Source organism: Anabrus simplex, chromosome 2 (genome assembly GCF_040414725.1).
Source record: "Anabrus simplex isolate iqAnaSimp1 chromosome 2, ASM4041472v1, whole genome shotgun sequence".
Lineage (NCBI taxonomy): Eukaryota > Metazoa > Arthropoda > Insecta > Orthoptera > Tettigoniidae > Anabrus > Anabrus simplex.
In genome coordinates, this window is record NC_090266.1 from 162,136,594 (window position 1) to 162,208,682 (window position 72,089).

The window sequence follows — 72,089 nt, forward strand, 5'->3', positions numbered from 1 at the left end:
GCCATCGCCCAGGTGGCAGATTCCCTATCAGTTGTATACCTAGCTTTTTCTTAAACATTTTCAAAGAACTTGGAAATGTATCCCTTGATAATTTCTTACAATCCAGAATATTTGCCCCAATTTGTCTTCTTGAAATCCAACTTTATATTATGATCATTCCACGCCTTCTCTCCACTGACAGCTCGAAACATACCACAAATTCGAGCATCTCGTCTCCTTACTCCCAAGTCTTCCCAGCCCAAAATTTTGAACATTTTTCGTAACACTCCACATTTGTTTGAAATCATCCATAACAACAGTAATGTTATTGGCTTTACGTCCCACTAACTACTTTTACGGCTTTCATACAGTTTTCACAAACAACAATTCGTGCTGCTTTCCTTTGGATCTTTTCCATTTCTCGTATCAAGCAGTCGTGGTGTGGGTGACATATACTGGAACCGTAGTCTAGTTGGGGTCATACCAGTGACCAGGTGGCCCTCTTTTTATATACTTACTACAACCCCTAAATACCCTCATAACTATGCGGAGAAATCTGCAACCTTTCTTAACAAACTCGTTCTTCCACCTTACAGTCAACGTACAGGAGGCTTCAGCTCTACCACTACTTCTTATCTCCTTTGCGATGGACCATGCTAGGACATATCTACATCAGCTGATACCCTTGCACCTTCTTTGTTGTTGGTGATGATGATTGATGTTTAAAGGGGCCTAACAGCTAGATCATCGGCCCCTGCACGTTCTTTATGCCGTAAACATTATGCCAACCGACAAAACAAGCTTGATCTCCAACACCAAAGCCGAGAAACTTCTTCTTGCTAGTGGATTTACGTAGCACCGACACAGATAGGTCTTATGGCGACGATGGGATAGGCCTAGGAGTTGGAAGGAAGCGGCCATGGCCTTAATTAAGGTACAGCCCCAGCATTTGCCTGGTGTGAAAATGGAAAACCACGGAAAACCATCTTCAGGGCTGCCGACAGTGTGATTCGAACCCACTATCTCCCGGATGCAAAACGCCAAGAAAGGAAGGAAGGATCTACGCATGATGACGGCAACCATCCTACCGAAGAAATCAACGCAAGGATTAACGCAGTCTGAATGGAGTGGTAAATGACGACAGGCTTCAACTGTGATCACCGTATGAAGAACCAAACCAAACTGAAGACGTATTGCATAATTGTCCATTCTGTTGCACTTTACAACGCGGAAGACTGGTCGACTACGAAAGGTTAGATGGTCAACTAAACATCATGTAGACGAAGATACCCACTAGTGTAGATTGTGTTTGGATCACAGTCATAAGAAAAATATTTAGTGTTGCGATGATTAAGGGGAAATGCGCGAAAGTAAACTGCGACTACGAGTAGAAGCCGGCTGTAGGAATTAACTATAGTCTGTAAGTTATAGAAAAGAGATCTAAGGGATGATTTAAGTAACGATAAGCTGATATGCCACATACAGGCATGAAGAAAGTCCATCTACAACCGGACATGGCCCACAGCCGAATGAAGTTGAAATAGTGGATCTCCTTCGCATAATCTGCCACTAGACGAAAAAACAAAACAAAGAACAAAAAAACGCTAATAAACCAGAAGGTAGTTAGATAACTCAATTGATAGGGACAACAAGAAATGTGTTTCACTCAGAGGGTTCCCTTAACTACTTGAACTAAACACATAGACTCCTCCCTTGATGTAGTCACACTTACCGTCAAGGAGCTATAAATTCTACGTGGTCTTCCTTCCTATGCCATGCTCACCTCTGCAGAAGTTTTCAAGAGAGACGTACACTACCCTGAGTATCAAATGAAAATCTATGCAAAGAGTATTCTCCCGGTGTAATATACATAATCGTTTCTAGTACTTTAATTCCATGTCACTGGGCGAGTTGGCCGTGCGGTTAAGAGCGCGCAGCTGTGAGCTTGCATCCGGGAGATAGTGGGATTGAACCCCATTGTCGGCAGCCCTGAAAATGGTTTTCCGTGGTTTCTCCCATTTTCACACCAGGAAAATGTTGGGGCTGTACCTTAATTAAGGACACGGCCGCTTCCTTCTCAGCTCTAGCCTTTTCCTATCCCATCGTCGCCATAAGACTTATCTGTGTCGGTGCGACGTAAAGCAAATAGAAAAAAAAATCCATGTCACCATTAATTCTGAGAAGTTTTGAACGTACCTTATTCAGTACTTATAAATAATCATGTGTGACTTCTGTTGGCTGGAGATGCTGAAGGAATCGCATGGTACTAGGATTGGTGATGTACGTTGAATGTACGATGACTTCTGCACTTTGTTCCAATAGAGAGACGTACAGAACAGTCGGAAACAATGTGGACCGCGTTAGATGGTTGGTCATACTGATACATAATTTGAGAAAGTAGCACCGTTATCATTTTACGAACTGCTGAAATTTTTGCTTTTGCTAGTAGCTTTACGTCGCGCCGACACAGATAGGTCTTATGGCGACGATGGGACAGGAAAGGCCGGGGAATGGGAAGGAAATGGCCGTGGCCTTAATTAAGGTACAGCCCCAGCATTTGCCTGGTAGGAAAATGGGAAACCACTGAAAACCATCTTCAGGGCTGCCGTCAGTGGGGTTCGAACCTACTATCTCCCGAATACTGGATACTGGCCGCACTTAAGCGACTGCAGCTATCGGAACTGCTGAAATTAGCCACCGACAGGAGAGCACCAGTCGAGGAATGAAGAGAGGGTAGAGAGGTTTGAATACAGACCTACGAACTGGCAGGATCGCGCCATCACAAGTACACTTCGGTGACACTGGTTGAAACCCACGCTGTGTTTGTGTTTGATGCTGATTTCTCGGTATGAATCTCAAGCCGTTTTTAAGTCACGTGCAGATTAAACAACACCGCCAGCGCAAAGCCCATTTGAATTCGCCCGAGAAGCAATCTGACGGATTAAATTCAGCAGCTGATAAAATTACTACGGTGGGAGTTATCAAATCATTCCTTTCAAATGCTTTTTAAGTATTACCAAAACTCAAACGCTCATACACGCGGTTTACGTAGTTTCCGACCACACTGTATATACAGTACTGATGCAAGTGTAATGGAAACAATACTCTAACCCATGGGTAAATAATGGAAATATCTATCTCGATTAGTAGGTGTTTATTATTATTATTAGTATTATTATTATTATTATTATTATTATTATTATTATTATTATTATTATTATTATTAATCTGTTTACACTCCAGGGTCGGTTGTTCCCTCGGACACAGCGAGGGATCCCACCTCTACCGCCTCAAGGGCAGTGTCCTGGAGCTTCAGACTCTGGGTCGGGGATACAACTGGGGAGGATGACCTGTACCTCGCCCATGCGGCCTCACATGCTATGCCGAACAGCGGCCTTGCGGGGTATGGGAGAATTGGAAGGGATAGACTAAGAAGAGGGAAGGAAGCGGCGGTGGCCTTAAGTTAGGTACCATCCCGGCATTTGACTGGAGGAGAAGTGGGAAACCACGGAAAACCACTTCCAGGATGGCTGAGGTGGGAATCAAACCCACCTCTACGCAGTTGACCTCCCGAGGCTGAGTGGACTCCGTTGCAGCCCTCGTACCAATTTTCAAACTTCGTGGGAGAGCCGGGAATCGAACCCGGGCCTTCGGGGGGGGGTCAGCTAATCACACTAACCACTACACCACAGATGCGGACACGTACTTGCATACGGACTTTATTTGGTATAAATCGTGGTCGTAACAAAACATGTGAGGTTACATCACGACACGTCTGCTGTGTGTATATTAATATGAGTTTATTTAATGTAAGTACACGAAATTAGTAGTATATACACTGACTGACAGTGACAATGCAACACCAAGGAGGAGTGGTTCGAAAGGGATGAAAGTTGGGGAAAAAACAGAGACGGCACGGATGAATAATTGATGTTTATTTCAAACCGATATGCAGGTTACACAATGCGCACGGCATCGACTCAGTAGGATGTAGGACCACCGCGAGCGGCGATGCACGCAGAAACACGTCGAGGTACAGAGTCAATAAGAGTGCGGATGGTGTCCTGAGGGATGGTTCTCCATTCTCTGTCAACCATTTGCCACAGTTGGTCGTCCGTACGAGGCTGGGGCAGAGTTTGCAAACGGCGTCCAATGAGATCCCACACGTGTTCGATTGGTGAGAGATCCGGAGAGTACGCTGGCCACTGAAGCATCTGTACACCTCGTAGAGCCTGTTGGGAGATGCGAGCAGTGTGTGGGCGGGCATTATCCCGCTGAAACAGAGCATTGGGCAGCCCCTGAAGGTACGGGGTGCCACCGGCCGCAGCACATGCTGCACGTAGCGGTGGGCATTTAACGTGCCTTGAATACGCACTAGAGGTGACGTGGAATCATACGCAATAGAGCCCCAAACCATGATGCCGCGTTGTCTAGCGGTAGGGCGCTCCACAGTTACTGCCGGATTTGACCTTTCTCCACGCCGACGCCACACTCGTCTGCGGTGACTATCACTGACAGAACAGAAGCGTGACTCATCGGAGAACACGACGTTCCGCCATTCCCTCATCCAAGTCGCTCTAGCCCGGCACCATGCCAGGCGTGCACGTCTATGCTGTGGAGTCAATGGTAGTCTTCTGAGCGGACGCCGGGAGTGCAGGCCTCCTTCAACCAATCGACGGGAAATTGTTCTGGTCGATATTGGAACAGCCAGGGTGTCTTGCACATGCTGAAGAATGGCGGTTGACGTGGCGTGCGGGGCTGCCACCGCTTGGCGGCAGATGCGCCGATCCTCGAGTGCTGACGTCACTCGGGCTGCGCCTGGACCCCTCGCACGTGCCACATGTCCCTGCGCCAACCATCTTCGCCACAGGCGCTGCACCGTGGACACATCCCTATGGGTATCGGCTGCGATTTGACGAAGCGACCAACCTGCCCTTCTCAGCCCGATCACCGTACCCCTCGTAAAGTCGTCTGTCTGCTGGAAATGCCTCCGTTCACGGCGGCCTGGCATTCTTAGCTATACACGTGTCCTGTGGCACACGACAACACGTTCTACAATGACTGTCGGCTGAGAAATCACGGTACGAAGTGGGCCATTCGCCAACGCCGTGTCCCATTTATCGTTCGCTACGTGCGCAGCACAGCGGCGCATTTCACATCATGAGCATACCTCAGTGACGTCAGTCTACCCTGCAATTGGCATAAAGTTCTGACCACTCCTTCTTGGTGTTGCATTTGCTCTGTCAGTCAGTGTATATCTTAATTAAGGCTACGGTCGCTTATTTCCTATTACCAGCAGTTTCCTATCCCGTCGTCGCCAGAAAGGCCTGTCTTAATTTGGAGCGACGTTAAACCACTAGCTATGACGATAATGATTATTGTTTTTGTTGTTGTTTTTCGTTCCACTAACTACTTTTACGGTTTTCGGATACGCCGAGGTGCCGAAATTTTGTCCCGCAGGTGTACTAGTACATTTGCTGACCCGAGGCTGGCGTATTTGAGTATCATCAATAAGGCGTCCGACTCGTTGGCTGAACGGTCAGCGTACTGGCCTTCGGTTCAGAGGGTCCCGGGTTCGATTCTTGGCCGGGTCGGGGATTTTAACCTTAATTGGTTAATTCCAATGGCACGGGGCTGGTTGTATGTGTTGTCTTCATCATCATTTCACCCTCATCATGACGCGGAGGTCGCCTACGGGCGTCAAATAGAAACCTTCAACTGGCGAGCCGAACCCGTCCTGGGATATCCCGGCACTAAAAGCCATACGACATTTCATTTCATCAATAAGGCGCGGACGTTTATGCAGTAAGAGGTTAGAATGCAAACTTACCGAAGGGAGTAATAAGTAGAGTCTACCCACACGACGGTAATGCTATGAGGTTTGCATAAACATTAGGTGTTTGGCCCATTAGAACCCCTAGAATTTATGTTACTCCCACTACATTACGTTAGGGCGTGCTAGTCAACGCTCAAATTTATAGAACATGCAGGGCTTGGCTGGAAATGAAAGTACCCAAAGTGGGAACTCCAGATGGCTAAGCGTATGGAAAACAATAATAAAAATAATAATGTTGACGCTGCTCTCGCACGGTATAAGCCACTTACGTTACTGCGCACGCTGAGCAGCAGTTGGCGTAGCGGTAAGAGCTCGGACTAGTAATTCGATGATCGTGGGTCCGACTCCCCGTGTGGAGAATATTTTTTTCAATTTTTATATTATTATTATTATTATTATTATTATTATTATTATTATTATTCATTTATTTTCATTTATTTTATTTATTTGTATGCAAAGGGTCCGCCTCTGTGGTGTAGTGGTTAGCGTGATTAGCTGCCACCCCCGGAGGCCCGGGTTCGATTCCCGGCTCTGCCACGAAATTTGAAAAGTGGTATGAGGGCTGGAACGGGGTCCACTCAGCCTCGGGAGGTCAACTGAGTAGAGGTGGGTTCGATTCCCAACTCAGCCATCCTGGAAGTGGTTTTCCGTGGTTTCCCACTTCTCCTCCAGTCAAATGCCGGAATGGTACCTAACTTAAGGCCACGGCCGCTTCCTTCCCTCTTCCATGCCTATCCCTTCCAATCTTCCCATCCCTCCACAACGCCGCTGTTCAGCATAGCAGGTGAGGCCGCCTGGGCTAGGTACTGGTCATACTCCCCAGTTGTATCCCCCGACCAAGAGTCTGAAGCTCCAGGACACTGCCCTTGAGGCGGTAGAGGTGGGATCCCTCGCTAAGTCTGAGGGAAAAACCGAACCTGGAGGGTAAACAGATGATGATGATGATGATGATGTATGCAAAAGGCATATAGGATGTCATTTTTTTAATGAGCGCACAATTGTAGAAAATTTGGAGTTGCGAACTTTCCCGACGTGTTCAAACAGAAATTTTTCCTTTTTCTCCTTTACTGGTTATCTCTTCTCCTTGGGGAATGTGTCATAAACGCGAATAGTCGTTTCGCTGTAAGATTAGTTTTCACCTGACAAGTGAAGGTTGCTCCTGGTGGCTGTACACAAACAATAGATTCTTGGTGCAGGTAAAAAAATGTCTGACAATTATATCACAATTTTTTTACCTTTTCTATGCCTTTTGCGTATAAATAAATTAAATAAAATGAATTATTCACCTCTTTGTTTAATTGAAAAATGAATAATATACAAAGATGACAGAAAAAACAGTCTACACACGGGAAGTCGAACCCACGAGAATCGAATTACCAGTCCGAGCTCTTACCGCTACTCCAACAACCGCTCAGCGTGTGTACTAACGTAAGTGGCTTATACGGTGCGAGAGCCGCGTCAGAATTTTTATTTTTATTTTTATTCTCTATACGCTTGCCCTTCTGGAGTTCCCACTTTGGGTACTTTCATTTTTGGCCAAGCCCTGCATGTTCTATAAATTTGAGCGAAATCGGTGGTGATGAGTAGGGAAAGCCCCCTTGTAAGTAATTTTGTTACTAAATAATTTTGTTAGTAGGAAATGTCGACTAGCCCGCTCTAACATAGTATAGTGTGAGTAACATAAATTCTAGGGGTTCTAATGGGCCGAAGCCCTAATGTTTATGCAAACCTCATAGCATTACCGTCTTGCGGGTAGACTCTACTTAATACTCGCTTCAGTAAGTTTGTATTATAATCTATTACTGCATAAACATTCGGGCCCTGATCATCAATAACCACTGGATATAGGCAGACTTGAACTCCCTAACTTGAGCTCAGAATGCCAGAGCCTAACGTCCGATCTGGCTGCTAACGGTACTACCAGACACCAGGGTGTCACTAATTTCTCTTGCAGAAGAATGTGCCAAAAATGAATGACACGGAGTAATCACATTTGAACAGTTACAAATGCCACCGCCGTCAGCTCGAATTGAACCTGTTTACCCGCGTACAGCACTGAGCAACAATTTAGCTATTGCGATACTACGAAGTTATGATGCTTCCGTTCAACTCGTTTGTATTTTTCAAGAAAAACGCGTTGTGTTTTTACCGTGATTACAGTCTGCTCGTAGATTTCACGTTCGTATCCTGATAGGCTACATCCCTGTCATTTTTGGGTAATATCAGAAATTTTCACTTTCATCTTAACCCCTTAAGTATGTTACAATATTATAACTGACCTTTTAAAATTGTAGTTTCCCTCCTTCTTCCTATCCTTCTTCATCTTCTTTGTAGTTTCCCTCCTTCTTCCTATCCTTCTTCATCTTCTTCTTCTTTCTTTCTTTTCCTACCGCTTTTCCCACATCTGTGGGGTCGCGGGTGCGTACATGTGCATTTGACCATGTTTTATGGTCGGATGCCCTTCCTGACGCCAACCCGATATGGAGGGGTTTAATCACTATTCCGTGTTTGTGTGGTGGTTGGTAGTGTGGCATGTTGTCTGAATATGAAGAGGAGAGTGTTGGGGCGGACACAAACTCCCAGTACCCGATTCTGAAGAATTAATCAGAAGAGATTAAAATGCCCGATCCGGACGGGAATCGAACCCTTGACCCTCTGAACCGGTGGGCAGTATGCTGACCGTTCAGCCAACGGTTCGTACTAACAATTGTACTTCTTTCCCTTACCGGAAATAATCTATATTCCAATACCGTGTGAGTTGGCCGTGCGGTTACGGCCGCGCATCTGCGAACTTGCATCCGGGAGATAGGGGTTCGAACCCCACTGTCGGCAGCCCTGAAGTTGAAGATCTGTGGTTTCCCATTTTCACACCAGGCAAATGCTGGGGCTGTAACTTAATTAAGGCCACAGCTGCTTCCTTCCCCTTTCCTATCCCAGCGTCGCCATAAGATCTATCTGTGTCGGTGCGAAGTAAAGCAAATAAAAAGACTACTTTCCAATAATGGAACCGTGGGAATTAATGGGTGGGTTTCTTTTACAGAACCATTTTTAATTTGTTACCTAGAACTGAAGTGTAATAATAATAATAATAATAATAATAATATGTTGTTAGATACACCTACAAGCACCAGAACTCGTCACAATCAGTGCTAGCAAGTGGAACATGCCTATAACGTTGTACCTTTTGATGATTCGTAATAAATGTTACTTATATTCTCCACAACAAATCGCTTTTTTTTCAGTACTCAAGAACTAATTCCTTCTGGCTTGGATATTGCATTAGGTTCAGATAACTGTCACTGTCGTGTGATCGGTATATCCAAGGATGTAATCTCATTTCATCTTCTGCTTGCGGTAATTCCTTCATTTTAGTTGTCAAGAATCTTGCACAGATTGAACGTACTGCATATGCTGAATAATAATGAAGAATGCATCATCACCCGTCACCAGCTGATGTATTCAATTTGTCTCCCGTCAACTCTTACTGTGACGGATTCTTGGTCTGTAGTTGACGTATTAATTGACAGTATAATGGTGAGAAGTAATTCTTACTCATCAAAAGCTTTAAATACACGCGTACTGGTATATTAAATTTACAGTACTAACGTCATTCATAGAAAGTAATAAAATCTTACCGATATTGGCTCACAAATACGTTTTGTGCAGATGACCTTTTCATCGTCGTTATTAATTATAAAAGGCATATCCCATTTAACTCTATGGTAAATGGATCCAATCTTACTGCAACAACATTCTTTCGAGTGAAAATTCGCCACCCGAATCCAGCAAGCTTTGAACTTCCCTCATTTGGGAGGAAATCCAGCTGCTAATACGCTGCGTTAACCATGAATTCCCCCCTCCCCCCGCCGGATCGTCAAAATATAATAATAATAATAATAATAATAATAATAATAATAATAATAATAATAATAATAATAATAATATGGACAATTAAGATTCCAGAAATTCAACATTCTGATCCCGAATAGCAATCAAAAGGCAGCAGATGAATAAAGGACAAGGAAAATTGTGTTGGCATTCAGACTATCACAAAAGACAAACAAATTGAAATCCCCCTCTTATCACGTCACATTCCGAATCGATTTGTAGTTCATATTTTAATCCATTATTTGAAAATATTTAGCCCGTATGTATACACATATTTAGTCATGTTTATTACGTACAAAGCTTAGGCCGATTCACGATTTTCATATTATATACATGCATATATCCTTGTGTATAAGCCTATAGTTCTATAGGCATAATATTTGAGTGAGTGTATAGGACAGGATTAAGTGTAGGATACATAAATTATAGGAATATAACGTGGCAATTTGCTTTACATTGCGCCGACACAGATACTGTACGTCTTATGGCGACGATGGGAGAGGAAATGGCTAACATCGGGCAGAAAGTGACTGTGGCTTTAATTAAAATACAGTCCTAGCATTTGCGTTGTGTGAAGCTGGGGAACTATTGAAAACCATATTCAGGACTCCCGACAGTGGGGTTCGAACCCACTATCTTCCGAATGCAAGCTGACAACTACTCGACCAATCCACACAGCCACTCGCTCGGTGAGACAACAATATATGGTGTTCATAGTACACTATAACATTTGATATGGAGTAGTAAACAATTTTATTACTTTCACTGACCACCGAGCTCGATAGGTGCAGTCGCTTAAGTGCGACCAGTATCCAGTATTCGGGAGATAGTAGGTTCGAACCCCACTGTCGGCAGCCCTGAAAATGGTTTTCCGTGGTTTCCCATTTTCACACCAGGCAAATGCTGGGGCTGTACCTTAATTAAGGCCACGGCCGATTCCTTCTCTCATCGGGCGAGTTGGCCGTGCGCGTAGAGGCGCGCGGCTGTGCGCTTGCATCCGGGAGATAGTAGGTTCGAATCCCACTATCGGCAGCCCTGAAAATGGTTTTCCGTGGTTTCCCATTTTCACACCAGGCAAATGCTGGGGCTGTACCTTAATTAAGGCCACGGCCGCTTCCTTCCAACTTCTAGGCCTTTCCTATCCCATCGTCGCCATAAGACCTATCTGTGTCGGTGCGATGTAAAGCAACTAGCAAGAAGAAACTTTCACTGACCTGTCTTCCACAACAGTGACATTATCAATATAAAGCTGCAGCAGAATAAGAGATTTAAGTGAAACAATTCCTTCTTCATCCAGTCCCTAAAGTGAAATGTGTGACGATGTTGCTTGCAGAGACGATTGATGTGAGCATTTTAGTAGACTTCGTAGACTGATATGAGGTAGCACCTTCTGACGCAGTAAGGAAGGCAACGGTAAACTACCTCACTCTTCTTTATTTTCTATATAACTCATCTAGAGTAGCTCGCGAGCATTCTATGGGAGCTGACTGTGGAACGTTTGGGAATTCAACTAACCTCTCGGCTGGGAATACATCATACATTCATTTTACTGTAACGACTGCTCTTCTAACCCCGTATAATGAATATCACTACTCAGTATTTAGAAGTAAAATGCGCTAGGTATTTTGGAATACAGGCGCTTCATAGAGCATACCTTAACTCGTTATTCGATGGAGCAAATGCCGCGTGCTCTCTCCTCTGATGCCAAAGCGAAAGCAGGATAGGAGACTTCAAAGACATTCCGTTAATTAACAAAGGAATTCCCAAAACGGATACTTACTATTACTACTAATAATAATTATTATTATATCTTACATCTTAAAGACACAAATACAGATTCAAGAAAACGATTAACCAGGTTATTTCATATTATTCTGGCCAGGGTACATTTAACATTCCTAAATGCAATATTTGTGAAGGATTGGCCTGTAAGCTCAATACTCATATTTAAAAAAAGTGTAAATCGTATTTAAACGAAATAGCTAATAAACCAATCTAACGTGAGATATATTGCATTACAAAAGAGAAATCATAGATCTAGGCCCTAAAGCTTTTACATCCTTATTTCTTATACAATCTGCTTTACGTCGCACCGACACACATAGGTCTTATGGCGACTATGGGATAGGAAAGGGCTAAGAGTTGAGATGAAGCGATCGTGGTCTTAATTAAGGTACACCCCGAGCATTTGCATGGTGTGAAAATGGGAAACAACGCAAAACCATCCTCTAGGGCTGCCAATAGTTAGGTTCGAACCCAGTACCTCCCTAATGCAAGCTGACAGCTATGTGACCGATTTTTCCTTGGTTTGCCAGTTCCACACCAGGCAAATGCTCGGGCTGTACCTTAATTAAGGCCATTCTCGCTTCCTTCCCACTCCTAGCCCTTTCCTTTCCGATCGTCGTCATAAGACGTATCTGTGTTGGTGCGACGTAAAACAGAACTACAATGAAGTGAGTTTTTCTTTACATAAAAGGAATTCCAAATGTTCTCTATGCGGTCGTATACTCAATGGCTCCAGGCGTGTACAGTATGGGATATTTTCTTCTCAGTTATGAAAAATAATAAATCGAGTTGCAAGTAAGGGTTTCATACGACGATCTCCGAAGATGCTTGAATTGGTGTTGTGGAGAAACCTTGCCCCAGACATTAAAGTAATATTTACTTAGATTAATGAATGCTAAATAAAATAACTCTTGAGTAAAGTTATAATGCACAATAGCAATTCTTTCCATTGTTCCTACTCAGCATTCTTTTTGCCCTTTATAACGTAAACCTGGTGGGTAAAAATGTAAAAGCGATAGAGAAGGAAAAGGGTCTGCCTGGCCGGGAAGGTGCATGGTTCACCCGAAACGACGTGGGTTCGATTCCCTCTCAGGAAGTCGAGAGATTTCCACTTTCGGAGTTACACATGGCCCTGAGGTTCATTCAGCCTACACCTAAAATGAGTACCAGGTTAGTTTCTGGGGCAAATGCGGCCGGACATAGAGAGAGAGAAAGAGTTGTAATGTAGACACACATTGGTAAAGCGCGGCAGCTACTTGCACAAACATGGAAGGAGAACGCTTCAGCACGGCGACATAGCAGGGTATGTCAAGGCAGCAGGTGTGAGATTCATGCCCGCCCATGGACTAGGTAATCAGTTTCCCCTCCGCTGCTGTGTGACTTCCTTCTTACGGCTGTTGCTCCCAAGCCGGTACACGGAGAGTTAACGACGTTAACGACTTAATGCAGCGGCGTACACGCATTGCGCTCGCTGAGCTGTCCAGGCTGTTCAGCGGGAAGAGGAGTGTCAGTCACGGAGAACACCTGCTTTCCCATGAACTATTCATTCAAGCATCATAGTTGCACTGGAAATATGACATCTAATAGGGTACCGTAGGCGAATGGTAATACTCTCTCCGGCACATCCATGCGGTATGGTAACCTTCCGGCATACAAACCCACGAGTCCGCCATTAGCACTTCTAGAGGAAGAAAGTAGGCAGCGAAGCCTGTTATTTGTATTTCAAGGGAAATAGCTAAAATAACGCATAATAACGAAACAAAGTTACGAACCTACTTTCTATTAGAACTCCATTTTCTTTCGTACCATATTGATGATATATTTATAAAATAACTTGGCCTGACTGACTGACTGACTGACTGACTGACTGACTGACTGACTCATCATCGCCGAGCCAAAACTACTGGACATAAAGAAATGAAATTTTGGGGATACATTTATATTATGGTGTACGTACTCACTGAGGGGGATTTTTGGATATTCTGTAACTAAGGGGGTGAAAAGAGGGGTGAATTTTAAAAATGAGGATATCCATATCTCAAAAACTTAAAACTTTGCACTCGTAAAAATTGGCATTTGAAATCTCCTGTAGAAATAAAGAAACATGTGTTTTTTTAGTTTTCGGAAAATCCCATTAAGGGGAGTGGAAAAAGGGGGAATAGCGGCTGAACACCTTTTATGAGGATACTTATATCTCAAAAACTGAAGATGTTAACGACATGAAAATTGAAATTTGGAATCTCCTATGAAAATAAGGCAACAAGTATTTTTTTTTTTTGGATAATCCTATGAATAGAGGGTGATCAGGAGTGACAAACGGGGTGAATTTTTAAAAAACTATCTGAAAATTCTCTCAGACACGTAACATTTTGCCTATTTGAAAACTGGTATTTGGAATTTCCTTCAAAAGTAAAGAAACAAAAATTTTTCGGAAAATCCACTTAAGGGAAACTGAAAAACGGGGTGAATTTTTAAAATTAGCATATCTACAGTACATCTCAAAAATTAAACATGTTGCAGACGTGAAAACTGGTATTTGGAATCTCTATTAAAAATAAGGAAACACGATGCTTTGGTTTTCGGAAATAACCCATACCGGGTGTAGGTGTAGGAGTGAAAGAATTGAAAAATTAGTTGAATTATTTGAATGATAATGCATGTAGGCTGTATACACCAAAAAATCTAAAGATGTTACAAACGTGAAAACTGGTATTTGGAATCTCCTTTAAAAATAAAGAAACACGCATTTTCGGGGGTAAGTTAACCTTGGGGCAGGGATGGTGAAAAAGGTGTTTAATTCCTTTTTATGAGGATACATGTACCGGCATCTCAAAACTGAAGATGATACAGTCGTGATGATTGTCATTTTGAAGCTCCTTTATAAATAAAGAAACAAGGTTTTTGATTTTCGGAAAATTCACTTAAGGGGGAGGATGAAAGGAAGTGAAAAAATTTAATTATTTTTATGGGGAAACTTAGATGTCAAAAACTTAAGGTTACACACGTGAAAAATTGTATTTGGAATATCCTTTAAAAATAAAGAAACACGCATTTTTGAGGGGGGTATCAACCTAATGGGCTGGGGTGAAATAAGAGTTGAATTTTTTTATGAGGATACTTATATCCCAAAAACTGGAGCTGTTAGAGGAATGAACATTTGTATTTGGAATCTTCTTTCAAGGTAAAGAAACATGTGTTCTTTTGTCTTCGGAAAATCTACTTAAGGGGACTGAATAAATTGAACTATTAGTTGAAAACTTTATATGAGAATACTTATATCTTAAAAGCAGGAGATGTAACAGACGTGAAAATTGGTATTTGGAATCTCCTTTAAAAATAAAGAAACAAGTAATTTTGTTTTCAAAAAATACACTTAGATTGGGGTGGTGGTGGGGGAAGGACTTATCAAAGGGTTGAATATTTTTTGTGGGGATACTTATGTATATCTCAAAAACTGAAGATGTTACAGATGTGGAAATAGGTATTTGGAATCTCCTTTAAAAATAAAAAAAGCGTATTTATTTTTTCGTCTTGAGATAAGAATGTTCCTCACATGTACAGTTCTATGTCGCATGGTCGTCTTAGCCCCAAAAGGTAATACCACAAACATGGTTTACAAAGGATTTCTGGGGAAAATGAAACTCAGTTTTTGGGTGAGATGTTTTTTTTGCCTTTTGCTTTACGTCGCACCGACACAGACAGGTCTTGCGGCGACGGTAGGATAGGAAATGCCTAGGAATTCGAAGGAATCGGCCGTGGCCTTAATTAAGGTACAGGCCCAGCATTTGCCTGGTGTGAAAATGGGAAACCACGGAAAACAATCTTCAAGGCTGCCCACAGTGGGGATTCGAACCCATTATCTTCCGATTACTGGATACTGGCCGCATTTAAACGACTACAGCTATCGAGCTCGGTGGGTGAGATTTTATACTTTGGAATTTTAATATAATCTCTTAGTATAATGCCGAGGAACGACTACTTTGATCAAATTACAAAATCTACGCGAGCGAAGCCGTGGGTAATTGCTAGTACATACACTGACTGACAGAGCAAATGCAACACCAAGAAGGAGTGGTCAGAACTTTATGCCAATTGCAGGGTAGACTGACGTCACTGAGGTATGCTCATGATGTGAAATGCGCCGCTGTGCTGCGCACGTAGCGAACGATAAATGGGACACGGCGTTGGCGAATGGCCCACTTCGTACCGTGATTTCTCAGCCGACAGTCATTGTAGAACGTGTTGTCGTGTGCCACAGGACACGTGTATAGCTAAGAATGCCAGGCCGCCGTCAACGGAGGCATTTCCAGCAGACAGACGACTTTACGAGGGGTATGGTGATCGGGCTGAGAAGGGCAGGTTGGTCGCTTCGTCAAATCGCAGCCGATACCCATAGGGATGTGTCCACGGTGCAGCGTCTGTGGCGAAGATGGTTGGCGCAGGGACATGTGGCACGTGCGAGGGGTCCAGGCGCAGCCCGAGTGACGTCAGCACGCGAGGATCGGCGCATCCGCCGCCAAGCGGTGGCAGCCCCGCACGCCACGTCAACCGCCATTCTTCAGCATGTGCAAGACACCCTGGCTGTTCCAATATCGACCAGAACAATTTCCCGTCGATTGGTTGAAGGAGGCCTGCACTCCCGGCGTCCGCTCAGAAGACTACCATTGACTCCACAGCATAGACGTGCACGCCTGGCATGGTGCCGGGCTAGAGCGACTTGGATGAGGGAATGGCGGAACGTCGTGTTCTCCGATGAGTCACGCTTCTGTTCTGTCAGTGATAGTCACCGCAGACGAGTGTGGCGTCGGCGTGGAGAAAGGTCAAATCCGGCAGTAACTGTGGAGCGCCCTACCGCTAGACAACGCGGCATCATGGTTTGGGGCGCTATTGCGTATGATTCCACGTCACCTCTAGTGCGTATTCAAGGCACGTTAAATGCCCACCGCTACGTGCAGCATGTGCTGCGGCCGGTGGCACCCCGTACCTTCAGGGGCTGCCCAATGCTCTGTTTCAGCAGGATAATGCCCGCCCACACACTGCTCGCATCTCCCAACAGGCTCTACGAGGTGTACAGATGCTTCCGTGGCCAGCGTACTCTCCGGATCTCTCACCAATCGAACACGTGTGGGATCTCATTGGACGCCGTTTGCAAACTCTGCCCCAGCCTCGTACGGACGACCAACTGTGGCAAATGGTTGACAGAGAATGGAGAACCATCCCTCAGGACAGCATCCGCACTCTTATTGACTCTGTACCTCGACGTGTTTCTGCGTGCATCGCCGCTCGCGGTGGTCCTACATCCTACTGAAACGATGCCGTGCACATTGTGTAACCTGCATATCGGTTTGAAATAAACATCAATTATTCGTCCGTGCCGTCTCTGTTTTTTCCCCAACTTTCATCCCTTTCGAACCACTCCTTCTTGGTGTTGAATTTGCTCTGTCAGTCAGTGTACATAAAATAACATGTCCTGACTGACTGACTGACTGACTGACTGACTGACTGACTGACTGACTGACTGACTGACTGACTGACTGACTGACTGACTGACGGATTCATCATCGCCGAGCCAAAACTACTGGACATAAAGAAATGAAATTTTGGGGATGCATTTATGTTAGAGTGCAGGTGCTCACAAACGGAGGATGTTTGGATATTCCAACGCTAAGGGGGTGAAAAGGGGGTGAATACTTTAAAAGAGTATGTCCATAATTCCAAAACTGGAACGTTTACAGACGTAAAAACTGGTATTTGGCATCTCCATTAAAAACAACGAAACACGTATTTTTTGTTTTCGGAAAATCCCCTTCAGCGGGAGGTATAAAAAGATTGAAATGAAGGTTGAATTCGTTTTATTATAATACTGATATCTCAAAAACTGAAGACGTTACAAACGTGAAATCTTTGTATTTGAAGTTTCCTTTAAAAATAATGAAACACGTATTTTCTTGTTTTCGGAAAATCCACTTATGGGGTTGAAAGAATTGGAAAATTTGTTGAATTCTTTGTATGAAGATACTTAAATCTCAAAAACTAAAGATATTGCAGACGTGAAAATTGTCATTTTAATCTCTTTTAAAAATAAAGAAACATGTATTTTTTGTTTTCTGGATAAGGGGGTAAAAAGGACTGAAAAGGGGGTTGAATTCTTTTTTTAGGATACTGATATCTCAAAAACTGATGATGTTAGAGATGTGAAAATTGGTATTTAGAGTCTCCTTCAAAAATGAATAAATACGTATTTTTTATTTTCGGAAAATCCACTTAAGGGGTGTTGAAAGAATTGAAAAATTAGTTGAATTCTTTGCGTGAGGATACTTATGTCACAAGAACTGAAGAATTTATAGATGTGAAAATTGGTATTTGGATTCTCCTTTAAAAATAAAGAAACGTATTATGACCTTTCAATGATGTGGTGGTCGTATGTTAAGGAATCATTGAAAGTCATAAGTTAAACAGATATAAGCAAATAGCACAGAAGTAATGTGAATTGCCGGTATATGGCTAGTTTTAGATGTTCACGTATACGAAAGCCAATACAACTCGCAAATTTATGGTGGATCTTACGGTTTGAAATAGGAAAATCGAGCTCAGAACCCCGTGGTGTACGGAAAATTGAGTGAAGGATAATTCTGATACAAGCAGATGTCGATAAGGAGTAATTAAATGAACAACTGAGAAGAGGAAAGGTCAGACATGGTACTTAGTCCTGAAAGCGTTAAAGGAGGCCATGGATCAACTTGGAATCATGCACGGTCAATCATCTAGAAGGCGTACGGTGTGACGTGTTACATGTCACATGTGTTAATAGAGTTAATAATTGCAGGATGCTTTCCTTTGTGAGGTTCTGTGAATATGAAAGAGCGATTGCGGTGACAAGTTCCTCAAATGTCAAAGTCAGGTGTAATGAAGTTGTAATATGGTAGCTTTTTGAATTATAAAAAAGCGAATCATTTATTATTGTAAGATAATGAAAATAGAATTTTGTTTTTCCTACAATACATGTATGAAGAAGGCATTCAGTAACCAGATAGTGAGCATAGCTTGGAGATACGCTCTTAAAATTGAGAAAGTCAATTGAGTTTGAAGGGCTAAACAGCGCTAATAAGACCAATATTTACTTACACAACATTGATATATGCAGGCAGGTGGTAAATAATGAAAGTGGAATTGTAAAATACGTGTGAACTCTGTTTAACCACTTTTGTACGAGTTTCAGGTTTGGAGCCAAAATATTGTCTACGATCATGAACCAAAGCAATAATAAAATGGAAATGCGTGCTTAAGCTGGCAGGGTCCCTGATGGATCCGGGTTCTGCTGAAATGTCCGAGATAACATGAACAGATGACCAGGATACCACTACTTGCATGATGGTTTTTTTTTTTAATCAAACACCTTTTATTACTCTATTAACCTTTTACAATAAACATGTATAATATATACACTAAAACTGATGACATACACTGCCCGAAGTTCATTGTCCTAGTTCCTTAATGACAAACAAATGTTGTCAAACACTGATCACATTTTAACTGTGGTTGTTTTTGTCGGTTCCTTACGTAGTCTGTGGCACATTAACACCTTATAGCCTACTGATCTAATAATTAAAATATTCAAACACTGTTACGCCATGAATTAAAACTGATATAAGAATGAACCAAAACCTGTTGACATCTTCTGATTGCACTTATATGTCCATCTTTCCATCCGTATGTATTGCTGAAAAGATCGTAAGTTCAGTTGTCTTGGTTTCCGTCGGTGTTCCATAATGAAGTGAATGGTTGCTGCAGTGAGCCATAGAACTGCGTTGTTGACCGTGGCCGGGAGGAAAGCATATTCTATGTTGAGTAGTCGATATTCTAAGATGGGAGTTGGAATCATGTGAAGTATGTTGCATATTTTCGCGAAAGACCACGCCCATATGTCCGCACTGACACAAGACTTAACACGATGTATTAATGTATCTCTTTGTTGACAATGTTCACAGATATTGCAGTCAGACCGTCCATGTCGAAATAACTTATCCTTTGTTGGTATAGTTTCATTTATTGTTAAGTATAAAGTTGTTTTCCACTGAAGAGGAATCCATTTATTAGCAATATTATTCCATACTAGTTTCCAGTGTCGCGAAGGATACTTTGCCTGTATTTGAGGTGGTTTAATATTCTGGTTCATTATATGGTTATATATGGATTTTGTTGTTACAACTGAAGTTGGATCTATTAAAGTTCTTGTAAGGTTATCTACAAAGCTCAAAACTCGTTTGAAATGCAGTGACAAATTATGATGGGAAGTGAGAAAGGCCACGCTTCGGATAATATTATTCAGAACCGCCTTAGCATAATCGTCATCAGGTCTGCACTCACAATGAATAAAATTTCGCGCGATAAGTGCAGTGCATTTAGCTTCTGCAGAAACTAGTCCTAACCCTCCACACTTAATACTTTGGTACAATTGTGTTCTGGCTATCCTGTAGTGGTGTCCTCTCCATAGGTAATACCCTATAACTAGATCCATTTTCTTGACTATTATAGGTGGTGGAGGTAAAATCTGTGCGACGTACCACAGTTTGCTTAGTGCAAAGGTGTTAACTGTCCAGATTTTTTGACATATATTGAGGTTTCGAAGGTGTTGAGCAAATAGGACAGCGCGAACTGTATTGAGCAATTTTCTCCAGTTGTCATCTATCATCTGGGTCAAATTCGCAGAAAATGTTATTCCCAGGATTTTATGTGTTTCGGCAGAGGGAAGCCAGTGATCTTGTGTCGGCCAGGGCCCAAATGGTAGTATGGCAGATTTGTGGGGATTAATTTTCGCTCCAGAATGATGTTGATAGTCGTCGGTGACCAATCTTAAGTCGTCAAGCTGTGTGGGCTGTGTCAAGATAACAGTGATGTCGTCCGCATAGACATGCGCTTGTAAGGACGTTGCACCTAGTTGTATTCCTGGAAGCTTCAAAGTTAATTGTCTAATGAATGGTTCCACACTGATGGCGAAAAGAACTGCAGAGAGGGGACAACCTTGTCGAATCGATCTGTGAATGTGGATTGTTTTGGAGAGAAAGCCATTAATTTGTAATCTGGATGTTGCATTGTTGTATAAGTTTCGTAATGTTGTGATTATCCTGTCGGGGAAAGCAAATCGTCGTAGAACAGACCATAGATAAGAATGTCTAACACGGTCAAAAGCTTGTTGAAAGTCTATACTGACGAGTGCGGCAGAGCTGTTGGGTTGAGAGGACATGTGCAGCACAAAGTTACGTAGAGTTGAGAGTCCATGTATGATGTTGGAGGTATTCAACACATTATTTTGCTCGGAACCAAAGATATGAGGCAAGGTGAGTCGTATACGTCTGGCAAGAATTTTTGCAAACAACTTGTAATCTGTATTAATTAGGGTCAGCGGACGGTAATCCGACAAGGATTTGGGTGATTTAATCTTAGGTACTAACACCATTATTCCTTCAGCGAAATTATTCATCTGTGCTTCACTTGTGAATAGTTCTTGGAAAAGTAACAGTAAGTCGTCCTTTATGTATTGCCAATAGGATTTGTAAAATTCGAAAGACAGACCATCAGGGCCGGGTGATTTTTTACAACATGCGTCGTTGATAGCTTGTAACAGTTCATCTTGGTGTATGTCGCTCTCTAGTTGCTGGGCGTCATCTATTGATAGTTGTTTCCGTAGAGGTTGCAAAAAGACTTGGACTGTTGTGTTTTGTTGAGGCGAGTCCTGAGCGAAAGCTAATTCAAAATGATTGGTTGCCATTTGAATAATATTGTCAGTTCCGGTAATGGACGCCCCTGTGATTTGTAGTTTTGAGATAAATTTCTTCCTATTTCTACCCTTCTCCTTGGCAATATGGTATAACGACGTCCTTTCGTCTTCATCTAAGGAAGGAATACGTGTGCGGGCCTGTACACCTTGTATATCATGTTCTTTCAGCCGACAGAGTATATGTTTAATTTCTGTTAATTTATGCTGCACGTCATATCCGTGCTGTTGCGCGCGACTGTAGTCGTGTAAGGCTTGTTCGTAGAATTGCTGTGTGTGTCTTCGTTCCAGAGCTTTATGAAAGGACAAATTTCGGAAGAAACGTCGTATGGCAGGTTTAGCCGCGTGAATCCACCAGAGGAGTTGTGAAGAATAATGCCGTTTCCTATCGACCAATCGTTCCCACATCGTAGGAAAATTTTCTATAGCATCTGAAGTCTTTAAAAGGTTATTGTTCAACTTCCAATATCCTCTTCCTATCACTGGAACAGGCGTGTCAACACGTAATTGAAGGAGTACTGTTTGATGGTCAGAGAAAGGAACTGGGATGACGGATATTCTGTGTGTAATTGTGGACATTGAATGAGAGAGATAAACTCTGTCTAGTCGAGATGCTGAATTGTGGCGGAAAAATGTGAATTCAACATAATTCCCGTGTTTCATTTCCCAAGCATCTCTTAAACGGAGCTGCTGGACTAGTTCTGAGAGCGCTGCCGAGTTGTTAATGTTGGGTCCGGTTTGATCCTTCGGGTGGAGGACGCAGTTGAAATCACCTGCAAGTACAATGTTGGTTCCTCGCGTGAGATGAATATTGAGGTCTCCGAGAAAAAAACTTTTCTCGTTCTAATCGGTTTTGCGCTCCTGATGGACTATATATATTAATAAGTATGAAGTTTTCATAACGAGCGGAGAGCACTCTACCGTTTGGATGTGCAACAAAGTCATGAACGTCAAGACCAGGTCTATATACAATAGCTGTTCCTCGAGTATCCTCTCCTAAGTTAACATAGTATTCATATGGGCTTAATATATCTAAATTGTAGGTACACACTTCTTGGAGAAATAAAATATCAATGTCATGGTCTCTAATAAACTTCTTAATGAGTGCCCATTTCGTGATACTCAAAATGCCACAGATGTTTGCCGTAGCAACAGTACGCAGAATCATCTCTGGAAAGTAGGTGTCACATGTGCTCTGTGCACGGGTAAGGTCAGGATGACATGGTGAATCGGTCTTGGTGGAGTGCTGGTGCTGGAACACAATGGCCAGGAGACTAAAAAGTGTGAACAAGCTGTAGATCCGAAACATAGTGCGACCGTGATGAGTTGAAAGGAGATTATTCTTTAAATTGGCAACTAAGAGCTGTATCCACTTCTTCAATGACCGACCTTCTCTTTACGCTGCAATGCTTGCATGTCCTTGGTCGAAAGGCTTTTAGTGGAATTAGGTTTATTTCGATTCCCGGAAGTTGGGTTTCCCTTAAACAACCGCGGGTCTTTAGGACTCACTTGCTGTGATTGACATTTACGTGTTTTGGTTGTTAGAGAGCTATCGGAATCTTCTGATGTATCAGCTGGTGTATCGATCGTGGGGGTGTTAACTTCCTCCGCCAATTTAATTTTCTTGTGTGTGACGTGCTCTTTACTTAACTGGGCAGTAGTGTCAATATTAACGGGATCATCCTGTATTGTGGACTGATCTACTTTCAGTTGTGAATCGGGTTTCTCTGTAACCTCCATGCGTTGGTCTGTAGTGTGTTGTATTACGTGGCTTGGAGCCGGCTCTGATGTGGTGAGTGTGTGCATAGCATCTGTTGACACATGAACAGCTGTTTCGCTCTCAGGGTCAAGTTGTTCCCCAGCAAGTAAGGTGTTTACAACAGGTTGCGATTGGGAGTCCAGTGTGGCGAGGTCATCTGTGGTAGACCTGTTTACGAGGGGAGGAAAGGCTCCACTCGTCAATTGTAAGTCAGATTGGAGAGTGGTGGCTGTTGTTGTGGGTACATAGGGACGAGATAGTGTGGCCAGTGATGTCGGTTGTCTCAAAACATTGCCCGCACGACGGGGACAGTCAATACGCAAGTGATCCGAGGCGTTGCATATAGCGCATGCTTTTTCTTGCCCCTCATATGTGACTTGTCCCCTGTACCCCTCTATGGTTACGAAGGATGGAATTTGCTGTTTTAACTGAATTTTTATTTGTCTGATACCATTGGGAACTGGTAGACGGTAGAGCTGAGACCACGATTCATCATAAATGTCTTTAACATGACCGTATTTCGTGAAAAAATTCCTGATTTTTTCGTTCGGCAATTCCGGAGGAATATTAAACAGACGAACTCTAGTCGCCTCAACTCCAGCTGCTTCAATAACTACCGGTACTGTCTCTTCACTAAAAAGTTTGAGTGTGCAACCTGTTTCAAATTTATGTAATATTGTCTCCATAATTGTTGATGAAATTACCTTTATATATACTGCAGTAGCAGGGGCATCCAGTTGGAGAGCTGTTAGCTGGTCGATGTTTACTTGCAGTGTTTCTGAAACCCAGGTGTGTATTTCCGCTGCTGTTGGCCTTGTATAATTCCTCTGGAAACTGCATTTCAGCGTATTTTTTCGAATGCTTTGCATGATTACTTTCAAACTGAACAATTACTAACTCAAAAACACTAATCACAGAGAATATTATCAAGACTTGTTGGTAAAAGTGCACTTATCACTGCGGTGTTCTTGTTGTACGTAAGACAATACTAGCACGTCTAACTCGCTCCGCTCTCTGCGGACAACTAGGTTGAACGACTGGATCGTCAAACGATGAGTAACCGTACATTCTCTTACCTTGCTTTATTTGTAGTTGCTTATTGTAGAAATAGATGTTAATATCACGCAGGTGATTTTAAAAGAGATAACTTGAATAACCTAACGGGTCAGTTGTGTTAACTTAGTGAAATATTGTCCGGCCGCTCATATGATAGAATTTCGCTTGTCGTCAGTAACTATTATAGTTAGGCGCGATCTCGTTCGTTCGTTGCTCCTGCACTGATGGAAATAATCGTGGAAGTGAATTATAAGGTAGTCTTGAGTGCTACAGGTAAGTTTCCGGTGACATGTTAGTGTAATATAATTAGTGCTGTGATCCTTTATTGTGAATAGTTCCGTAAAGTGTTATTATGTAATTATTCGGTAGGAATTATGTGATGTGCGAATGCATGAAATTAAGGCTCTTCGGTTGCTTTGCTTGTTTATTTAATTAATGTTATTTAATGCGGTGCATATTATGATGGTATGAGGCGTGTATAGGATCGTCTGAAGTTATTATTTGGTGCGAGATGATTAATAAATGAGATTTATTGAATTGGTTATTACAGTGGTAGATTGATTCTTCGAGACGATTAATGTGATAGGATAGTGTTATTGAATGATGTGTCTTGCCGCGTATGTTGAGTAATGGATAAACGAGCGATATATTTAATGCTGGAATTGTAAGCGTTTTCGAAGAGATTTCTGATGAGGGCGAATGAATCGTCACGGTTCGAGTTTGGGCATAACATAAATAGTGTAACAGACGAGCGGATTTTTATGTAGGATCTTCGATAAGTATTACACCTGAACTGTAGATGGAATTATTTGTTACCAATGTCACCTGTTATTTTGAATTAGTATATGCAGTACTGCTTGAGGAAGCTATTTATGCATTAGCATTATTTTCAGCATTATGGAGAGGAGTTGACGCAGCGCTGACTTTCCGCCATTGGATTATTTTATCATGTCGGTAGTTAGTAGTTGATTTCAGGTGCAGCTATGCGGAGCATCCAGGTGTATGACGGCATATGATCATTTAGTTACTGAATAATTATATTATGATGGTTCATTAGAGATAATTCTATGTTTCATTTAAGGACCGTTAGGAAATTCAAGTTGTCAATAGCTAGTTAGATATTTTGAGAATGAAACAGATAGAACAGGGAAGACAAGATGCGGATATAAGTGAATGATAGTTGAATGAACAAACAAGTTAAAAAGAGGTGAAAGACTCGGTTAACTAATTTCCAAAGTATTTAATAATTTATTTAAATGAAGTATCGAAAGGTGTAATGAGTTATTGTGATATTTGAATTTAATGTTGGACAATTCTTTCAAGAAGGACTTTGATTGGACAGAGTACGATAGGGTTTGCATAAGAATATCTTCCAAACGTGTTGCTTGTTCAGATCATTATAATTATATTTAATTTAGATTGTTTATTAAAATGTAATGCTCTTCCAAATTTTTATTGTAGTTATCATTTCTTGTCTGATATATATATATATGAACCTAGAGTAATGAGATGTGAGGTAGAATAATTAGTTTCTGATTAATTATTGAGGTTGTGACCGCTTTCTCATCGAAGGGCTATGCCCTTGAGTGGAGTCTTGCGCAAACCACTGAATTATAGTCGAGGCCTATTGAAGAAGATCATTATTTCGAATCCTACGCGTCCACGAACGGTCACAGTATTCTTTTGTTTTCGGAAAATCCACTTAAGTGGAGGTCGGATTGGGCGAAGGACTGATAAAGGGTTTGAATTCTTTTTTTTTACGGGGATACTTATAGCTCTAAAAATGAAGATGTTACAGACGTGAAAATAGGTAGTTAACTTCTCATTTAGAAGAAAAGGAACCTATTTTTTTTTGTTTGTTTTCGACTTGAGAGAAGACTCCTTTTCACATGTACAATTCTACGTGTCATGGTCATTTCAGCGCCAAAAGGTAATACGACAAACGAGGTTTACAAAGAGTTTCTGGAGTAAATGAAACTCAATTTTTCGGTGAGTTTTTTACTTTAGGGATTTTCAGAAAATGTCTTAGAACAGTACCGAGGAATGATTACTTTTATTATTAATTACCGGGCGAGTTGATCGTGCGATTAATGGAGCTTGGCTGTGAGCTTGCATCCCGAAGCTAGTGGGTTCGAAATCCACTGTCGGCAGCCCTGAAGATCGTTTTCCACGGTTTCCCATTTTCACACCAGGCAAATGCTGCGGCTGTACCTTAATTAAGGCCACGGCCGCTTCCTTCCAACTCCTAGGCCTTTCCTATCCTATCGTTGCCATGAGACCTATCTGTGGCGGTGCGAAGTAAAGCCACTAGCAGACTTTAATTAAATTAAGAAATCCACGCGAGCGAAGACGCGAGTAACTTTATTAAATAATAATCCTCTTCTTATCCTTCTACCGATTTTCCAGCATCTGTGGGGTCGGAGTGCGAACTGTGTCGCACCCATATGTATTTAGCCCTGTTTTATGTCCAGATGCTCTTCCTGTTGCCAACACTATATGGAAAGATGTGATCACTATTTTGTGTTTCTGTGCTGATTGCTAGCGTTGTGGGTTGTCTGACTATGAAGAGGAAAATTTAGGGACAAACACAATCACCCAGTCCCCAAGCCAGTATAATTAAACAGACGCGATTAAAATCCCCTACCCGGCCGGCAATCGATCCCGGACCCTCTGAACCGAAGGTCTCAACGCTGGCCATTCACCCAGTGAGTCAGACGATAATCAATAATAATAATAATAATAATAATAATAATAATAATAATAATAACATTCTTGGCTTTTACGTCCCACTAACTACTTTCGCGGTTTTTGGAGAAGCCGAGGTGTTGGAACTTAGTCCCGCAGGAGTTCTTTTACGTGACCGTAGAACTACCGACACGGGGTTGACGTACCTTCAAATACCACGGGACTGAGCCAGGATCAAATCTGCCAAGTTGACGTCGGAAAGCCAGCGCCTCAACCGTCTCAGCCACTCAACCCGGTTGTACCATATTGAACTCTTAAGAGGAAATGGTAACAGATTACGAAGGAAATTTAGAGAACATTATATCATTTCTAAAATCAAAAGATCCTCAAAAATCTCAAAACAACAATTAATATATTGATAATTAACATTCAAAATACGAAAAAGGCGCAGTAAGAAAGGAGGAGAGAGAAGGAACACGTGCGTTTCTTGTCTTTGTAGAATTTCACCACCACTAAAGACATAAATAAATGCATGTCATCTTACCCTAGTGGGAATTGCTCTGAATATGGTTATCTGATTTTTTTTTTAATCGCATAACCGGTGCATGACCTCCGGAGAGGCCTGTTGCATCGTCCCATAAATGCTCGACAAGGTTCATATCGGGTGAACGAGGTGGCTACAGCAGAACGCACTGCAGTACGCTCCTCGAACCAATTCTGGACAGCTGGGGCCGCATGGAACGGTGCATTATCCTGCTGGAATATCTGATCGTCATAGAAGCACGTGAAGTCCATGAAGCAGTCGCTGGTCAACGACCTGTTCAGGTATATTCGCGAATCCAGCCCATGCTACGTGAACAACCCCCCCACCATTATGGAGCTACCACCAGCCTGCATAGCGCCATGGCTTCATGGGGCCTGCTACATATCCGAACTCTACCATCAGCACGAAACAACTGGAACAGTGACTCACATGTTGCCTGTTCCCCAGCGTTCAATTAGCAACGTCACGCGCCCAGGAGAGACGCTGTGCCCGGTGATTTTATAAATAAGAGCACTCTGATTGGCCTTCTGCGCCCATATCTCACTGACGTTAAAGAACACTGCACTGACCTCCTGCATTGAATATGGATGTGATTTTGGCCAGTGAGGCTTATCTGTTACCACGGACATTTCTGGCTTAGACTCCGCTAATAGCGATTATTAATCATCCGTGGTTGACCACGGCGCTGTTCACTGTGGTTGTAATGCCTTCCGTGAGGTATTCCCGATACACAAGTGACACAGTCGATCGAGGAGTATTAAATGCCCGCACAACTTCGAAAATGGAATGTTCCATTCGTCTGGCCCGACTATCGTGCCCCGTTCAAAATAGGATAATTCACGTCTCCTTGCCACGACCAGCACAGACGGTGTTTACATTTACTCTTGAGATGTCGGATCACATCTGATACAGGTCTGGGACTTCCTAAGATAAGACGGTACGGTGGTGCCATCGACGTTATCTTGAAATGCTGTTATCACATGACTGTCCGACTCGTTGGCTGACTGGTCAGCGTACTGACCTTCAGTTCAGAGGGTCCCGTGTTCGATTCCCAGTCGGGTCGGGGATTTTAATTTTAATTGGCTAATTCCACTGGCTCAAGGGCTGGGTGGGTTTTCGTATTCAGCATTAGAAATCATCCTAGGTAGGGCTCTTATCTTCACAGACATGCAGGTCGCCTAATAGGCCGTCTACGAGAACAAGACCCGCACCAGACCTCTCCGGAGGCCATACACCATTATTATTATCATCACATGACTTTCGGCAAGTCAGTATATACCAGGTGGACCAGCACCGTACTTTCTACTTATAAGTGTCTCGCAGGCACGAATGATGAAGGGGATGTCGAATCATTTATTTTTACTGGGGTATTATTTCCTAAGGAGCCTCCGTGGCTCAGACGGCAGCGCGTCGGCCTCTCACCCCTGGATACCGTGGTTCAAATCCCTGTAACTCCATGTGAGATTTGTGCTGGACAAAGCGGAGGCGGGACAGGTTTTTCTCCGGGTACTCCGGTTTTCCCTGCCATCTTTCATTCCACAACACTCTCCATTCTCATTTCATAGCATCTATCAGTCATTAATAAAATCACTTTGGGAGTGGCGACCCCATCGTACTAACAGCCTATATATGCTTCATTCATTACATCCCTTACCCGGTCAATGACTGGAAAACAGGTTGTAGGTTTTCATTTACATATTATGGCCTACGGGTTGGTTATGTCAGAATATGAAGATATAACAACCGGACGAACGCTCGCTGCATATTCCTTAGCGCTACCCGTCTAATGCAGCCCCTTGCGTTAGTAAACTTCGTCTTCGAACGCCCAGTAGCAGGCTGGTATTTAGTACAGTAGCATTACAGTTGCTGTCAACATATCAACAATGGCTGATGTAATCAGCAATGACGAGTACACGGACATAATTTTAATCTATGGAGAGTATGGTCGGAATGCAGCCGAAGCACGCAGATGGTATGCGCAGGAGTTTGCAAATAGGCACCTACCTTCTACACTCGTATTTCGACGAACACAGTTGCAATTAAGAGCTGATGAATTGTGGAAGGCACACAACTTGCCCAGAGAACTTTTTGTTTGAATGGAATGTCTGTACGTTTATACATTAACGAGTTATTAAACTTTACTTTCTGCATCTTAGGCTGGTTTTAAAATGCACCCTGTTACAGAACGTGCGTAGTAAAATGACTGCTATTTGTTTCACATCCAAAATACGGCACGCCGGAGCGCTCCTTTGTATATCTCTGATTAGGCAACCCATTCGTCACTATTGCAAGCAGGACACTTGTAAGTAGAAAGCACGAGCTGGAGGGCAACCTGGCACAACACCTGTATATAGCATTGCTCTCATGGACAGCTGAGGAAAATAGAATATCTAACAAATCTACACTCGTACAGTAATATCAATAACATGTAGCAAACTGTTATAGAAGAAGAGCTCAGTGGGAAAGTATTGCGACAATGAAGGGCGAGTTCTCATGTGGTGGCAGCGGAAGACTACAAAAATGGTGTGACTCGACAGAGGCCGGCGCAGTGGCGACATTGTGTTTGTAGAGCCAGCAGCGAGAAAGACAATAAATACCCCTGGGTAATTGTTGAAACTCGCAATAAGAAAGTTCCTTAGAAGTTGGTGAAAGTGGCCAACATTAGAAAGGTGTCCAGAATGATCTGGAAGCAGAGAGGGCTAGCTGTGAGCTTGCATACGGGAGATAGTGGGTTCGAATCCCACTGTCGGTAGCCCTGAAGATGGTTTTCCGTGGTTTCCCATTTTCGCACCAGGCAAATGCTCGGGCTGTACTTTAATTAAAGCCACGGCCGCTTCCTTCCCAGTCCTAGCCATTTTCTATCCCATCGTCGCCATAAGACTTGTCTGTGTTGGTGCGACGTAAAGCCACTAGCAATTTAAAAATTCCTAAGATACTTTCTCGAGAATCTTTCACAGGCGTACATAAGGAGTAAAGATGGAAGTGTCAATCAGTCTTAGGTCAATCGTGAGTGAATGCAAGGCAGTTCCTAGAAGGTCACGACTCAGTGAAAAATTAGTAAGGCTGTCTTCATTACGTGAAGTGCGGTGAGTTGTGATATGAACTGCTTTGGGAAGGGAACTGCACTGTGAGAGGCCGTGTTGAAGAGCAGAAATCCAACACACCAGGGTATGTGTACGAACTATGTAAAGGGAAGACTCGTACGCGAATGAATGTTTAAATATTAGTTAGGGACAGAAGTCTTTTAACCTTGGTTCAGAGTAAGAGCAGCCAAGACTATACCGAGAAAGGAAAGCAAGGCAGATAAATTACATGTAAAGACTTTTTTGCGTGAAAATCAAGCATATTATTATTATTATTATTATTATTATTATTATTATTATTATTTATAATTGCTATTATATTATTCTTAAACCCTCTTCGTCATGTCCACTAACCTATCCTCAATAAGGAAGAAAAAATGACAATTAGCTTCTTTGAAAAATTATATCTTCCTTGTCCCAACATTTGAGACAGTAGTGAAGTATTCAAAGTTTCTCCTTCCCCGCTCAACCACACAATATTGTTTACTGAATATTGAGCTACAACGTCTCGACAGTCAGTATGTGACGAGGTAATTATCTCCTCATGAAATGTTCAAATTTTTTAGTACTGAATGCCGTCCAGTCCATTTTCATACTATCATTGTTTCCTGTCTCCCAACTATACCACATCACGTGTGGCCTTACTTCATGCTCTCAAAAGATTAATGGAATTGTTAATTTATTTACAGTTTTCTCTACCTTTTCAACTCTCTACTTACATGCCTCTAAATTTAATCATACATTTTCTAATAATATTATAGGCTCTACGTTCCGTTAACTACTCTAACAGTTTTCGGAGACTCCGAGGTGTCGGAATTTGGTTCCATATAATTTATTTTACGTGCCAGTTAATCAACCGACAGGAGTATGGCGTATTTCAGAATTTTATAATGTCTGTATCGAACTCACTTACTTCGCCTCAGAAGCCAGAGCTCTACTATCTCAGCCACTCAGCTCGGTAGAAATCCCTCATTCAGATAGACTCAATCTTCATAACATTCCGAGCATGTGCAAAGATTTAAAAAAACATGCCTGAAGTTCCCTAAACGCTATTCATCACTATTCAGTAAGTTTGTAAGGTCCACTGATATTCAAATACGTAGGTCGAGTCATAAGTCATGCCAATTTTTTTTTTTCTCGCGAACAGGAGACAACACGGAAAATCAAAGATATGCATTTGGAAACGTATGGTATGTACTTGCCTATGATGCCACTAGATGGTGTATGTAAACAACAGTGTGTTTCTAAGCATGCCCCCAAGTTCAGTGTGTGAGTGAGAGCGTCACAAAATGGAAGTGAACAAGCAGGAGCAACGATCCTATACTAAAATAGCAGTTCTCCGCGGAAGAAATGCCCCCCAATGCCATGCAGAGCTGTGGGAAGCATTAGGTGTTCATGCCATGCCCTATAGAACAGTGGCGACGTGGGTTCAGACGTTCAAACGGGGTAGAGTATCAACTGCCGATTTGCCTCGACCAGGCCGTCCATTGTCCATGGACAAAGATGTACGGATAATCGTGATCGATCAGTGTTTACATGAGGACAGACGCTGGACTCTGGACTCTAGGTACAGATGTCGCATCAATCTGGAGAGGTTTCAGCAAGAAGGACAAGGCATGTTGAGTCGCATTATTGCAGTGGACGAAACATGGGCACGTGCTTATGCACCTCAACTGAAGAGACAGTCAAGTGAATGGCATCGTCAGGGGTCACCACGGAGACACAAGGTTCGACAAAATCAGTCGCCCAATAAGGCTGTGTAATCCTGGCATGAGATGTTCAAGGTGATCTTGTGTGTCATCCAGTGCGTGAGGGACAGACTGTCAATGTAGTTTATTACAATTCCTTTTTGTTGTACCAATTGCGCCGTGCAGTACGAGCAAAATGTCCAGATCTTTTGGACAACGCCGTAATCCTACACGATAATGCGATAGCTCACACAGCAGCCATCGTTGAGTGTCGCTTACAACGATGGGGCTGGGAGGTTCTTCTACACCCGCCTTATTCGCCTGATATGAGCCCACGTGACTATTATGTAATCCCCAAAGTCAGGAAGCCATTACGTGGACATTGGTTTGCTAACAGAGGACATCGTAACAGCATTTCGGAGATAGGTGTCACACGTTAGCGATACACATGCAGCAAATGGTATTCAGCGCCTGCCCTACCACTGGCAACGCACAGTGGAAACCTTGGGTGATTATTTCGATGGTCTGTAACCAATGGAGACCTGTCCTTTGTACGTAGTCTTGTGTATTTGCTGTCTATACCATAATAAAACAATGTTTACCAATGGCCTGTGTTCTGTTACTTACCTACGAGAATCTCCTGAAGTCAGAATTTGTCTTCAGGCACTATGCTTAAGTACAAGCCCTATATTTCCAAATGCATGTCTTAGATTTTCCGTGTTGTCTCCTGTGAGCGATAAAAAACATAGTTGCCATGACTTATGACTCGACCCTCGCATGTGCAGCCTCATCGAATCTTTCCAAGTCCTCCTCAAAGTTACTTGCAAACTCAACGGTCAAGAGTTTGTCTTTGATTACTCGTTTAGTAAAATTCTCCATGAACACCGCATTTACTCTTTGGGGACATTTTTTGATAAATACACATCTTTTATATTTTATTTTGTTAATACGTGGTTCTTGGATACAAGTAACTGTAATATTTAATTACAACAGTTTTGAATATCATCTTATTTACTCTCCAATTTTAATGTTGGAGACATATCTTAGCACACAAAGTAGTGGTCCCCATACTACTAAAAACGTAAAATTAAGCAATTTACTAAATAGTGCCGAACGTTGAAGGCCTGAAGCGCTCGGAAATATTTCACATTGTGAGTCTTGGATACCTCTATCAAACAAAAAATAATTCGAAAATCACTACCTGCCCTTAATGCAGTTCCGGAAAAAACAGCCTAAAACGCTTGTGTTTTTATTAGTTTTCGTTTTTGACTCAAATCCTAGCCAAATTAATTTATTTACATAATTGTTTCTGTGATCTGTTCTTTGGTTCTATACCCTCAGGTACTTTTTTTGATTTTTTGAAAAATGTCCACACCGAATATAGTTATAAGGGCATAAATGAAGCTCTGCATTGACTCGCATCAGCGCTCGTAGTGGTAGAAAAGGCAAACTGCTGATCTAATCGACCGGATAACGATGATTAAGAAAAGGACTGTAATTTTTAGGAATAAATAAATAATACATTCTCATACCTTATTATATTTTATTTACCTAAAATTCGTAGCTCATATCCCTAGGATGTTTCCAGCATTTTGTTAGCGGTTTCACGACGCACTAACTCACGTATGTTTTCGACGACGTTGTGATGGGAAAGTCCTAGGACTAAGAAGGAAACGGCCATGGCCTTAATTAAGGTACATCCCCAGCACTGACCTGGTGTGAAAACTGGAAACGACGTATAACCATATTCGGGGCTGATGATAGTGGGGTTTAATCTCATCTCATTCTACAAATACATTTCTATATCATCACCATTTTTTGCTCATTTATTTGAACCCCCTTACTGAACTTAATATCGCAACTCATCGCTGATCATTTCCGTGCATGCTTTCTCCAATTATCATGCCTTGAGTCTACACACACTTATCGTCATGCAAACAGATCTCACTTTAGGAAATTTGGGGATATCAAAGCTCATTCCATAACAAATTAAGTGAATTTCTTTGTCACTGAAACATTATTTGCGTGCTCTTCTCCTGGAGGACTTTATAATTCAAAGTCATTAGTGATATGCTGAAGAATGGCTTGGAAGGATTGTAACACAACGCTGTTCTTTAATTACTAAGTTGCAACAGCTAATAGCTGACTATTAGGGGAATCGATTCGCGTCTGCCATTCCCGTTAGTGCAGGGAAACGTTCTTATGTCTGCAGATGAACCTAAACTGTTTCATTAACTACAGTATTCAATGCCTTTTCAAAGCTATAAGCTTAATTATTATTTACCTCTTGAAATTGTAAACATAGTGAAGTGGAACTTCTAAATATCAAGTAGTCTGTCCGTACCAACCCTTTCTTTAATTGTCACTTAGACTTGTATTCACCAAAGTCATTTAATTTTGCTTAGATTTCCAAAATTCGGATAACGCTCACTTGCGTATTCACCAAAAAAAATGTAATATCTCGGTTTACCAAAACTAAGTTTTCGTTTCAATCTGAGTTTCGACCGCAAATTTTTCATACTCACGCAAGGATGACTACGTGTTGTCGCCACTATCGAAATGTAAACAAGTTTCTGATTGCATTTGGAGTTTGCATATAAATTGCACAAATTATGTCCGCTATTGAACAGAAAGGAAGAAAGAAGCTCAATATGACTTTCCAACAGAGTGAATTGTTATTGAATTTGGTGGCAGAAAGCATTAACGAAGGGAATAAGAACACAAATTTTAGCCTACACATTGTATATTTTACTCAAAATATAAGACAGCATTCCTTAATTCGTCATTAAAATGTCACCCAGTCTTGTAACGTACAAGATATAATCGATAATTCATCATAGGTCTACCCATGTGTTTGGAATTTCAGGTTATGTTTGATCATGGGTAACACTGACAGTGTCAAAGCTTCAGATAACCTAAAATGCGTGTGAAATTCAGCATCGTCGTAGTCCTCGAAATATGTTGCACGTTCTTTTATCCTCCAAGGACGTTCATTCACTGAGCATCGCGATCGTATTACTCGTCGCTGTGATTTTATCTTTCAATTAGGTATTCCAGCCGTCTTCTAGCTGTCACCTTGAAAGGCTATTATCTTAGACTTCCCATTTTACCGTCCAACCAATCTCCGGTAGAATTTTAAACCGAGATAACACCCGTTGTCCGAGATAATATTGCTGGTGAATACAAACTTACGTAGCTTTAACTTAAGATAAAAGCTTTTACCCGCGTTGGTGAATACGTGCGTCAGTAACTGAAGCGTGGGCCATGACAACGGTTTTAAGTGACGAAAATTTGAAAAGTGAGATTTTCGTGCAAGAATGTTGTCCATGTTATTCTGCAGCTCTGTAATAATCACATGGCCACTTTTATGCGACCAGGATGTTTTCATATATTGGCTGCCCTGTAACAACGTTTCATGTTAAAGAAAATGGAAGACTCTACGCCGGTGATTTTATCACCCTCTGCAAAGAAACTATATGCCTTTCGGGGCAGAAAGCGAATGAGAAGGCTGAGTGGAAACAAAATATCCGGAGAAGACTCGGAGATGAAGGGAGAGCCTGTATCAGTTCCGGGAACGTTGTAAATTCTAAACTATGGGGAGCAAATTACCAATGTAAATCTATGTTGTGCGGAGGGACATATTCTTGTTTTCATGATAGAACTTTTATCATCATCATCATCATCATCTGTTTACCCTCCAAGTTCGGTTTTTCCCTCGGACTTAGCGAGGGATCCCACCTCTACCGCCTCAAGGGCAGTGTCCTGGAGCTTCAGACTCTTGGTCGGGGGATACAACTGGGGAGTATGACCAGTACCTCGCCCAGGCGGCCTCACCTGCTATGCTGAACAGGGGCCTGGTGGAGGGATGGGAAGATTGGAAGGGATAGGCAAGGAAGAGGGAAGGAAGCGGCCGTGGCCTTAAGTTAGGTACCATCCCGGCATTCGCCTGAAGGAGAAGTGGGAAACCACGGAAGACCACTTCCAGGATGGCTGAGGTGGGAATCGAACCCACCTCTACTCAGTTGACCTCCCGAGGCTGAGTGGACCCCGTTCCAGCCCTCGTACCACTTTTCAAATTTAGTGGCAGAGCCGGGAATCGAACCTGGGCCTCCGGGGGTGGCAGCTAATCACGCTAACCACTACACCACAGAGGCGGACATAGAACTTTTAGGTAGCGGTAATAGAGTTAACAACAACAAAACAGTAACCTGACTTAAGGTTAGTTATCAAATAAGCACCGAGAGAGTTGGCCGTGCCGTTAGGGTCTCGCAGCTGTGAGCTTGCACTCGGGTAATAGTGGGTTCGAACTCAACTGTCGGCAGCCATGAAGATGGTTTTCCATAGTTTCCCATTTTTACACCCGGCAATTGCTGGATCTGAGCCTCAATAAAGGCCACGGCCGCTTCTATTCCACACTTAGCCTTTACCTATCCCATCGTCGCTATAAAACCTATCTGTGTCGGTGCGACGCGAAGCAATTTGTTAAAAAAGTAAATAAACCCAGATTCAGGAGAATAAGAGAGGAATTATCCACCTTTAAATACAAAATTAAATGGAATAACTAAAACTCACACCATTTCATATGTATGGGACCGGTTTCGAGCCTTGCGTAGGGTCATCCTCAGTCATGTAATTTAAAATAGGCAAGTTAATAAAAGCACTTAAAACCTAGAAAAAACATATTCTGAAACATAAAAGACACGCTGTTAAGATATTACATACACAGAACTTAAAAACACTTTAAATTACTATAGCCGATGAAAGCTTTGTCAAATTTCATTAATGTTAACTGGTTTGAATAAACCCCACATGAATGTTTGTCATATAAAACACATTCCTTGTCACACTTGATCACTGCATGTATGTCCAACTTATTGCTGAGGTTCCAGTGTTCAGTTATACCGTGGTTTTGAATATGTTTATTGTAGATTACAAATGTTTTGTATACTCTTATCAACTTGTCGATTTTAATTAGATGGATGAAGATGAACTTACGCAAGGGTCGAAACCGGTCCCATACATATGAAATGGTATAATTTTTAGTTATTCCATTCAATTTTGTTTTAAAATATGGATAATTACACTCCTATTCTCCTGAATACTGTGTCAATATGGATCAAATAAGAAGTTTCTTACTTAGGATATAAATACAGACTGCACTACTTTATAAAGCGGAAAATTTCACTTGTTCATGGAACGTTATATATTTCTACACGTGGAAGGTCGTCGTAGCGAATATTGCTTCCATTTTGCCTAAGATTGATTTAGATCTTTGATGGGTAGAAATGTCAGAAGAAATATTAGTAACAAATAAATAATATTAACTTATAACACATTAAGTTATTTGTTGAAAACATATGTAAAATTTCGTCGTATAATCATACTTTCTGGAAACTTTAGTAAATATAAGATACAATGCTGTTATGGCCCGTGATACAGTAATGCTTTTACTTTACATTCCTTTCGATGCCTACTTTTTCCAATACCTAAAATTGATTATCAACTGAGTATTCTAATCTCACCTTCTTGCTTACTAAATTTTTCCCATATTTATTTCATGCTGTTTTAAAACAATGTCATTGATAAAGATAACGCATAATTCTAGGTCAGTTCATCCTATCATGTCACTGTCAATTAGAGCCCAGCGGAAGAGGCCAACACCACGAGCACTGAAACAATGATCATCAAACACTAACTTGGGGCCGCCCACGTCGCTCTCATGGTCTTCACATGTCTACCAGACCAAGTGTTGCAATATTAATTGAAGAATAGAAAACGCAATCGTGGAGGACTACGAACGCGATACTAGGACGTTCTGAAGTTCTAGTATGAAGTACGAAATATACGTCGCCAACTGGATGATGTAGCGTCTGATTGGACGATGTGGTGACATCATTTCCGAGAGGAACCCCATGGCACTACAGCCCTTGAAAGACCATGGTTTACCAAGTGACCGCTGCTCAGCCCAAAGGCCTGCAAATTACGAGGTGTCGTGTGGTCAGCACGACGAATCCTCTCAGCTATTATTCTTGGCTTTCTAGACCAGGGCCGTCACCTCACTGTCAGATAGCTCCTCAATTCTAATCACGTAGGCTGAGTAGACCTAGAACTAGCCCACAGATCCAGTCCCTGACCGGGTAAGAGGCAGGCACGCTACAGTACACCTACACCACTGGGCCGACTTGTCCTAAAGGGCCCACAAAGTGTAAACGGCAGCGAGCAAGACACGAGTACAATAAAATAGAAAAGGATGAGAAGTGACCACCGGATTCTACAACAAGGATGTTTGGTTGTTGTGATGTGTGAGAACAGTTTCAAAACTCGTGATTGATATGTGGAGCGTTAGTCACTGCATGGGTGGAGGAAATAACAAACGGCTTGCAACAAATTTAATTAAAAATATCCATTCATTATTGCACTGCCATGTTGAAACTAATTTAGATAATCTTGGCCGCCAGTGTGTTGGAGATTACATTGTAAATATGAAATCTACAAGTCTTAGGAACTCTTGCATTGCATTTATTATTCCTTTACATTATGGAATTCTGTGACATTTAGGACAGCTTCCTATCGATCTTGAAATACCGTTTTGTCCCAAAATAAGTTGCACCAGTAAAAACTTGAGGGTGAAAGAAGAGAAAGAATAAAGAAAGAAAGGCGGAGAAGCAAGGGGTGAACTAACAGAATCACTTTACGATATTTGAAGTACAATACGGAATTACTACAAAATATATTTGCCTTTCTTAACAGATTATCATAAAAAGACATGATAATGCCTTCTGGGCTTATGCCATCTCAAGAAAGTAAGGTGAAATTCTTAACGTTTCGCAGAGAACTTTGCTCTGCGTCATTAGAAGGAAATCTCGACTGGTCACGAGAAAGGCTTTCAAGTAATGAGGTTTCAATTTAGACGTTAGAATAGGAGTGGAAGTGGTACGTTCATTCGTCACAAGATGGCTCACCGGACGCGGTGTCTATAAGTACAGGCCGTGAAAGCATCAATAGCAATATCATCAAAAGTTATATGCTACAACAAAATGTAGTCACATAGCAGCGAACACACCAGCATACTAGTCATTCCTTAAACACAATTTTACGTTTAATTTGGCATGTTGTGCAAAATCACAATAGAAATAAAATTAAGTTACTGTTAAAGCAAGAATGCGGCTCCGCGGTGTGCGGGTAGCATGCCTGCCTCTTACCCGCAAGCCCCAGGTTCGATTCCCGCGCAGGTCAGGAATTTTTACTTGGATATTACGGCTGGTTCGAGGTCCACTCAGCCTACATGATTGCAATTGAGGATCTGTCTGACGGTTAGGTGACGGCCTGGTCTAGAAAACCAAGAATAGCGGCCGAGAAGATTCGTCGCGCTGACCACACAACACCTCATAATCTGTAGGCCTTCGGGGTGAGCAGCGGTCGCTTGCTAGGCCATGGCCCTTCAGGGCTGTTGCGCCATAGGGTTTGGTAGAAAGTAAAAATAATAAGGGAAAATGCCAACAACACTTCGCATGTTTTCAGGGACGACAAACTGATCCTTTTTCAACTGGGAACCGATGTTCGGAAATGCATGGTTTGGGTGCAGTGAGGCTTTAAAATTTGATAACTCTTAGGATGTAATGATGGACACTCTTTTCATATTTTGTGAAGAAACCTCCACCAATCCAACAAGAGCATCATATACAGTATAACATTGCAAAAGGGGCTCAAATTGTAGACCTTCAGCTTGATATTACAGAGCCTGGTGCAGAGATTGGCGTTTATGGTCAAATAATTCTTTTTGGAGTACGAGACTCCTGTTTCATCTAAAGAGGACCTTATCACACGAATCCATGCAGTAACTGAAATGCAGAGCACACTGTCACACGTCTGTGACCATGAGTGCCAAACTCTGCACCACCGACGAAGGCACTGTAATTAGGCTGGAGGTCGATAATTCGAACCACTGAAAGTACTATGTGATGCTCGTGTTTGGCTGGTAGAGGTTTCTCGACAGAATATGGAATGCACGCCTATCACCATACCCGAAGTGGTGTGCAACTTTAACGCCCTACAGCGCCCAACCCATGCATTTCCAGATGTGTCTTCTCTTGAAATATGTTATATTTGCCGTCCCTTAAATCAATCAATCAATCAATCAATCAATCAATCAATCAATCAATCAATCAATCAATCAATCAATCAATCAATCAATCAATCAATCAATCAATCAATCAATCAATCAATCAATCAATCAATCAATCAATCAATCAATCAATCAATCAATCAATCAACATATATCTGCATTTGAGGTAGTCACCATGGTGGCAAATTCCCTGTCAGTTATTTAACTAGTACATTCTTAAATAATTTCAAAAAATTTGGAAATTCATTGAACATCTCCTTCGGTAAGTTATTCCAATCCCTAACTCCTCTTCCTATAAATGAACATTTGTCCCAGTGTGTTCGTTTGAATTCCAAGTTTATTTTCATATTGTAATCTTTCTTAATTTTACAAACACCACTCAAACTTATATGTCTACTAATATCATTCAACGCCATCTCTCAACTGACAGCTCGAAAAATACCACTTAGTCGAGCACCTCGTCTCCTTTTTCCAGAGTCTTCCCAGCCCAAAAGGTTGTAACATTTTCGTAAACTTACTATTTTGTCAGAAATGACCCAGAACGAATTGAGCTGCTTTTCTTTGGATTATTTCCAGTTCTCTAATTAAGTAATCCTGGTGAAGGCCCTTATATTGAAACCATTCTCTAGCTGTGGACCTATTAGAGACATACAGTACATGTTCTCTTCTTTACATCGTTACTATGACTCCTAAATACCCTCATAACCATATGAAGAGATCTGTAAACATTAACTACAAACCTAAGGATTGCTTGAAAACGTATACAGCACAAGAAACAACAACCTTTGGTGCCATATTTTAAAATGAGAAACAAGCGGTGTTTGAATTCCAAGCATGTAGATTGCGATGCAATGGATTATCTTAAGGTACCCTCACAAGCCGAAAGAGGACCGAAACTTGGATTGAAAGTGTGGTTTATCTTCAAACCATTACCTCATATGCACCAATGTAAACATATAAACCAACATATCGTCGCTGCCGGGGAAAAAACTTCCTATGTGAAATACTTTAGCTTAGAACTTTGGCCGGTAAGATTCTGTCATCTAGGGTGCAATATTGTGTGCATATTGTCAAGGCATTCTCGCTCTTAATAATGTATGTATATCTCTAAAAATATTATCCCATAGGAGGTTTTTTCCCGGCGACGACGATATACACCAATACAAACAAACAACTGCCCTTAGTAACATTTTGTCAGCATTGTATATTATAATATTTGAATTTTTACTTTAAAACAAGAAGATGTCTAATTCCCAGACTGCTTCTTTCCACCAGCATAACACACACATTTGGTGAGTTTTTAAAAATCACCCAAATATGAGGTCTGTTCTCAATCGGTAAATTACTGTGGATATTGCTGCGATATGAGACTATTTCCCCACTTGAGAATCTCAAACTTATTTCATTTAACTCTCATATGCTTATTTCTTCCGGTACTTGAAGCCAGCTGTTGAGAGCGCACTTCGCACAACAAGCGAGAAAATTCGAGGATTATCCGATTCAACTACGTTGGGTATTTTATCGTCGTTCATATAGAGCTAAATTGGTCTCACATTCATCCAGTAATTTTATTCATAATATATGAGCCCTAATTCCCTAGAAGTGGTCGTGGTGTAGGGGCAGTGTGACAGTTTATCACCCAAAGGCATCGGGTTTCATTCTTGGTTTCGTCCATATGTCGGAATTCACTCAGCTTCTTGGGAACAACTGAGGAACTGTATGATATGAGAGGTGGGGGACCCGGTCAAGGAAGCCAAGCAATGTGGCTCCGCATGTCTTCACGCTGACCTCGTGGCATTCCATCTGGCTGGGCATCAGTTGTCTTCAAAGGACATAACTCTTTATTATTTGTATGTGCCGCAGAGTTTTAGTTTATAATCTACTTAAATATAATGCACGGCCTTCGGTACACATCATCATCATCATCATCATCATCGCCACACGACAGGTTTCACCTCATCGTTGCAGCCAATCTCCTCCATTTCCTGTCGCTCTTTTAAAAATATAAATGCGCAGCATTGCATATGTGCAAAGGATAATCAATCAATCAATCAATCAATCAATCAATCAATCAATCAATCAATCAATCAATCAATCAATCAATCAATCAATCAATCAATCAATCAATCAATCAATCAATCAATCAATCAATCAATCAATCAATCAATCAATCAATCAATCAATCAATCAATCAATCAATCAATCAACCAATGAATCAATCAATCCAATCCAATCAATCAATCAATCATTGATCTGCATTTAGGTCTGTCGCACAGGTGACAGACTCTTTATCATTGTTTACCTGGCCTTCTCTTAAATTATTTCAAGGATCTTGGGAATTTTTCGAACATTGATACATTTTCCCAATCCCTATGAAATAAATGAATATGCCGGCCCCGCGGTATAGGGGAGCATGCCTGCCTCTTACCCAGAGGCGCCGGATTGATTCCCCGCCAGGTCAAGGATTTTTACCTGGATCTGAGGGATGGTTCGAGGTTCACCCAGCTTAAGTGATTACAATTGAGGAGCTGGCGGTAAGATGGCGGACCAAGAGTAGGAAGCCAAGAACAACGGCCGAGAGGATTCGTCGCGCTGAACACAAGACACCTCATAATCTGCAGGCCTTCGGAGTGAGCATTGGCCGCTAGGTAGGCCATGCCCCTTAGAAGCTGTTGCACCATGGGGTTTGGGATAAATGAATATTTCGTCGTTACCGGGACAAAACCTCCTATGTGATAATATTTTTGGAGATATACTGACCCGCAGCACATACGTTATGAAGAGCGAGAATGCCTTGACAATATGCTCACAGGATTGCACCTTAGATGACAGAACCTTACAGGCCAAAGTTCTAAGCAAAAATATTTCACATACGAGGTTTTGTCCCTGCAACGACGATTTGCCCCAATAAGTTATGCCCTCTTGAATTCCAGTTTTATTTTCATATTGTGATCTTTCCGAGCTTTAAAAACTCCACCCAAGCGTATTCGTCTACGAATGCTATTCCATTCCACCTCTCCAATGACAGCTCGGAAGGTACTGCTTAGTCAAGCAGCTCGTCTCCTTACTCCCAAATCTTCGCAGCCCAAAATGTGCAACATTTTCGCAACACTACTCTTTCGTCGGAAATGACAGAGAACAAATCGTGATGCTTTCGTCTGGATCTTTTTCAGTTCAGATCACAAGTAATCCCGTTGTGAATCTCATACGCTGGAACCATACCTTAGGGTCTATCCACAGGCATATACGCTCTCTCCTTTACCTCAAAAACCTCGTAACTATGTAAGGAGCTACGTAATCTTTATGTACGATATCGTTAATGTGATTACCCCAATGATTATATTTTCTTATATGTATTGCCTCCTAAGTACTTACAGTGATCCCCATGAGGTATTATAACCCCATCAACACAGTAATTAATACTGAGAGGACCTTTCCTCTTGGTAAAAAAACCTGACAACATTCTCCAGGTCATTTTGCAGTTACTCACAATACTGTAACTTATTCATTAATCTACTGTATATAGTACAACATAATTCACAAGAAGACATATTTCTGATTCCTGTTCTTTCCATATACCGGTACTATATACTTGATTTGAGAAAACATAAAGGTTCGATAATACTGCTCTGCGGGAAACCCTCTTTATCACTACAGGATCAGATATAGCTTCACCTACTCCAATTCTCTGAGTTCTCTTTTCTAGAAATGTAGCCACCCATTCAACCACTCTTTTGTCTAATCAATTAGCCCTCATTTTATTCAGTAGTCTGGTCTCAATGATCTGCCCCATCAAAAGCCTTGGAATGGTCAACAGCGATAGAGTCCATGTGTCTTTCTGAATCTAAAATATCTGTATATCTTGCTGGAATCCTACAAGTTGAGCCTCACCGGTATAGCATTTCCTAAATCGGAACTATTTTCTATCAAAACCCGCTAGTAATTTAGCGAACGTGTCTAATACAATAAAAAACTTTCCTTACTAGAGCTTACAAGCTACACATGTATATCTGATTGCCCTATAATTAACCGCTTTGTGTTCATCAGCATTTCCTTTATACAATGGGGATACAATTTCAACTCTCCATTCATTTGGTATAGCCCCTTCATGTAAAAAGTAAGCAAATAAATATTTAAGACATGACGCTATATCCTTTAGTATGCCCCCAAACATCGTATCAATCCCAGCTGCTTTTCTAGAGTTCAGCGTTTACGTGCTTGCTATTCTCCCAGACAGCTGAGTAATGTTACTACGAAATGACATCCAGAAAATTGTACTTTCGATTGTTTTACCATCTGGCTGACATAGCAGTGATAAATGTTCGGATTTGAAGTAGAAAAAATAAATGAGTTTAAGCAAGCAAATAATGAGACTTTCAACGAGAAGAAAACGTCTCATTAATCACGCACAAGCCCTGTTTAAGATTGGAAAGCGGAATTCCAAGCGAGAGAGACCAAATTCGGACATTGTTGAGAAAGGAAAACAACGTTTCGAGGTTCATCAATCCCTGTAAGGAGGGAGGGATTCTTTGGACCACCGGGCTCTATGGAATGAAATGGATGCACAACATGCAATAAGGGATACCTGTTTAACAAATGCGAGAAATGTAAGTGACCTTCCGTCTGAACAGAGGAGACAGTGAGGAAAACGAATGTCTCTAGGCTTTTTATGCTAATTAACTGGAGTAAAGTGCAAACTTTAAACAGTGAAGGTAAAATCAGCACTGAAATATTGTTTATATCAGAGCTTTCATGAGCATGGACTTTCCAAAACATTGAAGAATAGTAATGTCATCAGCGCACAGGTGATGAAGGCCCTTCGAGAGGTGGAACGTAAAGGCTTCCACTATTCATAACTTCGGCACTTGGTGGGGTAAGAGTAGTTAGCTGTACGCCCGGCTGACTTTGGCCCCAGAAATAACCCTAGTTGTCATTTCTGGTGTAGGCTGAGTGAACCTCAGGGGCATGCGTACCTCAGAAAGTGGAAAACTCGTATCTTAATTTTTTCGACTTTCTAACGGGGAATCGAACCCACGTCCTTTCTGCTGAACTGAGCATGCCTTGAAAAGCGATAATATCCTTTGTAATTAGTTACACAACTTTTCATATATGCAAGACACTCACAATTCACCATATTTTGATTTTGAATTTATAAGTATATATAATTTTTCTTTGTGATAATTATGCAAAAAGAAAGAATATTATTTGAGCCGGGCTGAGTGGCTCGGACGGTTGAGGCGTTGGTCTTCTGGGCCCAACTGAACAGTTCGGTCCTGGCTCAGTGCGGTGGTATTTGAAGGTGCTCAAATATGTTAGCTTCGTACGGTACAAGAACTCCTGTGGGATAAAATTCGGACATCTACCGCAAAAGTAGTTGGTGGAACGTAAAGCCAATAGCATTATTAATATTATACGAAATAAATGCGCCATTTATTATTTATTTCAAAATAATATGTTAATTTTTCATATCTTGTGAAGTCCATCACCCTCTCCGCCGCCTCCATTCTCTTTTTCTGGCAAATTTACGCAACACGATGTTCAGAAAAATTTGATACAATACAGATATACTTGAAAATGTGTACTTTAATGTCCTCTATACCTTTAGAAATATACTGTAGTTCACAAAATATCAAGTTTATAGGGAAGAAAATGTAAACATTTCCCTTAGGGTAAATGTCTTTCCAGAAATGAAATTCACGGAGATCGGTACAAAGGTTTTTTTTATACAACTCTACAGCCCGTTCACTTCTCATGGTCACTGTTATTAAGTAAAACAACAACGGCCGGTAATTTCAGATGACCGCCAGCAATAAGACATAGACTAAATAGGAGACTGTGGATTCACATATCAGTTCTACAGAGTGTACCGTAAGAGAGAGGCCATTGATCTGAGTGTTAGTATAAGAGGCGATCAAAAAGTTTCCGTTCGACGACCGTATAGTCCTGAATCGGGTCGCCAATCAGACAAAGTCGCCGTGAGAATTGAGGCACTCATCCTACCAACGCACCAGGCTGAAGAGCCCCATGTGGTAAAAGACCGTGTTCTGCTGCATGAAGAAGTCCGCAACTACCTGCTGTACATCCCCGTCCGACAGGAAGCATCGACCATTCAAGGACTTTTTGAGGGGATCGAAGACGTGATAATCGCATGGGGAGAGATCAGGACTATAGGGCGGGTGCTCGATTGCCTCCCACTTGAGTTGGCGTACCTGCTGTATGACGACTTTTGTGTCGAAACGCGACCCGCTCGGAGCATGGTGCGTCATTTCATAACAGTAGTTTTCGACAAACATGCTGCTCCATACATAGTCTTCACTCTCCGATGGATGTCCACCAGTGTTTGTCTTTCGGCAATCAAGACCATTATAACAGCACGTTGGTCCTGTTTGGACGCATTTTGTAATAACATCGCCATAGTACACTAAGCCGCATTTAACACGACACGACTGCCTATATACCCGCATCAGAGTCGCGCTACGTTGCATGTCCGCTGCAGCAACGTCTACAAACGCAAGCTTTTCGATCATGCCACGGCCAAATTGCTGTAGCGTAGATCTAGTTGGCCGCAGTGCTACACCACGCATCTTAAACTAGTGTCATCTATTTCAACACATTCCATTTTCAATATACAAATCTAAAACCCACGCACCTCCCAGGGTTACAGTTGCTAGGTAAAATGTTTTATGTACCGGGCGAGTTGGCCATGCGGTTAGGGGCGCGCAGCTGTCTGCTTGCAACCGGGAAATAGTGGGTTCGAACCCCACTGTCGGCACCCCAGAAAATGGTTTTCGGTGGTTTCCCATTTTCACACCAGGCAAATGCTGGGGCTGTACCTTAATTAGGAACACGGCCACTTCCTTGTCACTCCTACTCCTGTCCTATCGCATCGTCGCCATAAGGCCTATCTGTGTCAGTGCGACGTAAAACAACTTGAAAAAAAATTGTGACGTCACATGTGTTACACATTTTGTCACGTCAAGTCACATCACATCACGCAAATTGTCGACCAACCCCCCCAGCTCTAAGATGTATTCATGTCAAACTTGTCATGCTGCATCGTGCGGTCAATGAATTTCTGGAAGCACTATACGGTCTTAATTAATGTATCCACAATGGTGTTTCTCTCTGCTAAACTTGCACGGGTTATAGTTCTCTGTACGACCAGACGCACGGTACATGAACACATATGAAAATATCTTAGTATAAATAATTACATAAATAAGTAAATACTCACGTCTCTAGCGTGACAAAATGTGCACGTCTTGGGTCCAAATTCAAGGATTCTTTGTTGAGCACTATCGGGACCAAAACCACTTCCGGACATTCCTGATGACATATCGGACTCTCCTTCCCTGAAATAATACAAGCATTTTATAGAACTCTTTTCCACATCATTACAGGCAGTTATTATAAGACAAAATAAGAAAAGACAACCTAAGATATGATGTTTTATTTATCCTTGAAAAGTTAGCGATTTGCTCCCTATCTTATTATAGAACACAATAACAACAACTGACTTTAAATTATGAAAACAATAATGATAAAAATAAGATGAAGAAAGGAAAAGAAAGGAAAAACAGGAAAAAGATTAAGAAAAGTCTGTGTGTAAAACCTTTAAAAAAAAATACAAATTGCTTTACGCCACACCGACACAGATAGGTCCTGTTCGTCTCCTTGACTGAATGGTCAGCGTAGTGTTCTCTTTCGGTTATGATGGCCCCAGGTTCGTTTCCCGGCCGGGTCGGAGAGTTTAACATTAAACAGTTAATTCCTTTGGTTCCGCGACTGGGTTTTATGCTGTCCCCAACATCCCTGCAACTTACCACACACAACACAACACTATACTTCACCACAAGAACACGCAGTCTCCTATACACAGCAGATGCCACCCATCCTCGGAGGGTCTGCCTTACAAGGGCTGCGCCCGGCTAAAGATAGCAGCAAGAAATTATTATAGATAGGTTTTATGGCAGCTATGGGATAGGAAAGGGCTAGGAGTGGTAAGGAAATGGCCGTGGCCTTAATTAAGGTACAGCCCCAACGTTTGCCTTGTGTGAAAATGGGAAAACACGGAAGACCATCTTCAGGTCTGCCGATACTGGGATTCAAACCCACTATCTTCCGAATGTGAGTTCACAGCTGCGCGACCGCAACCGCACGGCCAACTCGCTCGGTAATATTTAAACTGATACCTTATTATTATATTTACACACAATAAATTTCCAAATTCATAATCATTTAAGATTTGGCTAGGAAAACATCAGATACGGAATCTGCCACCTGGGTGACTGCCCTAAATGCAGATCAGTAATGATTGATAAATTAAGGATTAAAATAAAGCCTCAAAGCTGCTGGGCAACGAAGAAATTGGCGTTACAGCGGCGCTGCCAGCTCGTTCCTTCATGTGCTACGGGTCTCCCTACGAGGATGGTGGGTTGTGAATAAAAGGAAACTAAATAATAATAATAATAATAATAATAATAATAATAATAATAATAATAATAATAATAATAATAATAATAATAATAATAATATCAATGCTGAATTACTTAGTTACTCTGAGGCCCCGGGTTCAATTCCCGGGCAGGTCAGGGATTTTTACCTAGATCTGAGGGCTGGCTCCTTGTCCATTCAGCCTACGTGGTTACAATTGAGCAGCTATCTGACGGTGAGATGGCGGCCCCGACCTAGAAAGCCAAGAATAACGGCCGAGATGATTCGTTGTACTGACCACACGACACATCATAATCTGCAGGCGTTCGGGATGAGCAACGGTCGATTCGTAGGCCAAAGCCTTCGAGGCTCTTGTGCCATGGGGTTTGGTTTGTTTTGAGTGACTTAGACAGTAAAGCGCTGGCTTTCTGAGCCCAAGATGGCTGGCTCAATTTTGGCTCATTTCGATGGTATTAGAATGTTCCTAAATAAGCCAGACTTGTGTCGGTAGATTTAGCGGCATGAAACTAAACACCTGCAGAACAAAATTCTAGTGCCTCAATATCTCCGGAATCCGTAAAAGTAGTTAAGGGGACGCAAAACCCTAAGCAGAAAACCACTGGTTTACACGCTCCTTCATTTTCTTCAACCTATTAGGCTAGGCTATGGAAGATTACGGGAGATATGTTACTCGCTAGTAATGTTCTTTGCTGGAAAATTTCGAAGTCTATCAATCTCTAATGGAAAACAACTGAATTACGAAAGTAGAGGAATTCGATTCTGGTGGTGTTGATTATTGTTTTGAGAGGAAGTACAACTAGGCAACCATCCTCTATATAACACTAATCATAGAGAAAAAAGTGGAAGGGATTCGATACTTCTAAAATTAAGGTATCAGCCAAAAAAGGCAAGGACCACGAATAGAGTGAATGTGAAAGACTCCCTAGGCCTCAGGAACCTAATACCATCGGGTTCGGAAAAGAACAAGTGTCGACCAAGAGAGGTCGGATAGGATAGATGAAAGTGAGGAGCCTGGCACAAGTAATTGTAAGCAATGCCAGGACTCAGCTAAGGGCCCCGTGGTCGCCAACCTACGCTCCCAAGTTCAGAGCTCCTGGGGCCCCTTTTAGTCGCCTCTTATGACAGGCAGGGGATACCGTGGGTGTTATTCTACCGCCCCCACCCACAGGGGGAGAATTCATTTCTGTGCTTCACTTTTTACTAAGAATGTATTGCGCCAGCAGCGAATACCTAAGCATAAGATTTCGATTCAGAAGTGAATCTTTAATTCGTGTTCCGCCAGCTGTACGTTCCTAGTCTGAGGTGACACGTTCACTTCACATCACAGCAATATTGTATTGCCGACCACAGGAGTCGATTTTGTTATACAATTATGGCATATATGGAAGAGTGGTAGGTTTGTGTTTCACTGTGAAACATAAGTCATATTTTTGGTTTAAAAAAAAGATTTTTTCCTGTTTGGTTTACGTTGCACGCTCCGACACATACAAGTCTTATAGCGACGATGGGATAGGGAAGGGATAGGATTGGAAAGGAAACGACCGTGGAGTGAATTAAGGTAAACCTCCATGATACGCATGGTGAGAAAATAGGAAACTACGGAAAACCATCTTCAGAGATGCCGACAGAGGCGTTCGAACCAGTCATCTTCCGGATGGGCCCTCACAGTTACGTGACCGAAACCGTGTAGCCAACTTGCTCCGTCCGAGAATAGATTTTTAGTGTGAAAACTTGTTTACACGGACATTTTTCTGCATATACGCTAAAAAATAAAACGTTTTACGTGTACATCCGAATTGTAACGAAGGAATCTTAAAAGTATATCTAGGCTACTATCAGTGGTTAACATAAGAACACTAAAGGAACAGAAACTATGTTGGAGATTCTTGAAGTACAAAGAATGAATGGAAGCTCTAACTGGTAATCAGCAGTATAGTTAGTAAATTCACAGACATATTGATCGAAAAAACTGATTTCAATGAAAATAAGTAGATGCTTTTAAATTCAAGATTATATGCATGGTGTACGAAAATATGTTCTTCAATAATCGGGAAACGAGGGCGGAGTCAACCCTCTTATTTGTAATTTTCGTCTGGTGTAAACTGAGGCAATTACTGTCATGTAGTTTTAGGTGATGTCTGCGACTTAACATCCTTTGAAATGGCTCACAACGTCTTATACCACTGCTATAGTGTTAACAGTTATTATTATGAGACGAAATGTCAGCGAGCATTGGTAGTCTGAACACCCCCCCCCCCCCAGAATGGCACTGCAGACCTTGAAGGGCCTTGGAGTACCAAGCGACCGCTGCTCAGCCCGAAGGCCTGTAGATTACGAGATGTTGTGTGGTCACCACGACGAATCCTCTCGGTCTTTATTCTTGGCTTTCTAGATCGGGGCCGCTATCTCACCGTCAGATAGCTCCTCAATTCTAATCAAGTAGGCTGAGTGGACGTCGAACCAACCCTCAAATACAGGTAAAAATCCCTGACCTGGCCGGGAATCGAACCCGGGGTGTCCGGGTAAGAGGCCGGCACGCTACACCTACACCACGGGGACGGCATTAGTAGTCAGAGCTCAGCATTGTTACGTATTTGTTTACAATTAGCTTCATGTCGCATCGACATACGTAGGTCTTATAATTGATGGCGAGGATGGAATAGGAAAGGGGTACGAGTGGAAAGGAAGCGACCGTCGCCTCAATTAAGGTACAGTCCCAGTGAAAATGGGAAACCCCGGAAAACCATCTTCAGGGCTGCCGACAGTGGGGTTCGAACCCACTATCTCCCGGATGCAAGCTCACAGCTGCGCGACCCTAACCGCACGGCCAACTCGCCCGGTGTAACCATATTCAGGACTGCTGACAGTGGAATTTGAACCCACTATATGACTATATCCGGAATGCAAGCTGATAACTACGTGACCCAACCAGGCAGCCACTTGCTCGGTTACTTTATAGGGACTAGCAACATGGACAGTAAATAAAGCACATCTTTAAAGCGTCTACGCTTGTTGTGTGCACCCGCATTTGTTGTAGATGTATGAAGGAGACAAGAGTTCAGAATAATGGTAATCAGTCATCCCTACGTGGCCGACGCACTGCACAGAGTAAGAACGCTGTCATCCCAGTTGTCATGTGTTTGAACGACTGGACAGACAAATGAGGGAAATGGGTATGATCGCTGCATCTCCCCCAAAATCCTTCTCCCATATTCTGCGAAATGACTGTACCATACAGATACACGGCATATTACGGAGAATGACCATCCGCGTCGCACACAATATCGTAATTAACTGTTAGAGGTGCAGGCCAGAGAAAAATACATCACAATAAGAATACAGTGGTCCGATGAGTTTCCATTTACAAAGGGTGGCAGATTTAGCTCCTACAACAGTCAACAGCAGGCTCACGGGAAACAGCGGGGAAAAGGGATTTTCGCAAGAAATGGTTTTTATTTTCACAATTTGCTTCACGTCGCACCGACACGTCTTACGGCGACGATGGGAGAGGAAAGGCCTTGAACTTGGAAGGAAGCCGCCGTGGCCTTAAGTAAGGTACAGCTCCAGCATTTGCCTGGTGTGAAAACGGGAAACCACGGAAAACCATTTTCAGGGCTGCCAACAGTGGGGTTCGAACCCACTATCTCCCGGATGCAAGCTCACAGCTGCGCGGCCCTAACTGCACGGCCAACTCGCCCGGTAGATCGCAATGTTCTCGGGGATACATGTTAGAACAGAGCTTTTGGACGGTAACATCAAAGCTCATACTATCTACCCGGATATGCGAATGACACAAACTGTGCTATGTTTGTTAGAGAAAATCTGCCCATTTTACTAGAAGACATACCCTACACGATATGACACTACACCACTCGCACGAGGCCCACCAAGAGTTGAATAGAAATATCTACGACGATCTCTTCCTTGTGTTCTCCCCTTACCCGAATATCATTAACTGAGGTCGCCAGGCATAAATATCGTGAACTACCACGTACGGTGTCAAATCAAGGAGATGGTGTATAGCGTGGTCCAGAGGATGAGGAAGAACTGCATGCGGCACTTGTTACCCTTAGAGCAGAACAGACGTGCGGAGCAATTCAGGGTGGTGTGCTTCGAACAAGACGTAAGTGGTGGTGATAGTCGTTATAAGCGAAAGTGCAACTGAGTAGCCATCCTAAGAGAAGACACCGAAATAAGCTTCGGAGTCGATTTTATTGCCTGAGCAGATCGATTACCTCGATTTACAAAGAACACTGGAAAATACTCGAAACATCACCAACATGTACACAGTGTACAGAGAATAACGACAGAGTCCAACCTGAACGAGGTTCGTAATAGTAATTTGAAACACTTCGTTTATAAGGAAATTCAGTATATAATCACATGCCAATTTCAATAATTTTAGGGCTTTAGTATGTATATATGTTTTTGTTTGCTATTTGCTTTACGTCCCACCAAAACAGATAGGTCTTATGGCGACGATGGGACAGGAAAGGCCTAGGAATGGGAAGGAAGCGGCCGTGGCCTTAATTAAGGTACAGTTCCACCATTTGCCTGGTGTGAAAATGGGAAACCACGGAAAACCATCTTCAGTGCTACCGACAGTGGGGTTCGAACCCACTATCTCCCGATTACTGGATACTGGCCGCACTTAAGCGGCTGCAACTATCGAGTTCGTTTATGTAGTTTTAAAAATTATAATGTGTAAGTAAAAAAAACGAATATGAGAAAAACAAAGGGATTTTCAAAATGAGTAATTCATAAGGGTTATTTATTCCTTTCTGTCTATCGTAAATGGTATGTGGTATAGAACACTATTTAATGCTACCCATTTTCAATCGGGAAATAATCGCTTTAAACAAGGCGTAATATTACAGTCTCTATACGTATACAATTACAGCATAATGTATTGTACCCAATTTCATATCAATCGCCTACAGCTGAGCACACGACGGTCATTATGTGTTGTACGTGTCCTGGAATCACAATGTATGTTATCAGGTTCATGCATTCACAGCACGTGCATCAATTGAACTTCTGTCGCTCTGTCCGCGATTGACACAAATATGTTAATCTAAGTTTCAGGAACGTACAAAAAATATCCTGTAATCATAATAAACTATGTCTTCTTCCTGAGAGCCAATTGCGGATGTTGTGGGGTGGCATCTGAAATAAATTTCAGAGCTGAAACGAGATAAATGTTCGTTTCTAATTGATACCTTCATTTCTAAATCAGTTTTTTTTTTGCTAGTTGTTTTACGTCGCACCGACACAGATAGGTCTTACGGCGACGATGGGACAGGAAAGGACTAGGAGTGGGAATGAAGCGGCCGTGGCCTTAATTAAGGTACAGCCCCAGCATTTGCCTGGTGTGAAAATGGGAAACCACGGAAAACCATTTTCAGGGCTGCCGACAGTGGGGTTCGAACCTACTATCTCCCGAATACTGGATACTGCCCGCACTTAAGCGACTGCAGCTATCGAGCTCGGTTAAACCAGTTTTAAAATTATCTTAATGGACATTCCTACATTCCTTGTAGATGAGGGCACTTTTTGGTCTTATCAACAACTGCCCGGAAAGGAAAATTAAGCCTTAACGTTATCCAGTTTCCACGAGGGAGTTTCTGGAAGAAAAGGGTCGTGCATGCGTCACAGTGAATCATCTGTGTGTCAAAGGTAGTAGACCTCCGGATACCAGCAGCCTCAATGGCGTCAACTCAAAATGTCTGTGCTCGGTAGCTTAAACATTATTATTATTATTATTATTATTATTATTATTATTATTATTATTATTATTATTACTATTATTATTATTATTATTATTATTATTATTATTATTATTATTATTATTATTATTATTATTATTATTAGTATTAATATTATTATATTCATTTTGGACAATGGACTAGCTGACAGTGTGATACACGTACCGTTTGAAGTATCAGTTCTCAGATATAATCAATTTCTGAGGTATTCCTTCAAAAGACACCACGAAACCGCAGCTGCCAAAATTAGAAGCCGTAATAACATACTGAAGAAGCGTTGTGGAATAACTCTGGGGTGCTTGTGCAGAAAATTCGAGGTATTCTGCCTTAGGTCTGATCTTCTCAACAGCTGAATAAAACGTCCTAGTTTGGTTGACCAGTCCTTCCTTTAAGTTGGTGAATATCATTTTTAAGAGTTCCTAATCGGACCGCCTTCCGCCTACATACACCATACCCCCTGAAATTAAGTGAAATGGCGTGTGGCTTTTTTAGTGCCGGAAGTGTCCGAGGACAAGTTCGGCTCCCCAGATGCAGGTCTTTTGATTTGACTCCCATAGGCGACCTGCGCGTCGTCATGAGGATGGAGTGGTGATGAAAACGACACGTACACCCAACCCCCGTGTCAGCGAAATTAACCAATTATGGTTAAAATTCCCGACCCTGCCGGGAATCAAACCAGGAACCCCTGTGACCAAAGGCCAGCAAGCTAACCATTTAGCCATGGAGCCGGATACCATAACTCCTTATCAGCGCAGAAAAGTTGTTCTGATTCGGGAATACAAGATGCTCTTAGGAAATCCGGATCTACCTATTCATAAAGTAATCCCTATCCTCAATAGGAACAGGCTAAATGTCAAATATCGGATAATAATTTATGCCCAGAAATTAACAAAGTGCCGTTTAGAAGCAAATGACCGGTGGAGAGACGAACGGAGGTTGAACACCAGTCGTCCTATTTACAGAGAAACAACCCTGCATACAGACGTTTAATGACAGGATTTGGACCTATAATGGAATCTCTGCTGACTCTCCTTATAAACAGTGCAAAATTCCACCTCAACAGCGAGACTTCAGTGCTCCCATGCAGACTATTCAGCACATAGCGCCCGAATGCAAGACGAGAGTATATCAAGGAGACTTGTCCGTTTTTCAGCTGGCGATACACCCAGCCCCAAGATCAGTCATCAATGATGTGCATTTAGATCTGTCGCCCAGGTGGCAGATTCACTATCAATTGTTTACTTAACCTTTTCTTAAACGTATTCAAAAATGTTATCGAACATTTCCCATGATAAATCATTCCAATCTCTTGCTCCTCGCCCCTAGTTGTTCTCTTGAATTACAACTTTATCTTCATTACGATTGTCCCTACTTTTAAAAGCTCCACTCAAGCTTATTCACCTGCTAAAGACATTCCACGCCAACTCACCACTGACAGCTTGGAACATACCACTTAGTCGAGCATCCCGTTTCGTAATTCCCAGGTCTTCCCCAGCCCAAAGTTTGCAACATTTTAGTAATACTACTTCCTTGTGGAAATCACCCAGAACAAATCATGCTGCTTTCCTTTGGATATTTTCGAGTTCTAGTATTAAGTATGAAGTATTCCCATACACTGGAACCATACTCCAATTGGGGGGGGCTGGTGCGAACTATTTGTCACATGTGGAGGGATGTACTCACTATTTCGTATTTATGAGGTGGTTGGTATTGCGGTGTGTTGTCTGAATATGAAGAGGAGGGGGTTTGGACAAACACACACTCTCGGAGCTAGAATAATTAATCACACGCAATTGAAATCCCCATGTGTGTAAAAAGCAATAGAGGAAGGAAAAGAATAAACGTAACTAATATGGCTATAAGACCCGCCACTGCTACTGTCAGCCTCACCCCATCACGTGCCTGTTTGCGGATGTCACTGAGCTAATGTAAGGGATACTTGTTTTCACACATTCGAGTACAGTTTCACAAGTCTGGTATGGACACACTTTACATGGCACTGCTTGAATACGGGCTTTAGATATTTTCAACCTATCACTGTTTGTGATAGGAAGTTCATAACTAAGTCTCCGCAGGCCTGCTAGAACTTTCGACCACTCATATTAATTAGCTAGCCAGTGTTCAGTTTTGCGTGACTTTTGATATCGTGATTAGAGCCACAAGAACTTGTGTTTTTCGTTGAATCCGAACTTCAGAGGCGCAGGTTATATTTCTAAGTCGCACATGAATTGGCCAGGATCGTATTAATTGATGTCGTTTTGATCATCACCACCATTTCGCTTTGTCTAGATCTGCCTTGTTGTCCGCTGCCTCAGTGGATCAGAGGTAGGAAGCTCCTTTCTTTTTTGCTACTTACTTAACATCACACACTAACACATCGAAGTTTTTCGACGACGAACGAATGGGAAAGGACTAGGTAGCGGACGTGGTCTTAAATAAGGTACATTCCCCAGCATTTGCTTGGTGTGAAAATGGGAAGGCATACAAAGCTCAGTTCATGAATCCAAAGGTGGACAAGGATCTTGGCATGATTCTTGTCATGTTTGCTCAATGACCAATTCCTTGTTTTAATTGTCGGTGTAGAGGCCTTCGGTTTAGGTTTTCCACGCCCGAGTCGGCGATTTTAATCGCGTCTGTGTAATTCGTCACTCTCGAGGACTGGGTGTTTGGGTCTATCCCAATAATCTCCTCTTCATAATCAGACAACACACCACCCTACAAACAACCACAAAAACACGCAATATTGATTACATCCCTCCACGTAGGTTATCGTCAGCAAGGGCTAAGTCCACATGTGTGACAGTTCACACCCACGACGCAAGTTGAGTGTGGGATGAACGGAATAATAATAATAATAATAATAATAATAATAATAATAATAATAATAATAATAATAATAATAATAATAATAATAATAATAATAAAAGAAGAAGAAGAACATTGCAGCATTCTGGCAGATTACTTCAAGAATTTACTTAATTGCTCTAAACCGCAAAGCGCCATTGAGACCAAGGAACCCTTACTCAGGTACCCAGATTCCAGACCACCCGACAGAGATGAAATCAAGCGCCACATTGCCCGTCTCAAAAATAACAATGCGCCGGGGGAAAACTCAGTAGTAGCAGAACTAGGGAAATATGCCCCAGAGGAATCACTTGATATCTTGCAAAAGCAAATAGAAGAAATTTGGAACAAGGAGACCCCACCCGAAGATTGGAAAATAGCTTTGATCCATCCATTACACAAAAAAGGCAGCATAAAAAACATCAACAACTACAGAGGAATATCTTTGCTACCCGTGACTGACAAAATTCTATCACTTGCCATCCTGGAGCGTTTGGAAGCACAAGTCGAACATCAAATAGGTGAATACCAAGGAGGGTTCAGAAAAGGTCGCTCAACAGCTGAACAGATACAAAATCTCAAAACGATCATCAGATATTGTACACTAAGGTCCAAGCAGTATGTGTCTGTTTTTGTGGACTTTAAGAAAGCGTACGACTCCATTGACCGGGAAGTCCTGCTAAAAATCTTAAATGAATTTGGAGTTGATTTGAAACTGCTGGTATTAATTAGAGCCACCCTGACCGATACAAAATCCAAGGTGAAGTTTCACGGATGTCTCTCGCATTCCTTTGACATCAAAACAGGAGTCCGACAAGGTGGTGGGCTATCCCCGATACTCTTCAACTGTGTTCTTGAAAAGATCATCAGAACCTGGCGGGTGAGATTACAGGAAACCAACTACAGTCCATTGAGAATATGAACCAAATCCAAGGGGATCGCAACAGACTGCTTAGCATTTGCCGATGATATTGTTGTTCTCTCAAACGACATAGAAACCGCTAGAGCTCAAGTTGAAATTTTAAAGGAAATTGCCGAACAAACTGGTTTGCAGATATCGTTTCAGAAAACAGAAGTAATGACTAACATCAAAGAGGCTCCACCAAAACTCCATACAAAATACGGGGACATCACCCGAGTAGACAAATTCAAATACCTGGATGAGATCATCATGAAAAATGGACTGGACAAAGAAGCACTTCAGGAGCGAGTACGCAAACTGGAAATAGCCTACCAAACATCCCGCACAATCTACAACAAAAAATGCCTTTCCCAAAACACCAAGATACGTCACTATGAAACAGTTCTGAAGCCAGTAGTTCTATATACAGCCGAAACCCTGTCTCTAAATGCCATTTTAGGCACTTTATACAGTTTTACTGCAGCAAGGGCAAAACTGCTGTACAAAAAAAGGGAACATATGTGTTGTTTATGTCAAGGAAGCTGTAACTGATTGGACATGCTGGAAATTTGGTCCGGAAATTTTCCTTAAAAGGCAAATCCCGGACCCCCAGATCTATGAGTACTGACGTAATTCTGTTCTTTCTTAAACCTTCATTCATTTTAATAGATTTTTAATTTTCATAACAAATCCTCCCTCTTTTTTAAAAGTATGATTACCTTAATGATTTCTCTTTTGTTATTCACGGCCAGTAGAATCAGAATGGGTGCAAACATGGTGACATGAACTACTTATTATTCTTCTGCCGCTTTTCCCACACCTACGGGGTCGCGTGTGCGAACTGGGTAGCACATGGGAATTTGGCCCTGTTTTACAGCCAGATGCCCTTCATGACGCCAAACCTATGTGGAGAGATGTAACCACTATTGCGTTTTTCTGTGCTTAGCGGTAGTGTGGTGTGTTGTGTGAATATGAAGGGGAGAATGTTGGGTCAAACACAAATACCCAGTCCCCGAGACTGATGAATTAATCAGATGCGATTAAAATCCCCAAACCGGTCGTGAATCGAAAGTAGGACCCTCTGAACCGATGGCCTTAGCGCTGTCCATTCAGACAAGGACTCAGACGGTGACATGAACTGCTACTCCGAATGAAGTACAGCATATTGAGCCATCAAGGGGTTCTTCCATAGAGCAAGTTCACGTGAATACAGATCTTTCAATATTATTGTTGAAATAGTCGAGGTTCAGATCTGAGGAAATCCAGCAAAGACTTGGCGAAACTTAAAATTTCCCTGAAGTTTCTCTCTTTTACAGGGCATAAACACAAAGGATATCTTGTTTATTATCCTCAGCTACGGAAGGATCAATCTAAACAATGTGTACCAGGTTTTGCGTAGTGCTATCCGGAATATTTTCGTGTTGTCCTACTAGCGAAACGCTCTGGAAGTACAACTGCTGCAAGGCTATTTAAGAGCCCTCATGACGTTCATTGGCAATATGAATTGTCTCACAACATTCTTACTTAACCATATATAGGGTTACGCAGAAACTGAAATAGTCAATAGAGCAGTCTATGTACTAACATTTTGGAATGGGATCTTCTAGTCTAGTACAAAACACCGCGCCGATGTAATGGCTGCACTGAATGTGATAGTTTGTGTGAACAGGCGATATTCAGTGTGCAGTGTCTAATTTCACTGTGTGCAATAACGTCTATCACTTCATTTCTCCACTGTTTAGGAATGTAGAAAAAAAAGTAAAGGAGTCTCTGTACAGGCCAAGAAGGCCCTTAGAGGGGTGGAGGCTTTCTCCATCCGTAAACTCGTTATTTATGGGGTTGAGTGGTTAGCTCTACGCTCGGCCGCCTTTTCCCCCAGGAATTAACCTGGTCCTCATTTTTGGTGTAGGCTGAGTGAACGTCAGCGCAATGTGCACCTCCGGAAGTGGAAATCTCATTTCTTAAATTTAAAGACTCCCTGACGGGGATTCGAACCCACGCCCTTCCGGGCGAACCGAGCTCGCCTTTACCGTCCCCGCCAGGCAGCCTCATTAGGAATGTAGAGCAATGTCGAAAAATAAATAAAATTCATACGTTGAATTTTTAATAGTGGAACAATGCTTAACACCGCCGAGAAACTGAGGGAGGCAATGTTCTTTATAGCGCAGGTACTATGCTCGTCTGACTAGAAGTCGCTGGGTGCGGGGTAAGAGGTGCGAGGGGTGAGCAGGCTGCTGCACATGCGCCTACCTCAAGTCTCAAGGCCTGACAATATACAGTACATCAGTTCCCTCCGCGGTGACTCTTGCGAAATGAGGTGGTGTCGTGAAGTTGCAATGTGGTAGAGCGATCATGCTTTAGTTATGTATTTATGAAAGTTAATAAGCGTTGCATAATGAACAACTTGATAAGGAGAATGCAGGAGCTCGTATTATCTCATACCATTAATGTTTGTAGCTAGAAATGTACTGTCTATTACTCATACCTAGGGACCTGCATTGTTTTGTTTTATTTTTCGGTGGAAATCGGAGTTATTTTTGAAGAAATTCGCGGTATTTTTAATAATCTTAATATCATACTTTGTGATTTCAAAGGTACTCTTGTATGTAAATAAATTATTGAAGAACAATATGTAGTTTTATTTAAAGACACACACACATTTTTATCATTCAATTATCGCTGAAAAAGGCATAATATGAAAGAAAATTCTTTTTTTCTAACTGTCAAGGAAGAACATTGTCACTTTCCTGTTGCAACGCAAGTCACTCAGAACTCCAGAGTAGCAAGAAGAGAAATGTTCGCAGTCAACATTAGCACATGGTTGCCACACTGACTGGAGAGTTCTGCCACTAATCTCAGGATGACTGTCAAGCAAAATAATCAGAACTTTCACAATATTTATTTTTCCATCTCGCAATTTGATTGGTTTGTTCTTGAAGTTCGAATTGTTAGCACCGTTATGTATAGGTAACTGTTTCCCAAGCATTTTAAGTCGCAAACGCGAAAAACGCAGGGCCCTACTCATGCCATACCTACATGGCTGCCGCACTTCACGTTAGACGCAGAAGTAAGTTAAATGTCTACCCTCCTTTCGAGCACATTGAGACGCCCTTCCTCCTCCATGCACGTGAGGAGTGATAATATGAACAGAACAGTTGTAAACGAGCTGTCACGGAATACAGTCGCAAGGTTTTCTAAGCAACAGCAGAGAAGATGGATAAAAATTGAATGCGCTAAAAGGTTTCAATGCACGACAGTGTTACCAAGGACTGCAAGAGCCTTTGATTAAGGATTTTCATTTATTTATTTGGCTTTAGGTCAATGGCAAGCCAAAAGAGCCATCTGGATATTATAAAACGCTGGTTTGAACTTTATGATTCATTACATTTCCTTACAATTCATTGACATAGATTGGAATACATATTTAAAATATATATATTGCATATTTTCACATTATAATTACATAAATATCCATACAAAATCATTCAAATTTGTGGGCGAGTTTCTGTTAAATAGCTCCTAATAATATTATACACTTTTTTGTCTTTTGTTGCCAGTAGTGTACTGATGCATAATGGTAATTGTTGCTTAGCGTGGATCAGAGATGTAATCGAAATATTTTGCTGTTTCTGGTAATGAGCACATGCAAAAAACAGATCATTTAGGTCCTGAATCGACTGGCCATTACATGTATAATATGGTGCAACCACTACATTCGTACGATAAAGGTGACTTCTGTAACTCCCGTGATTGAATCGCATTCGAGTGATTGTCGAGATGAATCGTCGTTGAGTATTCCATTGTGTGAACCAAGGACATCGTGGAGGATTCTGTTCGATCATTCAGTAATATTTGCCTTTATGGCACTCTGTTTCTTCCCACAACTTTGTTTCCTAACTATAGGTTCTTTTGTATATAATCACAGTATAATCCATGAAGTTGCTGGTAGTATTCGTGACCTGCCCACAAACCCATTATTCCTTCGCTAAGGCATCTACGTATTCATTATATGGTATCCCGATGTGGGCAGGAATGCATACCAAGTTTACTCTGGAACTTGTGGTTATAGTTGTCAGGTGTCCTGTAATATACAGGATTTCCCGTATTTTAAGTTCTTAAGTACTGTCCCGTTTTAACAGCTTAGGGATGCCCATTTTTCCCTCTCCATATTTAAATAATTCACATCTGTCATGGTTAAAGCATTTACCGATCCTGCATATCAGTTCGTTATTCTTAATCTGGCGATTCTGCACTATGATCGTGTGATAGTACATATATCACACCCCCGAATTATATGTAGAAGTTAGAGATATTATTGTCAGTATTCGATTTATTATTATTATTATTATTAGTATTGGTATTTCATTTGTATATTGCCATTTACATTGGTAAGCTGGAAGATATCCACATATGTAGGTATGAGTAATTTGTTTTGCACGAGTGGGAAAACATTGCTTTAATAACTCTGGTAATTTGGATTAGTCATGTGGCTACCCCAGTATTTGTTGTGGTCGTCGGAAAGTTCGTATGAGTCATGTATATATCCCAGCCTGATGAGATGAGCTTGGTGTTGTACCAGGGAAAGTTTGGTGATTCATGGAATATACCCCAGAGTTTGTTATTGTCTTGGGAGGAAGAAGTAGTTCAGGGCTTCGGCTTGAGAAGAGGACCACCCATGATTGGCTGGCAAGCACCAATCCAGGCGTATCATCTGAGAGGAGGGGGATGTTGATGTCTATAAAGGTTGATGATACGGCGGCAACCAGGGACATTGTAAATGAGATTGTATGAGAAACATTGTAAGGGTGATTGTAGAGGTGATTGTATAGGAACGAGAAGGAAGATAGCTACAAGCAGTAACACTGTATGAAGGAACTACAACTGACGCACTGTACGGGAAGAAAGTGGTGCTGATACACGGTACTGGAATGACACGGCTGCAATGGACTGGACTTCAAACGTTCGTGGAGCGTAGTCTTGTTATGTTTGTGGAAAGTGGATGATTGTGGAGAGTGCTTGCGCATTAAGTATTGTAGCACTTGTGGCGGCCAAGCATTATATGTTGGTGAAAGCTATCTCAGACTTTCCATAATTTATGTTGAGGATCGACAGACGTGTGTATATATCTTTACAAGTGTTAAAATATGTGAACACAGTAGTACAAGGTACAGTATCTGTGTGATGTGATAACTGCCGATTATGAGAATCGGTAAGTCGAATTGATATAGAGACAGTGAAGGGTATTTATCTTCATACATGTACATTGTTCATCGGACCATCTACAAATGGTAGCTTAGTTCTCACTTTCGTTTTCCCACGGTTTTCATTATTGTTGTTGTTGTAAATATGGAGTCTTCCAGCAATATTTTATGTGTTTATTATATGTATAATGTTGTATGTTGATGAGGTGCTCATGCACGGAATTTTTTCAGAATATACTTAGCTATTTTAGAATCAGTGTTATTGATGAACCTAGGTGCAGTTCCTACCTAATTAGTCGTTTTCAGGAGGTTAGGTAAGGCCTGCAGCAGATGTACCAGTACGCAGCATTATGTACACGCCCTGGGATATAAAGTTTATCATGCTCTTATCTAAATTCGAGGGATCCATTCTGGTGAACTCTGGCGCCCATACTACGGACATTTCGGTTAATTATGCTTATTAATTTTATTAAGTTTTTGAGTAATTTTATTTATATATTTTTATTCATGATTTTATTTATTACTATAATCAAAAGAGTTACAATTGGCTTCCCAACGTGTGGCTGAATGATTGGTACATCTGTTAGGCTTATAAGCGTAGGTGCACTTGTCAGGAGTGGTTGGAATTCTGCAAACTATGTCAGTGAAGTGTTTTATATGTATGTTGGAGTATGAAGAAATGTTGTAGCGAGTCCAGTATTATAAAATTGAGAAGTAGAGAGGTTGTTAAAGTTGTGGGTACTATGAATCAGGATAAGAGAAATCAAAAGAATTCCACCACATCGAGTTTATCTAATTTAAGTGAGAATAGCGAAATGGCTGATAGTAGGAAAGATCAATCGGTAACGATAAGTGAGGAACCGAGTAACCCGTCTCAAACTCAGAATGTAGGGGATCAAGGGGCGACCTTAACTCTTAGTATGCTTCAATCACTATTTAATCAGTTCAGTAAAGAGTTGAAGGGTGAATTTAACAGTAAGAGTGATGTATTGTCCAGTAAAATCGATAATAATAATGTTGAATTGTCCAGTAAAATCGATAATAATAATGTTGAATTGTCGAGTAAAATCGATAATCAGAGTGTTGAATTAAATTCAGTGAGTGTTGAACTGTCCAGTAAGATTGATAGTCAGAGTAAAGAGTTGAAGAGTGAATTGAGTTTTTTAAGTAATGAAATATACAGTATTAATAGTGAATTAAATTCAGTTAGTACGGAATTGTCCAGTAAGATTGAGAATCAAAGTAAGGAGTTAAATTTAGTGAGTGTTGAATTGTCTAGTAAAATTGGTAGTTTAAGTAGTGCTGTGAATGGTAGAATAGATGAATTGAACCAGAAGTTTGACCATCAAAGCAGGGAAATTCAGGAAATCAATAATAAGGTTGAATCTCAACGCTTGGAATTGACTGAGAAAATCGAATGCCGATTTAATGTTGTTAGGAAGGAATTTGTTGAAAACAGCAAGGAATGTGATAAGAGAATAAAAATAGTAGAAGATAAAGTCGAAGAAATAGATAGAATTAAAACCAACCAGAATGTTTTAGCGAAGCGAATAGATGAAAAGACTGAGAAATTGGAGAAAGACCTCAAGTCAGTAGAAGGAAATGCCAGAATGGTAGTTGAAGAAGGAATTAAAGCATGTCATGTAAAGTTAAGGCAGGAGATCAGTCAAATCCAAGTAGGTAGCAGCATATGTAATAGGTACGTATCTTGTACGAAGGACTCTGAATTATCCAAGTTTAATGGTCGGCAGTTTAATCCGATGGAATTCTTGAAAACGGTGGAGAAACGGTTTTCTAAGAATCTTGACGATGGTTTGATTGAGTGGAGTATGGTTGATGAGCTGTTGGATGTTGCATTTGTTGGAGAAGCGAGATCTTGGTTTCAAGTTTATAGACAGGGTATTTCGAGTTTGGAGGAATTTAGGGAGAAATTTAGTTCTAAATTTTGGAGTGATGCTATTCAGGGAAGGGAAAGAGATCGCGTGCTATTTGGCAAATATAGACCTCAGGAAGGTGTGTCTATGACGGAATATTTCTTGGCGCATGTTCTGATCAGCCAGAATATTGAAGGTCTAGCATCGGAGAGAGATACAGTCCGCCAGATGTTGAGGCATTTTCCTGAGAAGGTCGGATTAGCTGCATGTATGCAGAATATTGTTACGATTAAGGAATTAGAGCAGCTGTTAGAGAGGTTTGATGCTTTGGAAGGGCAGGGGAGGACTAGGCAAAGTGAAGGTAGAAATTACGGGGATAATGGGAGACAAGGTAATCAGGTAGCGGGAGATAGGAATAATCAGAATTTCAGTCATTCTAGGCAAGGGAATCAGGGAGGTAATCACCAGGAATATTTTGGCAGAAGACCTAATCAAGGGGAATCAGAAAGTAGGGGGCGTACGGATCAAAGACCTCCAGATCAAGTGCCGAGAAATGATAATAGTGAACAGTCCACGTCAAGTAATTTAAACCGGAATCGGACTTCTTAGTTGGGTCAGATAGGCAGTCCGATACCGAAATTCCTATTCACGCGATGAAACAGGTAAGTTACGAGGTAGACGTGAAAGAGGAATTATTGTATGACCATGTGTTTTGTGTTCAGGGAGATTTTGAGAATAGGGGGCGTGATGAAGGTAAGAAAGCTGTGTCGGATGACTTACTTTGTGCTAGTGGTGATGGTAATAGCGGTGTTGCGATCGATAATCTTGTGGAAGTTTCTGAAATTGAAAGTGAAGTTTTTTGTGAAGTTGATGAAGGTTGTTTAGTAAGTGAAGAGTGTTCACGGAGTATACATCATGAGGATGTTTTTGTTGATTTAAGTGTACGTGAGGAGAGAAAAAGTGAGGTCCATTATGTGTGAAAATGGTGACTTTGAGATTAATGAAACTTCTGATATGAGAGTCGAAAGTAGCAGTGTTGTTGGCATGAAAGTGGTGCAAGTAGTAGCTGATATGGAAGGTGGTGAAGATGGATTAATTGTTGGGTCATTAAGTAGTAATGACAGCAATTTCGATGTGTATTATGGTAAGAACTTTAGTAATAGAGTGAGCGTAAGTGAGAATGGAAGTGTGCGTGAGATGAAAGTCTATCCAAGCGAGTGTGTAATGTTTTATTTAATTCTGAGAGATGTGTGAATGATGTGAACGACGTGCTGAGTGATAGCGATGTGGAATGTGTGAAAAAGTATGTGATCTGTTTGCTTGCATTAATTATGGTTTTGTGGAAGAGTAAACATTGTGAGATTCCCGCGCATTTCAGAAAGAGGGATTTCTTTTTTATGCATGTTCCGAATGAAAGTTTGTATGATTCTTGTGTGACTGGATGGTATGAATGTTTGTGTGTGAGATAGAGTGTGTTCTAGATGTATTCGGATTTTATTGCCGTACGCATTCCTCGCTTATCGATGCCAATGTTAAGTTTATGTATAGTTTTTTCATTAATATCAGGGTCCGTATACTGTGGACAGTAGAATAGGCAAGTGTGCTTATAGGCTCCTAACCACTGACAACAAGGTCCTTGGGACATTTAATATCTATAGCCTTCGCAGATATGAGATAGGATCTGCACCTTGGATGTATATATTATCAATTTTAATGTATGTGTACAGTAGCAAGGAGGGATTGTGTTCAATGGTATGTGAAACAATCAGAGTTGTGTGTATATAGCCATATTATTATTATTATTGTTGGACAAATTGTATTTCGTGTGTGTGAATACAATGCAGTAGACGCAATGTATATATCATTATTACAGTAAATTATGTGTTCAGTTATGTCATTATAAGGTTATGTATGAAGTTTTTTTTTATGGTGAATCATAATATATGATATCATCGATTCACCAAGGGGACGTTATGTGATAGTACATATATCACACCCCCGAATTATATGTAGAAGTTAGAGATATTATTGTCAGTATTCGATTTATTATTATTATTATTATTAGTATTGGTATTTCATTTGTATATTGCCATTTACATTGGTAAGCTGGAAGATATCCACATATGTAGGTATGAGTAATTTGTTTTGCACGAGTGGGAAAACATTGCTTTAATAACTCTGGTAATTTGGATTAGTCATGTGGCTACCCCAGTATTTGTTGTGGTCGTCGGAAAGTTCGTATGAGTCATGTATATATCCCAGCCTGATGAGATGAGCTTGGTGTTGTACCAGGGAAAGTTTGGTGATTCATGGAATATACCCCAGAGTTTGTTATTGTCTTGGGAGGAAGAAGTAGTTCAGGGCTTGGGCTTGAGAAGAGGACCACCCATGATTGGCTGGCAAGCACCAATCCAGGCGTATCATCTGAGAGGAGGGGGATGTTGATGTCTATAAAGGTTGATGATACGGCGGCAACCAGGGACATTGTAAATGAGATTGTATGAGAAACATTGTAAGGGTGATTGTAGAGGTGATTGTATAGGAACGAGAAGGAAGATAGCTACAAGCAGTAACACTGTATGAAGGAACTACAACTGACGCACTGTACGGGAAGAAAGTGGTGCTGATACACGGTACTGGAATGACACGGCTGCAATGGACTGGACTTCAAACGTTCGTGGAGCGTAGTCTTGTTATGTTTGTGGAAAGTGGATGATTGTGGAGAGTGCTTGCGCATTAAGTATTGTAGCACTTGTGGCGGCCAAGCATTATATGTTGGTGAAAGCTATCTCAGACTTTCCATAATTTATGTTGAGGATCGACAGACGTGTGTATATATCTTTACAAGTGTTAAAATATGTGAACACAGTAGTACAAGGTACAGTATCTGTGTGATGTGATAACTGCCGATTATGAGAATCGGTAAGTCGAATTGATATAGAGACAGTGAAGGGTATTTATCTTCATACATGTACATTGTTCATCGGACCATCTACAAATGGTAGCTTAGTTCTCACTTTCGTTTTCCCACAGTTTTCATTATTGTTGTTGTTGTAAATATGGAGTCTTCCAGCAATATTTTATGTGTTTATTATATGTATAATGTTGTATGTTGATGAGGTGCTCATGCACGGAATTTTTTCAGAATATACTTAGCTATTTTAGAATCAGTGTTATTGATGAACCTAGGTGCAGTTCCTACCTAATTAGTCGTTTTCAGGAGGTTAGGTAAGGCCTGCAGCAGATGTACCAGTACGCAGCATTATGTACACGCCCTGGGATATAAAGTTTATCATGCTCTTATCTAAATTCGAGGGATCCATTCTGGTGAACTCTGGCGCCCATACTACGGACATTTCGGTTAATTATGCTTATTAATTTTATTAAGTTTTTGAGTAATTTTATTTATATATTTTTATTCATGATTTTATTTATTACTATAATCAAAAGAGTTACAATCGAAACGTGTAGTCGGCGAGGGAACCGCCGGCGCCGAGCCCAAGCGCGGGACTCGCCAGACGCAGGGATGGCGAACCTATGCCAAGCGTGTCACTGCGTGAACGCGAACACAATTTCGGTGACACACCACATGCACATATCAACGTTTTTATGTACGTCTTGTACTATAGACTGTACATATCTCGTGCATCGTATAGTCAGTGTTTCAGGTTTAAGAAATAAATACCGACAATCTAAATTCTAGTTCGGGAGTGCATTATGGGGACACTGATAGGTCCGGAAGTCAAGTGAGATAAATATCAGATGCGGCCGACGAGCCATTCTCTCATCCACATCAGTCAATTAATAAAGTTCGGCTTGTTTGTGGTTACCAGCATCGCGTAATTATTCTTATTGAGTAAATCTTTAGTGTTTTGAATTTTGTAAGACAAATAGTTGCCAAGAGATTATCCCAATTTCGAGATTTGGAGAAATGTCGCACTTTATTTCAAAACCTGATAATGCACAAATGAGTGATATTAAGTTCAATTTTTTGGGTGGTTAGAGATTGACAGTTTAGAAATGGAGTTGACTGCGTTTCAAGAAAGCAGTAGATGGCTGAACAAAATCGTACAACTTGGTGTAGCACTGATGAAAATCGAGTGTGTTGTTGATGGCGAATACTCTCTCCTGAAGCTGGAGAACTTAATACTACTGTAGAACTGTGGAACAGCCTCCCACAAATAATGTTTTCGGACATGAAGAAACTTGCTACAACGCTACTTGCTTTGTTTGGGTCGTCATATGCCTGCGAGGAGCTGTTTTTTTTATAATGAACGTCGTGAAGTAAAGAGAAACCGTCTTGCTTCAAACGCTTCTCGCGTGTTATTGAAGACAACAAGTTATGAACCTACATAAATGACATGGCTACTAAGTATTTTTGCGGTATTGGCGAAACAGATCACGAAACATGCAATCAAATATATTATTTCACAATGTACATATGTAAAGTTACTATGAAACCTAATTTTGAATTAGAGATGGAATACGGTGGTGGTGGTGGTGTAGGCATAACAAGCGAAAATAACAAATGGCACAGTAGACAATTGAGAATAATAAACCAGCCTTAAAATGGCACACAAGTTGGAAAACGTTCGCCATCCCTGCGCTAGAGCAAGGAACAGAGGCATCTGGTTTACGTCAACGCAACAATTAACGAAACCCTGCATTATTTCCTTGACAAATGCTTTTAGCAGGAATTGTTAACGCTGGCAATTTGTGTTGTGCTGCGGTGGGATACGAGTAAGAGAGTTCAAACTAATGTTATTATAATGTGCAATTAAGGGAGATTCATCAATATTGAAATAGGCTAAAAGTGAAGAAAAATACGAGTTGCAGTGCCGACTTTACCGAAAGGCTACCGCGTCACTCGTAATAGGTTGTACGCAACGCTGATAGCTACATCGATGAGATGGGAAAACTAGAACCTTTTGTGCATGTTATCTATGAAGAAAGGGAGCCTCCGTGGCTCAGACGTCAGTGCGTCGGCCTCTCACCGCTGGATACCGTGGTTCAAATCCCGGTCATTCCATGTGTGATTTGTGCTGGACAAAGCGGAGGCGGGACAGGTTTTTCTCCGGGTACTCCGGTCTTCCCTGTCATCTTTCATTCCAATATACAACTTGCTTAACGTCGCACCGACACAGCTAGGTCTTACGGCGACAATGGGACATGAAAGGGCTAGGAGTCGGAAGGAAGCAGCCGTGGCCTTAATTAAGGTACAGCCCCAGCATTTGCCTTGTGTGAAAATGGAAAACCACGGAAAACCATCTTCAGGGCTGCCGACAGTGGGGCTCGAACCCACTATCTCCCGAATACTGGATACTGGCCGCACTTAAGCGACTGCAGCTATCGAGCTCGGTCATCTTTCATTCCAGCAACACTCTCCATTCTCATTTCATAGCATCTGTCAGTCATTAACATACATCACTTTGGGAGTGGCGACCCCATCGTAATAATAGCCTATATATGCTTCATTCATTACATCCCTGACCCGGTCAATGACTGGAAAACAGGTTGTAGGTTTTCATTTTCATCTATGAAGAAAATGTATACTTGCCATTTCCAAAAGTATCAACTTTTTTAAATTGTCCATTTTGTCGTTTCTGACATGCCCAGGCATTGTCCTAGAATGTACTTCCTATTCGAAAGTTGTATTTCAACACTTCTAGGGGCTACTTCCGTTTATGTGCAACTTTTGGATCACCCGGTACTGCTGCGCTGGCACCATGCCTACCTCTTACCCGGAGGACCCGGGTTCGATTACCGGCCAGGTCACAGATTTACCTGATTCTGAGGGCTAGTTCGAGGTCCACTCAGCCTACGTGATTACAATTGAGGAGCTATTGACGGTGATATGGTGGCCCCGGTTTAGAAAGCCAAGAGTAACGGCCGGAACGGCTCGTCGTGCCGACCACATGACACCTCTTAATCTGCAGCCTTCGGGATGAGCAGTGGTTGCTTGCTAGGCCAAGACCATTCGCGGCTGTTGCGCTATGGAGGAGGAGGGGGTGGGGTTGCTGAATGGTACCAGTCTCTACAAAAATATATAGGCCTATACACAATTTGCTTTACGTCGCATCGACACAGATAGGTCTTCTGGTGACGGTGGGATAGGAAAGGCCTAGGAGTGGGAAGGAATCAACCGCGGCCTTGGTAAAGGTAAAGCTCCTGCATTTACCTGATACGGAAATGGGAAACCACGGGAACCCATCTTCAGGGTTGTCGACAGTGGGGTTCGAACGCACTATCTTCCGAATGCCGGCTGATAGCTACGTGACGCAAACCGCGCAGCCACTCGCTCGGTTGATACATAGAAGCAGTAGGCTATGAGTAGATTTTGCATCCCACGTAACAATGCGAGGTCCACTTTTAGGGCTGTTAATGCGTTCGTGATTTTTATAGAAAGGCCACAGTTGAATCCCCAATTTATAAGAACCTCTTGTTTCTATCAGAGGCTGCTTGGCCGAGGTGGTGAAGGCCTGCTCGGTTCGCCCGGAAGGACGTGGGTTCGAATCCCCGTCAGGAAGTCGTAAAATTTAAGAAACGAGATATCCACTTCCGGAGGTGCACATGGAACTGAGGTTTTCTCAGCCTACACCAAAAATGAGTACCAGGTTAATTCCTGGGGGCAAAGGCGGCCGGGCGTAGAGCTAACCATTCTACCCCATCACGTCCCGAGGTTACGAATGGTGGAAGCCTTTACCTTCCACCCCTCCAAGGGCCTTCATGGCCTGTACGGAGATGACCTTCCTTTTTGCTTGTTTTCTTCATGTAATATGTGAATATGAGTAATGGGGAGAATTCTGCTACGAGCTTACAGTCAGCTTTCAACAAATTACCCTCATCT